The following is a 60,703-nucleotide window of genomic DNA, read 5'->3' on the forward strand; positions in this document are numbered from 1 at the left end:
AATATAAGACATAAATGAGTTATTTATGCATAAAAATATCACATTTTAGTAGGTTTTATGAAAAACATATTATAATCAATAAAAGGAAAGTTGGGAATAGAAACATACTATCTAATTATGGACATAATAGATCAAGTAATTCTTTTGCATGTTTTATTCTAATTTTCTAAAAACTAAATAATTATTTATTTTTATTCAAATAATTATTTTGCATGCTTTATTCTAAAAATAAAAAAAATATATATCAATGTTTTAAAACACAGGCATTCCACTACCTAGAGACGTGAAGCATAGTTCAGAATGCAAGAGGCATAAATTTCCTTAAGAGGAGGAAGGAGGAATGAGGGATTTCTTTTTTTTCCTTTATCTTTAATAAAAAACTTTTATATTAAGAAAAATAAAATGCATAATAGTTGTTAAAAGGGGGGTCTTGTTGAAGCGAAGGGGTAGGGGGAAAACCACTTTCTTTCCCCTTATCTTTTCTAACATTGGCTGAAAATGTAAAAGAAATTTGAAAAAACATATTTAGTTTCACTCATTTTTTCACAACCTTGAAAAACTTGTTGAATCTTGCAAATTTATAGATGTTTTGACAAATTTTCACAAGATTTGAGTCTTCATAAAGGTTAAAAAGCTTTTTGAAGGGTTTGGGAGAGAAAGAGGATTTTTGAAATGGGTTTAGAAACCCTCTTTCGAAGGGAGTTTTATTTGTGTTTCCACCACATTAAAGAGGGCTTCCGAAATGCACTAATACTCAACAATACGGGTATGATATGGGCACGATACGACCTCGATACGACGAATAGATACGACACATTCAATTTGGTACCATGTACCAAGCCGAAAACTTGCTAAAATAATACATATTGGCCGATACGTAACGAAATTTTAAACCTTAGTTCAATGTAGAACGGAAGGGGTGGATATCACTTCTAAGAACATACTAGCCCACAAGGTCACAAGGGTGATCTGCAGAGTAATAACCATCAAGGAAGAGGTTTTGAAGGTTACTCATCGCAGGAAAAGGGCAATAGGGTTGATTACATACTACATAGAACTCTAATATTCCACACCTCTAAGAAGAGCATAAACAAAACAAGCATGCCTTCAAGGCTCATAAATAGAACCAGGATTAGTAACATGTTGCCTTGAAACAGCTCTCACTTCTGCCAAATAGTTATGGGGGACAAACAACCAAGGTTTTTAAAATCGGACCGGACAGGAAACCATTATGGGTCTGGTTCCTGAGTCGAATGGTCCAATCGTCCAGTCCAAATGGATGGCCTGCTTTGACAAACATATAAAAAATAAAAAAAAAATCCAAAAAAAAAGCAACCAAAAACCATTCTCTGGTCAAACAATTCAACAGTTTGATCACCTGGGTTAGCGATTTACTGACTAAATCAATGATTTTTGGCCAAATAGCAGTTTTAGGGTAAAACGGAACTGATCAAGTAACCGGTTCCCGATTTTGAAAACATTACAAACAACAAATGTCACAACTCTTTGAGTGCAAGGCATCCTCCAAGTGTTCTTCCAATTAAGACCATAATCAAGGCCTATGCTAATTAACGAACAAGAAGATTTATAATTGATGTTACTGGAAGGAAAGTATTAGGTGGGTCACCTGGAAACTGCCGCAAACTTTCTCTTAGTCTTATAAAAATGCGGATGGGGTTTTCCTTCCACAACTTTTATGGCGAGAGCATTTCTATTAGAGCTGAATTTAATGCTCTCTATGATGGCATTTAGATTTTCTTATCTCACAACATTTTGGAGGTAGAGAATGAAAGTGACAATCAATGCTTAATTGATATTCTCCTTGGAAAAATTCCCCACCCTTGGCATCTAACTTATATCCTTCGGAAAATTGAAAAAACATGTATTGTTATGCACCTTTCTTTCTCTTATACATTAAGAGAAGGGAACAAATGTGCCGACTTCTTTGCTAACGAGGGCATTAATGAAGGAAACTATTATGAGATTTCAAGAGAGGCAAGATTATTTCTGACTATTTTGGGATTCCGTCACTTTGTATAAGTTAATGGTCTTGTTTATTTTTGATTGGCTTTTAATTTTTTGTTTCTTGAGCCTTGTATTGGGTTGGGGTGAGAGGGTAAGGTTGTGTGTTTTGTTGTTGGATTTTGAGGCAAGGCAGGCTACGTCTAATGTCCTCCCCTGTGATTTAATTTTTTGTTGTTGGATTTAGATGGCCGTCCCTCCACCTGAAGTAAACTTAGGTGGCAAGGCGGGCTAGTTTTCTGTGATTTAATGATCCATACAAGGAATCAGCTCCTATAGACAAAAGAATAATGCTTACAATACATATTAGATTTACTTTAGTTGACCACAGAGAATTGTAAATTAAGAGAGAATTATGCTACAATATTATATTCAAATATGTATCATCCTTTCCACATCTTGCACTGAATATCTTCAAAGTACTATACATTAAATGAGTTAATGTGAGTTAAGGTACATATTTCAAGCCATGAACCTCTCAAACAAGCCCCCAAAAAAGAAGCTTGACTTGGCCCATCCTCTAGACTCGGGTTCTTTGTCACTTGCATCTGGGACTTTCTTCACATTGAACATCATAGTGTGTCCAATTTCTTTACGAAGTGCTTCAATAGTCTTTATATCTACGGGATTCCCAGAAGCATCTTTCACATAGAATATGTTCATTGCTTGCCCACCAACTGTTGTCACCCCTGCTCTTGTAACAGACAATCCATTCTCGCGGAGAACCCTAGTTACTTCGGATAGTAATCCTACTCTGTCCCTTGCACAAAGCTCTAAGCTTAGACCCTACATTACATTTAAGGAAAAAAGAGTTGTATTAAATGGCATAAATGGCAAGGCTTAGGTTGAACTATATGCAGCCACCTTGAACTTATTATCCTACCCTAGGTGCTAAAATGGAAAAGAAAGATTAAAGTTAAGTGAGATGGCAAGGCATGAAGGAAACGGAGATCCTTGACAATGCATTGGAAAAAAGAATACAATTAACGAAGCAAATTGGCTTAGTTTGACCAAAGGCAGGTTTTAACCAGAATTTTGGTTTGAAATAGGATACAAAGACTTTTGGGAGTATATAGCAGCCAGTCAAAAATAGTCTGAGGCTTGGGCTCCACCAACCATTTAATGGCCAATACTTGATTCTCTGGCATTCATGAATTTAATAGTCTAACCTCTCATCTAGGTGCCCCACCCAAAGAGTTGGGGAAAACATGCAGAATGATCAATGATGCAAATTAAAAATTGCATTATTAGTTTTCTTTTCCTTTAATTTTTTTATTACTAGAATGGAAAGATGCTTGAAAGAAATATCTAAGGCAAGAAGAAAGGTTGTTTAAGTTGGAATTTTTCTTGATAAATAGCTTCAACCTCATCTTCCAGAAGGTCAGCCCACTCATTAGATTTCCACACCATACCAGGTTGGTTGTTAAATGGGCAATCTTCCAGGGTTGAGTCAGTCAAAATTCCAGTAATATGCAGGTACTCGGATGTTTTGCAGAGAAGAGTAATTAAACTTGCATACTAATTAAATTTTTCATAATATGGAAGTATCCCAATGCTAATCTTGACATTATGAGAAGCCAAATCTGCAGCTTAATAACATAAACTGAACATTATCATTGTAGGGCCACACAGAAGTTTCTGTAGAAGGTCTGAAACATCTAGCATAGTTACAATAGGGGGGGCACAGGATCACCCAGCAGGTGCTGCACGTCATGATGACATTAAGGCTCCCTTTGGGAAGAGCGCAAATGTGGTTCAGTGCATATATGCACTCTGGTTCAGGTTTATTTAGTGTAAAAATGCATGTTTGTATTGAAAGAGAGAGGTTTCACAAATTTCAAGGCCACGCGCATGAGGCATTTTTTTGATGATGATGACAATAAATAATCTGTTTTCATTTTTTTATTTTTTTTATATTTATGTGTCTATAAAAAATATTTTTGTTTTTCATATTTATTTTTGTTTAATATGATGAATATACGATATTAGATATATGCCCAAATGTTTTTTACACTTTGTTTGTATTTATTATATTTTTGTGCGTTTTATGTTTTTTAATTTTTATTATTATTTAATTATAACATTTAGGATTGACACATTTGATCCAAAAGGTTGAATTGTTGACTTCCACCAAATAAGAAAACAACTCTATTTCTGGGTTGATTTTAAATTTGTATTTTATTTCTATCATCAGTCAAAAAAATATTCTTTATAACACATGCTTTATTAATATGGTTAATTAATATACAATTCAAAGAAAGAATGAGAGTTAATACCTTAAACATAAGACTTAATGAAAGAAAATTGAATATGAACCAATAAATGTTAAATAGCATTAATATCTTAAATATAATATTTAATAAAAGGGATTTGAAAAAAGAGAAAAGTGGTTGTTCAAATTACATTTTACCAAATTCAGAAATTGGGGTATTTTGGTCAAACAAAAGTTACACACTATCATTCACACTTAATAATAGTATTAATAATAGTATGGATTGTTTGCATCCAAAATGAAAGCATACTTTGCATAAAAAAATGGACGCAAACTTTATACTTAAAGTTGGTTAATGTAAAAAAAGATAGATTCCAATCTAAGAATTCATGTTTGAACCCTTTACAACCAACATGGCAGAAAAACAGATTTGTCAATGTAAGACAAAACCAACTTTGCATTTGCATGACCAGAAGGCACTCTACATATTTGCATTTGCACTCTGACGGAGCCTAAAGGTCATGTTTGCCCTTCTTCCCTTTATATTGAAGAATACCACCTTAAGCTATTTTCACTTTTCAGATATTCAAGCTCAAGTTAAAAATAATCTCTATTTATTTTATTATTAACAGAGAAGAATACAAAGAGAAATAATAAGGATTTTTTAATTTAATATGAAGATTTTCACTCACCTCACATACTCTTCGCCGAACTGCAGCTTCAAGACACTTGACAACCCTTTCTTTCTCTCCCTCAGTGTCAAGTAAGCAACCATCCATATGACGTATATAATATTCCTATAATTTCCAAAAAAAAAAGCCTAATTAGTAAATCGTATCAGAGTTTGTTGACAAGTAATGATGAAGTATTTTTGGGCAATAAGAGTATTTTGTCAGTTTGGGAGAGGGTTGAATCATTGTGAATTATTTGTATAGCCATTATTTAGTTAAATTTCATGTCACATAGTAATAGTATCGACAGATTTATACCTGCGGATTTAACATCATGCAGTATTGTATCTTACTAAATTCTTAATGCCCATGCTAAATCCGCAGGTATAAATTCTGACTTTACACAATTCTTATAAAAAAATGGTAACAATAATGCCCATGTCAGATTGTTTTTCAGGGAATAATCAAATTTATACCTGTAGAGCAGAGGGACCATCAGATGAGATGGCAGCATGAAAGACAACATATTGCATGTCTGTTAGTGTACACACAATATCGAACATCAATTTTGACCGGTCTTTGCACCGGACAGTCACCACTGAATACCCCTTGTCCTCGCAACGATCAACTGTGATAATTGGCCGGAAAGATGGAGCATAATCTATGTCTCCAGTCACTCCACCAGCTTCATAGTCCCTATCTGCGAACATCATTTGGTGGAGACGACGATCCATATGAGTAAGCCCCATGGAGAAACTGGTTTGAGCTGCTTTCCCATCATCCTCATGTCCACGTAGGATGTTCTTGAGTTGTTCCTCCATTGCTGATAACCGGATTGGGTCATCCACAGCCTGACATGTAGTGTCATCATTGACATAAAATACACAAGCTACACGCATGTTATGGGTCCAGGCCTCTGCTGCAACAACATTACAATGGAGATTGGCAAGAACGGCTGAGATCTCTGACAGAAGACCTGGGCGATCCTTGCCAATGAGTTCAATAGCTGTGTGATCACCAATGGAGTGTACCCCCACCCTCTTCCCCGGCCAAGTCTTCACTCCATTTGTGGCCACAGTATGGCCTTTCGGTCCTAAAACCTATAAAAGAAGATAAATGACACATAAATCAGAATAGAACGAATGAAATATGAGAGTAGCAACAAAAAAGAAAAGAATAAGATTAATTGAAGGAAAACAAAGAGCGTGCATTAAAAGTTAATTTCAACAGTTAGCCACCTATTGAAACCCATTCGTCTAACAATAAGTGAACTACATCTCCCATACAGTAGCCGGCCGGGAGGGTGCTTCATATATAACCTAAATTAATTAGAAATGGACAGTGTTCTCCATTCCAATTGTTGCTACCAATTGAACAGTAGGTGATTGCCTAATGAACTATATCCCACATATAGGGGATGCAGTATATCGTGTATGTCCTCTTTACTAGAGAATATAACTGCTTTTTGTAAATTTTCAATTCAGTTTTCTATTGAAGTGTTTCGTTCAGAAACAAAACTCGGGTAGAATGACCAAAGAAATTGGCTTCTCTGCTTCTACAATATGTTGGGGGACTTAAGGACTTGAATGCACTCTTGATGCATCTGTTGGCTGTTCGTTTTCTATTCTTAGGGTTAGAAAATAATTTGGAAGTTCAAATAGACGTTTGCTGTAGAAGATATTGGTGGAAATAATAAAATGGTTTATCGCAAATCCTTGCATCAGAAGCACGCGTTCCCGAGAGAGAGAGAGAGAGAGAGAGAGAGAGAGAGAGAGAGAGACGTACCTTCTCTATATATTCAATGGTCTTTGTGTCTGTAACCTTATTCCCTTGTTGGTCAGTGACGTGAAACACTGTTGGTTTTGATAAAGTATAATTAGTTTCTTGACTACTATTTATGTGTCTGAGATGGAGAAATTAATGAACTTTCAAAGAACAATCACAAAGATACATACCGTCCATGAACCACCCGCCATCAGAGGAGATGTAAGCTTTGGTGATGACGAGGTCAAGGTCGGTGAGGACTTGCACCACTTCCAGTAATATGCCTGGCTTGTTCACGCTGTCCACCTGCACCCCAACCCAATTATCTATACCATAAAATAAGAAATTAAAGGGACATTTTGTCCTACATAAGTTTTATTTTATTTTGGGGGCGTTTGTTGTGTTCCTAACACAAGTGCATAAGTGAAGTCGTGAACTACGTCTCCCATAGGGGGTTTGTTGTCCTAGAGTAAGTGCACAAGTGAAGTCGTGAACTACGTTTCCCATACATGCCCAGAAGTCATAGCCCATTGCATGTCTCGACTTTTCTTCTGGATTTCTGTTCAGTAATGTTAATCGTCGGGGATCAGACTGACCCGTTCCATTTCATGCCTACGAGCTTTGTTATATCTCGACCAGTACGTCGAACCCTACCTGAGTTGAGGAGAAGAGGAGCCTGTGGGTAGAGAGCTGGTATAAACAATGCACTCGAAGTCCCAACTTGAGACAAGGGTACACCACCAGTGAGACTCTTTAAGTGGGCAACCTCTCTTTGTTTTCTCTTTCCTTTTAATCCCTTTTTGCCTTTTACAAATTGAGCCTTGAATAGATTCTACTGTTAAAGCCCAAAATGATCCCGCCTGGGCCATTCTTACATGGCATTTGGTATCATTGCCATTTTCTCAGAAAACAGCCACGGATTAGAATTCGGTTAAATAACTTTGGGTTCTGCGTATATTTCATATTCTTTTTTGGTGCCAAATAGATGCAGCATATCAAAATGAAGTTTTTTCAAAAATAGCTATTACAGAACTTGAGGCATTCAATGTTGCTTGAAACATCTTGAAAGCACTCAACCAAAAAAAAAAAAAAAATGAGAGAGCAAAATGCCTACATAGCACTGACATGGTGGATGTCTTAAAGAAATGATTTCGATGCCAAAAACCACCCTAGTAGTTTGTAAAATTGCGCATTCGATTTCTTCAAAATCATGCCAAAAATAATTATCAAAAGTACAAAAATATATGTTTAGTTAAACATGAAAAATGTAGGATATCCATATAATTCAAATTTTCAAACGTACAGGCTAAAAAATACCTGATATTTGGCTTCTGAATATATACATAAATTGTCCACTAATTAGTAAAAAGGAAAATTTATAAAACCAAAGTTTGGTCATTCTTTGCTTATCACCTGCCCAAAATTTTTAACCGTTCCATACTTCATTTATTTGTTGGGTTTAGATGAACACCATTTCCAAATATATGAAAATTGAATGGCATGTCAAGTAAAAGTTTATGATATTAGACGACACTGTACTCCTTTCCTTTCCACGGAGAAAATTAAAAACAAAAGAAGCTGTGATTTATTATATGTGTTGGGGAAATCTATAATACTGGAAAGACATAGTACCCGAAGGGCTTCAACCAAGCACTTCATGAATTTATCATATGTTTTGATACAAGGACACGGTACGCAAAGTCCGTCTCAGGGGCCAGGGCCGAGCCCCCTAAAACATGTTATGCTCTTCTTTCTTTTTTGGTAAAACCATAAGATGATTCTGATTTCTGATTTATAACCAAATGATTCTAATGTATTTACTATTTTACCGTGGGAAATAGTTCTCTTTAGGCTCCAAACATTTCAACACATATTTTTCAGGCTGAAATATTTGAATTATATTTTTGCTTCTTTTACAATAAAAAACTTTGGTTTCTTTACTATTTGCGTCAAAACAAATTAGCAAATAGCAGGACTGGAAAACAGAGCTTTCACTGCAAAAGGCTCAAATAAATAATAGCTGAAACATTTCAGTGTGAAAAATTCTAGGTTCATCTTATACAGGAAACAAAGCCAGCCTAAAAATTAAACAGAACTGTGTGTACTCTGAAGCATCCCATCATGTCAGTAGGCTATGGCTAGCCAATCTTTTTAGTGAGGATGCATGCATGCCATTTGGAGTATGAATCTGCTGATCTCATAACACATTGCTGGCCACGTTCATCCAGCTGTATATCGAGAATATTAGGATATAAAACACAAGAGATGTTCCAATGTGCCGCTGGATGAATGTGGCCAACAGTGTCGTAGTCAACACAACTCCCATCCAATAAATTCACAGTTTCAGCATGACAATCTATGGAAACCCATTTCTCTTGCTGGCAAGCAAAACCTCTGCACACACGTCATCCAACCGCACATCTGGAATATCTCTAATGTATGAATAATTCATGGAGTGATATTCTTATGAGCGGCTGGATGCTCATACTTGCAGAGTCTGTAGAATTTTGGCTTGTAGGAGGCCCCGTAGCCAATCTAGGGGTCTGTGTCTACAACCTTCTTAGTTGAGAGCAGTAGCATCAAGTGGCAACTGGCGACTTATGGTCTGGGCCTGGGTCCAAAAAATGCCTAGGCCCAGTGCTTTGCCCAGCTCCCGTATACAAAGATCCGAAATCCGCAATTGAATGGGTAAATCCATAGAAATTAACCGGGCCCAATTAATGAGGAGTGCAACTGCGTGCTTTTCTACTTCATTCTTTTGGGTTTACCAAAAAAAAAAAAACATTTCATTCTTTTGGACGTAGATCAGATGGGTTGAGTGCAAAAATTATGTGCTCCACGCAACGCATATAGCATCTTGAGGTACGGTAGCCTTTTACAAATATGAAAAGAGTGCAAACTGGGCCTAGCAAATAAAGAAGTGGGAGTATACCTTAACCAGGGTAGAGTCCTTGCAGGTGGAGTTATCGACAGACACCCTGCATTAGAAAGAGAGAAGATGTTTTAGAACAAACAAAAGCAAGAATTGGTGTTCCATCACCATCAATACAATTATCCGATTGGTACGAGCTCTACGACAAATTGTGCGAATCGTGGACGGTAGTGGCAATTCTAGAGACCTACGTACTTAGGAAAAGAGAGGAGGAGAGAGAAAGACAACCTTGGAGGATTGATTCGGAGACTGAGGTTCTCGTACTCGGGATCGAAGTATGGCCAGCAGACTCTATCCATTCAAACCCCAACTTTTCCTCTACACCACCAAATCAGCAGTCTCTCCCTGCGCTACGTAAAGTGGAGAATGAGGAACCGTATAAAAAGTTAGCAAGATCATTGATTTAGACAAGTAGCCCCTTCCTATTTCTTGATTCTATCAATGAGAATCCAGTCTTTCCTTCCAGAAAAAAAAAAAACAAAACAAAACAAAACAAAAAAAACCTATTCGTAGGCATAGTCACATGATGCCAACACTTAGGCCTGTTCGTTTTTCGGTAAATTATTTATCCAGGTAAATGTAATTATCTGGGTATGTTTTTCTTTTGAAACACTTACCCGGGTAAGTCCATTTACCTATGTTCTTTTATTTTTCATGTAATTAAGGCAATGACCATTTTAGCCATAAAAACCGATTATTAAAAGGGGCATTTTTGTCACATTCAAGTGTTGGCACTTTCCCCCTAGGTGAAAAGATTATTTACCACCTAGGAGATGCGTATCACTTACTCGGGTAAGTGATACCCAAGAAAATAAACTTTCCTTTTTCTCCACATAAATCTGAAAAAATAAGATGGGAATCTTGGTCAATAGGAATCAAAATCCCATTGACCAACTTTCCCCCCTCTCAAAATCCGAAAAAAGAACACCCCCTTAATATGATCCAGTTAATCTAGGTTGTCTATGGTATCATTACTACTTCTACTAAAAATGTTTGGGGTTTATCAATAAAAATTTTGGTTAAAATAGACCATTATTTATATTCCATTTTAGTAATATATATTGATAACCCTGATATTATTGTCACTTCTTCACGAAACAACGAATTTGATGCATCTATTATAAATGCCAACACCAATCCAATGTACACATTATTTCTTTTTTAGTAAAAATGACTATATTATGTGATGTGACAAGATAATTTGTCAAAAAAGTTTATTGATACATCCAAAACGTTGTTAGTAGAAACAACAATAATACCAACCACAACCTAATCTCTATGGATTTCCTCCTCATACCCATCTCAAAACAAATTGAGATTTGCTCCTCACGGAGTATTCCTCACACTGACCTTTCAGTCACATCCCATCGTGTATTGAAAATATCACCCATGAATAATAATATACAAGAGCGGGAGATGTTTCTGATATATGGCTGGAATAAACTGTGAGATCGGTGTGAGGAGTGAGCTCTATGTGAGGAACAGATCTGGACTCCCTTACAACAACTTTGGATCTCCTTCCGACAAGATCTCTATCCATGCCTACCCACAAAACACTACCTCCATGTGGGAACATCTCTCCGTGTATGCTAACATGTAAGAGGATGAGATGTTTCTCATGTGTGACTGCGATGTCATGTGGGTAGGTGTGGGCAGAGTTATCATTGGTAGAAAATTCGGACTCCCTCACAACATGTTGGAGTTGCACTGGAATATCTCATAATTGTATATTTTCATTCATGGGAGATGGTCTTAATATAAGGGACTGCAAGTACTGTGAGGGGTCTGAGGACCATTATGTGGGGAAAAATCTGGATTGCAGTCTATGGGCTCCATCTATCGACTCGGGATCTGCTACTTACAAGTTATTCCCACGTCCATATCAACGGAGCACCACCACCATGTATTGGGAACACCTCATGTTGAATGACAAAGGAGATATTCCCAATGTGCAGTTATATCTCGTGGGTAGAGATGTGGGAACATCTAGGAATGACAACAGGGCGGGGCGGGGACAAGGACCCTCTCCCCATCCCCGTCTCCATCCTGAAAATTTCCCCATCCCCATCCCCATTGGGAAAAATCATCCCCACCATCATCCCCATCCCTGCCCTGAATTGGGCGAAGCCCCACGAAGATCAGAGAAACGGAAAAAATAATTGTCATTCCTAAAATCATCACGTGGGTAACAGACCCGAGCATCCATCTGTCACCGAGAAGCAAAAACCCACGGCCCAGCACATGTTGACTCAAGACTCAGAATAGCCCTAGTGGATTGACCTAATTTGTCCTCTTGTTCTTCGAGACCTAATAGAGGTAAATTGTCTTTTTAATAAAGATTAGGGAGCATCCAAATTACTGCACTTGATCAGATCATATGGCCAGGATTGTCAAATTCCACCAAATTCTCAACATATATAGATCATACACTACATTTTCTATACAAATTTTCAGGCTAGCCGTAATACTTCAGCTATTATTTCCGCCCTTTTTCAACAGAAAATAAATTTGTTTTGATGTAATGACAAGATAATAATTAATAAAGTTGTCACCGTAAAAAGGCCCAAATTATGATTCAAAGATTTCAGCCTAAACCTTATTTTCGCCCATTTTAAGTTGAAACAAACTCAGCGATCCATATTCCATAGAGAAAATGTGAGAAAGTACCGTGTCAGAGGCGGTGGAATGGGATTGGGAGGAAGGAATTAGGGGTTAGACCGCGACTCCACCTGATCCCAAGCTCCCAAATTCATGCGACGGCTTACATGATCGATGATATCTCCTGCTCACAAAAAAGACAAAGCCAGCAAACAGTGGAGAAGCTTTAGCTAGATAAGTCAATTCAACCAACCCATGTTAGTATTTCAACAAAGAAAACAAGACAAAACAACAAACAGATGCTCTATCCTTTCTAATCTGTTTCTCTCTCTCTCTCTCTCTCTCTCTCTGTAAAAATGTCCTGGATCTCCCTGGGCTGTACAGCTGCTAGTCTAGGTCCGGAGCCTTAATTTTATATTTATTAATATATTTTAATCTTATTCCCCACAAAGCCCACGAAAATGAGAACGAATTGCACCAACCTTACATGTGGCCTAGTAAAAGAATATCTTTTCTGTGAGCAGAAAGATGGAAAGAAAGCAAAACATGAGGACCAGAATAGCTTTCTTCGCCCCGGTTGAACGGTATATGCTTAAAAAGCTTGTAGAATTCAGAGATAAATATGGGGAAAAAACAGTCTAAACTCGAGAGGTCGATGAGGCACGAGGGGGAACGAGGTTACCTCCTGTTTCGCATCTCTCTACAGTGAATAAAAGGAGAAGATGTAGCAGTGACTAATAAAGAGATGGGCAGAACACTCCATGAAGATGGAATAGAACCTCTCAGATACGACGAGGCGATTTGATTCTCAGCATAGCAATCCAGGGACGGTTCTTTTCTTCTATGAAATTTACTAAAAGTTGGGTTTATTCATTCATATCCATTATTGGCCCACCTCGCTGACACAAATCCACTTGACTGGTTGATTCATGGGCTGGGCTGGGACGCCCCTTGCACAAATGTGTAGCCCATGATCAGGACTTTGTCCTAACTCCTAAGTCCCAACTAACCCGTTTTCTTCTTGACAGTCGATAAGAAATAACAGGCTTTCCGTCCTTCGAAGAGCTAGTCTGATTTTAATGGAAAGGTGAGTTGAATTGAATGGTCCGGATGACGCGCTGTTCTCAATGAAGACGAGAAGCGATGTCTCTAGAACCAAGAAGGCATATAGGGCTCTAAGCTTTTAGTCTGTTGTAATAAAGTTGTCAGAATCGCAAGACATAACACAGTCTGCGTATTTTAGCATTTCCACCAGATATTGCAAGTTTCAAAGAAGAATGCGATTTCAGAAAGTCGAGTTAAAGAAAGTGTTTAGAATCTGAAGCAACAACAACAAGAGGTACAAGATTTTCTGAGAGGATCGGAAGTCTCCGTTTTGTAAAAACAGCAAAAACGATATTAAAAAATACAGAGAAATCTAATGACTAGTGTTTCTTGAAGAGGAGTGAAACCAAAATTAAAGCATAATTCCCAGGAATTTTCTCGTGTCTGCCAACAGAAATTGAAGTATGGAACCCTAATTTTGGAAGTTATATACAAATAGGTTCGTGTCTGGACAATCTCACACAAGATGCTTGAAAAGAACACAAATACAAAGCAATCGGCAAGTCATTGAGCGATTTTTTAGGCAATAAACATTGAGGTAAGGGAAGCAAAGGAAGGATTGGAAAAGCAAAGAAATATAATCAATTAAGGTCGCCTCGACGAAGCAGCGAGAGATGCTCTGGAGTCCGGAAACCATGAAATAATAAGAATTTCAAATTATAACAAGAAAACTTGTATTTCTGACAGGAAATAACAGTCTGTAAGCTTCAGATAATGCTTGTAAATGGACGGCGGTTAAATTCCTCTTGAACATGTCCAAAAAATGGCAGCCACTGAAGCAAAGTTACATACTTTTGACATCAAATCGAGAAGAACAGAAGGCAACTAATGGAGTAAGAAAACACTTACCTTAGCTTGATCGATTGGTCGAACCTCCGATCACAAATTTACAACAGACAGATCAGCTCTGTGAATCCTCAAACACAATACTAGGATCGTCCAACAAACAAGAGATTCAAATAAATCCTGGAAGCTGGAACCCTTTTCACGCCCAATCGTGTCTTTGTTGTCTGAAGAAACACCACCTGCAGATAACGTGCGCTTATGCTCTCTCTCTCTCTCTCTCTCTCTCGTTCGTTAGCGAAACTTTGGAAATAACAGCTATAAAATACTGAGACGAGCAGCAAGTGATGACTAAGCACGAAGGTGGGAATCTGGGATATCTAAACTCTCTGAGCTCTTTAAATAATTCGCACCGAAAATGGGAAATAAACCCAAATTAAAAAAAAAAATCATGCGTTTCTGTTGAGTGGGTCCCGCCCGCCTCTGGTTCTTTCTTGTATTTAACATGTTTTTGGGCGTTAATAAATTTTAAGAAAATAGAAAACAAAATTAGGCAATGAAGCCGCGACCTGACAAGTACCATTAGCGACATAGATCCGATTCCCTCCGCATGTGGTTACTGCCTTACTGGTTGTCGTCTCGTATTTTTCTTTTAATTTACATAAAGTGCCATTCCGACTATCCTAATGGCCAAAATACCCTCCTACCAACTAATTATCCCACTTGTCTCCACTCTTGGAATCGTTGACTTGGTCTCCAAGTTCTTAACTTCTTTAGGTGATGCTTTGCAGTAGTGCCTCTGACTCGTCCATTTTTTATTCTTGATCAATTATCGCCGCTAGGTGGGTGAACTTATCTGTTTTCTCTTGCGGACATGATCAACCAAATCAACGGCTCAGATCAGTGGTTGTGTCAAAGTGAGTGTGCAATCCTTTGATGTCTTCCTCAAGATGGACTGGATGACGATTAAGGTCTGCATGGAACACAAATACTATTTTGAGTGTTTACCCTTTTAAACAATTTCCTAATTTAGAAAAAAAAAACGGAGATGGGATTCAGTCCCCACAAAACGGTGCTCACAATTTATTCACAGTCACCGGCAGTAGTGCGTTAGAAATATTGAAATAATACACGGTTACAAATGACTGAATAGGATCACTATTTTGGGAGGATTGAATGAGAGTCAAAAAAATAAACACAAATTAAGGTGTTATCATTACAAATCGGATTTTCTATTCACTATTTCCCACCCACTCTCTCTATCCGTCTTGAATTTCAGCCACACACCCCCATTTTGTGAGATGTGCAGGCTGCAGTGTACTGTGAGTAAGGTGCCAGTAGAGAAAGTGAATAGGAATCCGGGTTTTTATCGTTATAGCATAATGTTAATGGCAGTACACATGGATTATGGATGAGTTCGACGACAATCTGGTCTGCCTTTATGAATCAGGTATGAAGTGGGTCGGATTTGGAGCACATCTAATTAAGGGTTTCTTTGGTTTATAATCGGAATCAAAATTTTTTGAAATAAAAAATGGAATGGTCTATTCTCATAGCCCATTTGCTTCAGACAGAAATGAGATTTTATTTTCAAGGGAGGAAGAGTGAATGATTATTCCCTCAAATGGAAGAATGGAATTCCGATTTTATCCAACCAAACAGATAAAATCAGAATAATTTATTCTAATTCCGAATTCAAACCCTTATTCCCACGAACCAAACAAGGTCTAAATTCTTTTCGATCGACATGCAAATCAGGTTTCGATGGTAGTTGGATCTTATAGGCGGTATTTGGTATGAAAACTGTTGTGAGAGGCATCTCTAAAAAAAATTGGGAGAAAAGTTGAAATGTGAAAAAAAATACTACTTTTAGAAAAATAATTTCCACATAAATCAAGGTGAAGAATTACTTTACCCAACCAAACAAGAAATTACTTGAAATATATACATGGCATTGACATGACAATTTTTCTTGAAAAAAATTATGCTGATATCAAACACCAACACCATTATAGTGTATTAGTGTACATTCTTTTGTTTTTAAGCTTAGCTCATAGTGTGGATTCATGTCTGCTCAGCTAATGTATTCGAGTTGATTATATGTGAAGTTGTAATAAAGAAAACACGGGATATCCAGACCGAAATTACACAAACCCTGATTGGGATCAAGATTTTCGAATGTTAAACCTCAATAAGGTAAGATTGACTATATTAGAATTAAATCCAAATCTGATTCAGAGTCAAAAGCTTCGGGGTCTGATTGTGATTGATACGATCTCAATCAACTCGATCAAGGGCAGAGAGTTAGAAAATTTTCATGAGGGGGCCAAAACTTAAGGTGGATTGGGAGAAGGGGGGAATAGATATGGACAGTCATATGGGGCCAAGTGGTCAATCCATTAGAGTGGGGAGTTGGGGAGGGGGAAATTTATAGGGAGAATCAAGGTTCAAAATATCAATACATTCGATATGCCAGTAGAGGTGTATCGGGTGAATCGATACCCTTTTTTTACTTTTTTTTTTCAAAATCGGCTTTAGGGGGTGGTTTAGGTATCTTCCACCCCCTGAACCGGTCAGACCCTCAATACACCTACTATAAGGGCATATCAGAGGGATCCTGGAACGATATGTATCAGCCAATACGTGTTGATACTTTGAACCTTGGAGATAATGACAGTTCAGCCCAGTGTCAGAATATATATATCCAAAATAAAAAAATATATTATATGTATTATTTTATATTTAATTTAAGTTTTTTATTTTTTTATTTATAAAAAATATTAAAAATAATGCCTAAAAAGAGATTTTTTCGCGAAAATAATGGGGCAAAGTGCACACTTAAAATACATAGATCTCGAAAAATTATCCAAAAAAAAAATCACTACAATCAAATATCATAGTGCAAAAATCATGTAATCCGAAAGTTCGTATCCGCGTATAACCCGCAACTCGATCACTCGATTAAACAGATGAACGATCAAACTGACTGAGTCAAATAATTATTGATTAAGTCAAACGTTTTTTACCATCCGGTGGGTGTTGACTGAATCGGATTCGAAATCCGGACTGAACGGCGGATTGGACAGTTCTACCGATCAAGCTAACGGCGATTTGAAAACATTGAATTTAGTATGCCATCGTACGAGGACAGTTCTACCGATCAAGCTAAGGGCGATTTGTACAGTTTCCCTTGTAAACGTGTACAGAACCTGACCGTAGATTAGTACAGAAATGAAAGTTCCTATTAACCATGATTGTATCAGAAAAAACCAACTATTTTATCTACAAGCATTTGGTTTCGTGGGGAGGGTGGGCGTGAATAGGAACCGTAGGATGGAAAAATTGCTGAGACCACTAAAACCAAACCAGTGAACAGTGATCTTCTGACTAGCCCATTCTCTTAGTTATCTACTTATCCATGAAAATTGGGTAAAATAACTCAAACAGACTAAAGAGATCTCTAAGTGTTGAATGAGGTGACAGATGTCCCCACCACAAGAGCTTAGATAGGGATAAATAAAATCTCTGCTTATATGAGCCGTACATTAAGAATATCTTTTATAAAGTTATGTTAAATTCATAAAAAAAATATTCCCAAGTCCCAATGTATTACAAAACCGTCACAGAGATCTAGATCTCTTTAAGTGGGTCTTATTCAAGAGATTGCGTCTCCAAACTGAGAAAAATGATAAAGATTGAATGTCTAATGGTTTCACTTAAATGATAGCGACTGATCTGTAAACCATGAAAAAAAAATGCAAGATGAGGATGAAAAGATAAGCCTAATCGCATGTGTCAAATAAGAGGCATTTGATCTGATATACGAAAAGTAAAAAAAAAAAAAAAAGTTATTATTTAGTTCTAAAATTTGAAAATAAATATAAATGAATTCTTACGTTTTAGAGGCTCCAAAAATATAAGACGGTTTGAGTTGGATGAAATTCTCCGACATCTGAAAATTTTTAATTTATTATTTTATCTCTGAAAATTGATTGATATATAATATTGAAAACAACAAAAATAATATTAAATAAAAACATTATTTAAAAGTTGTTTATTAAATAAAATATATTATTAAATATTTAATTATTATTATTAAATAAATGACGTTAATGGTTTCATCACCTTTGAAATGTGTCTGAAATCGGTTAAACGTAAGTCCATGCCTGTGTTCAAAGGTTAGATGTGAGACCACGTAAAATGCCTCCAACATTTGAAAAAAAGCAAGTTTTTACTTTTTAGGATGTTAGACATTAAAATGCGTTATCAAACATCACCTAAATTTGATTTGTATCATAAACTTAGCCCATAATTCCTTCACCTGTATTTCCATTCCTCTCATCAATTGCCTAAACCCAAGTAATATTAGAGGAGTAAGGATTAGCTAAACATGATAGCTGTTTAACAGGCTGTGGAACCAATGTATTTAATAAAATACATTGAACCAAACCTTTTACAATGTAACTCATAAATTTATTATTGACATGAAACATTGTTATTGGCTCTACAGCTTGTTGAACAGTCATAGCGCTCAGCTAAACCAAATTCATAATCTAGGGGCCCAAACCACAACTTGAGCCAGTTGATCTGGGGCTGTCAATGATCCAGGCCAACTGGCCAAGCCGACCTGACTTTATTTATAGGGTTTGGATCTGCAAGTTGAGTTAGAATTATTAGTAAGATTAGTTATAGTCTGCATATTAACTTCTGATTGTAATGAGGTGGTTATAAGGGCGCTAGTTCAGATTAAAAAGGCTGGCCCTCTACAAATTCAGATTTGCTCCTCACAAAATGCCCCTCACACCAACCTCACAGTGCATTCTAGCTGTGTATTACGAACATCTTCCTATGGATAACATCAAGCACGAGAATTCTCAATACATGCCTACAAAGCACTGTAAGGTTGGTGTGAGATGATTTCTACGAGAAACAAATCCAATCTCACCTTCTGCACAGTGTCTCAATGGACCCCATGTGCATCATTTTAGTAACCCATTGAGGCATTGACCCATTGATTAGGTATAGGATATAAAACAACCTGGCCCGATAGGGGTTAAACTCCCATCATCAATATAAAAAATGCTTATAACACTTTATGACATGTTTTTCATAATATACTTGTAAACTTTATATAGTATGTTGAAAATTATCATTAATAATGATTGAAGAAGAGAAAGTAAGACATTGCAATTTAAATTTAGAAAATCATGCCCTCCTTAAGAAAATTGATTGGAAGTATCTAGATGAACAACATAAGTTATGGGTTCAGATTTGAAAATTAAAATACCTCAAACATTAGAGCCTTATACCCTATTCAATATCCTATTCAATGGCTTCCTTAGAATCATAGGATGCAGCTCTCCATACCTAATACTACTGATTTAATTATCTTTGCTTATGCAGGGAAAATTTCTGACTCCTTATTTAGTTTTGGTATTATTATCTTATCTAAAAATTTGTCTTGCGTAAAGATTATTGGAGGCCGAACTACTGAAACTACCTCTGTTGATCAAGTTGAACTGTTTGCGATCATGCAAGCTTCAATAAAACTTCAAAATTGAAATTATGAAGAAATACTCAACAACTAGTGAAGGCCTTAAATAAGAATATTGGTCTCCCCTGGTCCTGCCAATGACTTTAATTTTGAACTCTGATAATGTTAGATTTTTTGTTATGTAAATAGAAACTTTAACTATCCTGCCCATAAGGTATCCAGATGGCTAAAATTCACTCCCAATCGTTTTTTGTCTTAAATGATTATCCTACTGGTCCCTAGGGTTAAAGAATTTGTAAATATTCTTTCTGTATAATATAATTATTTTATCTTTCAAAAAAAAATGCTTGTCAAAGTAAAATATAGTCTTGTCGGGTCAGACCCCATTAAGATTGGATTGGTTCTCCTATCTAACCGGGAACCGGATATGATCCAAGACAGCCCTGTACAACTCTATTCACGTATTTGCTCCAATGGTTTACTCTCGCTATTTAAGGCTTGGGGGCCGAATGAGCAAGATGGCATTGGAATTTGGTTTGAATAATGGAGCACAGGATTGTCTCTTCTTACTCTGAATTAAACTGCTCTAACCCCATCAAAATCTGACAGTGCCTTGTCATGACTCGTATAAGAGGTCCTTGACTGAAGTGATTAGGAATGGCAACTAGGCGGAGGGCGGGTTCAAGGTAAAGCACCTTCTTCCATTTGAAAACAAAATGTCCATTAAAATTTTCATTTCAAGACTGATGTAGCGTGATCCGCTCACTCCTAATTAGTGCTCACGTGGTTTCTGGAAGATATCTAAGAAGAAAAAAATTCTCGGAGGGGTTATTCGGCGGGAACACTCCGATGATTAAGTTAGTACTTGGTAGGAGAAGCAAGGAGAAAGATGAAGGCTAAGAGTGAGGATAGCACGCGTGCCGAAGATGAATCTCTCCCCCTCTTTGATGCTAAACTCCTTATAGCAAAAATCTGTTACCTCTCCCCATCGGCCTCTGATAGGGTAGGTATAACCGCCATTGCCAACCTGCCACAGCCGTTATTGGTAGGGCTGAGGTGGCACGCGCGGGGCCGTCACTGTTGTGTACGTGTCTATCAGGTGTAGGACACCTTCTAAAGGTGGCGGGCACGACGCTGCCTAACGAGGGACACGGCTGCTGTCACCAGATTTGTCTGGTTTGGTGGTTGGGTAGGAGATCTTCCTGCCTTCCCTCATGCGGCTCGCCGAGCTGCCACAAACTGGGGTGCTTCAGGGCAGATGGGTCCCTACCTCGAAGTACCGAGGTGCTCCTTCCCAGGGGGTAAAAGTTTGGCGTCCCTTAAGGGAGAGCCCGGGCTCTCTGAGTTAGGCGGGGGACTGACTCATCGAGGTATTAGCCCTCGGCGAGTTGACTGTCTTTGACTTGGCAATTCCTTCGCGTCGAGTCGAGATCGTGCTACTAGGTTGGACTGTTCACCAAGCCAGGTCATGCGCATGTGTTCTGGGTTCATGGGGTTGAGCCAAATCGTCCTCCATCAATTGCCCCCCACTCCCCGTGCTAGGGACAGGGGCCCCAATGCGAGGAGTTCACGGTTCGCCGAGCAAATTTGGCTCGGTTACTCACACTGCCATGCTAGGCGGTTCAATGGCTGGACCGGCTGGGCATTTGATCCTTTACAAGAAAAAACCCAAATCTCGTGCAACTCACGCACGAACGTCAGGCACTTTATGCTGCGCGGACGCAAAAAAATGCACAAAATTAAATCCGTGTTGGGAGTCCCACAACCGGTTTCTTTGAGGTCCGTTGGATTGATCCAATCCTGACCGTTGGTCATCGGGCCCTGTGTCTATAAATAGCGTGGTTCAGGCATTCTCGTCGATGCTAAGTATTTTTCGCCTTGAGCTTGGGTCTAAGGTCTTCAGCTCGGGTCTTTTCAACTCGTTTTCGCCTATTTCAGGTGAGTCTTCGAGTCTTTCCTTTCTTTTTCTTTCTTCTTTTCTTAGCTCGTCCTCCTTATGTCTAGTGAGAGTAGCTTTTCGATGAACCCGAGGTGGGCACTTTGGGTCATGGTGACCCTTCTCCAGCTCGACCTGCCCGCGAAGCACAGGCAGCTTCGGGTAAGTTGGCGTCCACCTCCCATCAAGGTCGGGTGCTAGACCAGTTCGGTCCCTGTACCCCAACACCAGAGAGGCTTCGAGACCTCATCCAGCAGTTCAGCCTTCCTTCTGAGTACAGCTACAGCCTTCCCACCAGTAATTTCCCCTGGGAGCACGTTCCGGATGAGGTCGCGATTTTCAGGGAACAACTCATCAGCAGGCTTTGTCTCCCTCTTCACCCCCTTATCCCTGAGGTGTTAGGGCATTTCAATATCACGCTGGATCAGCTCCACCCCAACTCCATTCGGAATTTAGTGGGGACCATTTCCCTCTGCCATGAAAAGCAGTTCTCTTTGGACGCGGACATACTCTGCTCCATACTACTGATAAAAAAGAGCGCCTCTAGCGCTCCCCCCGAGCATGGGCAGGTCTACTACTTATCTCCTCGCCCAGGCTTTAAGCTACTGCATAAGTTCCTGAGCAAGGTCCCGACTTGGAAGCGAGACTACTTTGTGGTCCGGCTCAGCACAAGATGGCCCTTCCTTACCAGCTGGAGGGTGGCTACCCAGGCGACCAGCATCGCCCTCAACCAGCAGACGTGGAAGGCCTTCCACTCGTGGACTTAGGTTGAGCTCGATCATCGGGAATACATCACCGAAGAGAAGCTTGCTCAGTCCAGTTTGAGCTCGGGTAGGTTTATTTCTGTCTTTTGGCGCTTTGTTTTTATCTGCTTGCCGTTTTTGGATTTACTGACGCCAACTTTGTTGTAGGCCCCATGGACGAAGAAGAGAGAATCACGGATACCCGGCTCCTTAACCAAATGAAGAGGAGGAAGAAGCGGACTACCAAGAAGGCTGCCAAAAGGGCCCGTGTGGAGTCATTGAGGGCTCCCTCCGAACCCGATCATCCCCGGGCTCCTGCCCCTGAGACCGGGCTCAACAGTGCCCCTCCAGTGATAGATCTAGAGGGTGACTTTCCACCCCAAAGACCTGAGGCTGTGAGGGGTTGGAGAACGAGCCAGTCGGGGTTACTGCTGAGGCTCCGAGCTCTACTGGGGCGGCCGCCGAGGCTACAGAGGGGTCGGCTCAGCATACTGCAGACGCATCGGCATCCAACTCAGGGACCAAAGAGGAGGAGTCCATCTTAGATCTCGAGGTCAGCCTCGACTGAAGCAAGAGAGGCGTCATCAATGCAAAAGTCATGAGTTGGGCCGAACTCTCCCCAGGTCAGCTCGGGGGTCGCGCTGCAACCCACATCATGGTGGTAAGTTCATTTTTCGTGAGCAAACACTTTATCTCACCCCTCTGCTTTCTCCTTCTTCTCTCTCCCTTTTTTTTTTTACTGACTAGTTTCCTTCTGTTAGGCGAACACTGCCGTGTACGCCTTAACTTTCCAATCTGACAAACACATGAGGCGCGCTTTGGCTGCTAAGGAGTCATCCCATGTGGCCCATGCTGAGCTGAAGGCAACACAGGACAAGGTCCATCAATTGGAGAGTGTTGTTGTTGCCCAGAAAGGTCTGAACGAAACCTTGGCACTAGAGAGGGAGGAGCTGGCCCGGGAATGAGACAGACTGAAGATTGAGGTGAACAGGTTCCGAGTTGGTCAGGAAGCCCTAAAGCTCGAGGTGAAAAGGCTTAAAATGGCCCAGAAGGCTTTGTAGCTTGATATGTAGACCCTCAAGGGAACCAAGGAGGCCTTAGAGCACGAGGTGGAGTCTCTCAAGGCCGATATCGAGGAGAAGATGAAAATCTTTCATGATGCTTTGGAACAGACCAAGGTTCAGTCCGTCATCAACTATGTCAAGTCCTCGAGGTTCGACAACGTAATGTCAAAGGCCTATCATAGGGGGTTCAAGCTCGGCCGGTGGTGGATAAGGCATACCTACCCCAATATGGATATAAGTGCCTTCACTTCTTTCAACATCACAGATGACATGGCACGCCAAGCCATAGATGACCCAGACTCTGAAGATGATGGCGGCAATGGGGAGGCTGATGCCACCGATCTGACTGATTCTTCTAAGGAAACCCCTGAAGAAACCCCGAGTAATGCCGATGAGCCTCCCAAGTAGTCAGGCGCTCCTTGTATTCTGGGCCAGCGAGCTCAATTTTCCTCTCTTTTGTATTGAATGTATTTATGTAGTGTAATGGAGCTTATATAATGAAGAACATTTTTTGCCAAATACTTGCTGAAGTGGTTGTCTTACTCTGAACTGTTAGGCTACTAGGTTGATTACCCGGAGTGTGGGTTCCTCAACCATCGTGGTCCCGAACTGTATTCTGACACTTAGTAGGGGTAGCCTTGTGTACACCGAGGTGAGTGACATAGTAGGGTACATGCCCGACCTGTCTGCACCTGGGTCAAGTTGGCATTGGTTGTCTCTTACGGGTTTAACTTGTTGCATGCAAGGGTGGGCTATCCGTCACAGGGTTCCTTGCCGATGTGCATGTGCCTTAGGTATTGCAAGCATTTAGTTTATGCCAATGAGACAACTAGATATTGTATGCTGCCGAGGTCTTTTCATTAGCTCGGTGTTCTACCCCTTAGGCTAGAGGAGTGGCTCGTGGCCCACTCTCGGAGTCTTCCCATGCCATAGAGGCGACTAGGTCCTGTTGTGCCGAGGTCATGTTTGCTTGGTATTTTGGCCCTTAGGCTTCGGGAGTGGCTCATGGCCTACTCCATTCTTATAGATAGTATTGTCTTAAGTTGACAATATTCCACGCTCGAGACACTTGTTTCCCTTCGAGGGTCTCGAGCTCGTACATTCCTTCCCCAAGCATCATTTCACTCGATAAGGACCTTCCCAGTTGGACCCGAACTTGCCAGCGTCGGGCTCAGGTACTATAACTTTATGAAAGACCAAGTCACCAACGCGGAGGCTCCGCTTCTTGACTCTGGCGTTATAGTACCAAGCTACTCTCTGTTGGTAGGCTGCGGTCCTGATGTACGCGAGGTCCCTTACTTCGTCGAGTAGATCAAGGTTGGTACGTAACTCATCTTCATTTGTCTGATCACTGTATGCTTCTAGTCGCAACGTAGGGACTTCGATCTCTAGGGGGATGACTGCTTCAGTCCCGTAGGTGAGGTTGAAGGGTGTTTCTCCTGTGGCGGTCTTCTCCGTGGTCCGATAGGCCCATAGAACACTAGGTAGCTCATCTGCCCACAACACTTTAGCCCGGTCCAGCCGCGCCTTCAATCCGTAGAGGATGGCTCTGTTTGTGACTTCTGCCTGATCGTTTGCTTGAGGGTGTGCGACTGAAGTAAAATTCTGTCGGATTCCCATGTCTTGGCACCAGTCTTGGAATTTGATATCCTCGAACTGCTTGCCGTTGTCAAAAATCAATACCCGAGGTAACTTGAAGCGACATACGATGTTCTTCCAAAATAAGTTTTGAACGTTTCGGGCTGTGATCGTTACAAGGGGTTCAACGTCTACCCACTTGGTGAACTTCCTCCCGCCCGTTGCTGGTGGGAATGGCCCGAGTAGATCGATACTCCATTGTGCAAAAGGCCATGAGTTGGTGAGATATTTGAGGTCGATAACGGGTTGGTAGTGAATTTTGGCGTGCCTCTGGCATTTGTCACATTTTCTAACGAGCTCAATAGCATCTGCGTTCATTGTTGGCCAATAATACCCCTGTCGACGTGCTTTCTGAGCGAGGGCCCTACCCCCCAAGTGCCCACCGCACAACCCCTCATGAGTGTCGTGGAGTACGAGCTCGGCTTCGTTAGGTCGCAAGCAACGTAGATGGGGGAACATGTAGGATCTCCGGTACAACCGTTCGTCTATCATGACATATTTGGCTACCTGGCGCTGCACCCTTTTAGTTTCATTGCAATCTGCAGGGAGGGTCCCGTGTAGCAGGAAGCTCGCGAGCGGGTCAATCCACCACGGTTCTGATGGTGATGTCGCTGGCGCTGGCTAATCTGGACAGGGCGTCGGCCTTAGCATTCTCTGACCTTGGGATTTGCCTTATAAAGTGTGATTGGAAATTGAGCAGGGCCTCTCTAACTTTGGCTAAGTAGGCGATCATGGTTAGCTCGTGAGCTTCGTACTCGTCGGTGACCTGGTTGACCACGAGTTGGGAGTCGCTGCAGATAACGATGTGCTTGGCTTTTACTTCTCTGACTAGAGCTAGTCATGCTATCAACGCTCCGTACTCTGCTTCGTTGTTGGATGCCACGAACTCAAAGCATCGCGCGTACTCCAATTTCGTGCCACTTGGGCCATCTAGAACCATTCCGGCTCCACTGCCCTGTTGGTTTAAGGAGCCATCCACGTGAAGGATCCATGGCTCCTCATCCCAGCTCGCGCTTGGCTGAACTAGGAGAGATGCTACACTGGCTGCTACCTCACGAGGCTCGAACTCGACCATCTTGGGAGCTTCGGGCTCACCCGAGCTGGGAGCCTCATGCTCAACAGGCCTGGGAACTTGGGAGCCGAACGTGCACTCGACGATGAAATCTTCCAAGGCTTGGGCCTTAATGGTAGTTCACAGCTTGTACTGGAGGTCATGTTCACTGAACTCGACGACCCACTTCGTCAACCGACCAGAGACCTCGGGCTTGAGTAAGACTTGCCTCAAAGGTTTGTCGGTGAGGATAATAACAGTGTGAGATTGGAAGTACGGGCGGAGCTTTCGAGCTGTAATTACTAATGCGTACGCTAGCTTTTCTATCTCTGGGTATTTGGTCTCTGCTCCCTACAATACTTTATTAGCATAATAGATGGGCCGTTGTATCCGATCTACTTTTTTTATTAGTACCGAACTAACCACTTCGTCGCTTGCCGAGAGGTACAGTTCTAGAATATCACCCTCCTCGGGCCGGGTTAAGATCGGCACACTAGCGAGGTATTTCTTGAGCTTGTCAAATGCGAGCTGAAAGTCTTGGGTCAATTCGAACCTCTTGCTTTTGATTGCCTTAAAGAACGACAGACAGTGGTACACCGATTTGGACATGAAGCGGCTCAGGGCGGTTATGCGACCATTTAACCTCTGAACCTCCTTCAACTTCCGGGGTGGTCTCATATCTAAGATGGCCTTAATATTATCCGGGTTGGCCTCAATGCCACGCTGGTTAACGATGTATCCTAGGAACTTGCCCGAGGTCACGCCGAAAACACACTTGTTTGGGTTCAGTCTCATATTAAACTTGCACAAAATTTCAAAAACAGAATGCAAATCTTGTATTAATTCGTGTGAAAATTTAGTTTTGACCACCATGTCGTCTACATAGCATTCTACCTTTCTACCAATTAATGGCGCAAACAACTTATTTACAAGTGTTTGAAAGGTTGCCCCTGCGTTTTTCAACCCAAAGGGCATAACCTTGTAACAGTATAGACCGAACTCTATGACGAAAGTAGTCTTTTCTTCATCTGTCCGGTCCATCTAGATTTGGTTATAGCCTGAATAGGCATCTAAGAAACTCAGCAACTCATGCCTGAGGTCGCATCCACCAAATAGTTAATTCTGGGGAGCGGGAAGCAGTCTTTCGGGCAGGCTCGGTTTAGGTCGGTGTAGTCGATGCACATGCGCCACTTTCCGTTAGCCTTCTTTACCAGAACGGGATTGGCTACCCAGCTCGGGTAATGGACTTCTCTTATGAAGTTAGCTGCAAGGAGCTTCTCGACCTCCTCGTCGACCGCTTTCCACCGCTCCGGGGCTAGGTTACGTTTCTTCTGTCTAACGGGCCTAACTATAGGATCAGTATTTAGCTTGTGAGTTATAAGGTTGGGGTCTATGCCGGGCATCTCTGCCGCGGACCATGCAAAAAAATCTAAATTTTGAAGTAAGAAACTTACTAGTTCGGATCGTAGAGGTTTCTGGACGAAAGCGCCAATCTGAAGCATCCGAGCTGGGTCTGTCGCCGAGGTCGGGACTGCGACTGTCTCTTCCATGGGTGCGGCTCGTTATTCACCTTGCTCCTTAGGCCGCTCCAGTTTGAGGTCGTCGGCCACCATGGTCTTTCCCTTTAGGGCGGCGACATAGCACTTGCGGGACTCGAGCTGGTCGCCCCGCGCTACTCCCACACTGGAGTTTGTAGGGAACATCATCGCCAAATGGTAAGTGGCGACCACCGCCCGTAGGATATGTGTGATCGGCTGACCTATTATGGCATTGTATAAGGAGGGGGTCGCGACCACCAGGAAGTTGTGGTTGAGTCTAACTACGTAGGGCCATGTGCCAACTTCCACAGGTACCGTTATTTTCCCAAGGGGCTAGACTTCTTCTCCGCTGAAGCCTACCAAAGGAGTGTCTGCAGGTTTCATGTCACTTTTCTTCAACTGGAGCTAGTCGAACGTAGCTTTGAAGAGGATATTTGTCGAGCTGCCCGAGTTGACGAGTACGTGCCTAACCTCGAAGTCGTTGACCCTCAACTTTATCACAAGTGCGTCATCGTGGGGGTAGTGGACCCCTTGCACGTCATCTTCTGTGAAGAAAATTGGCTCTTCTGTCCTCGGCCGCTTCAGAGGATTCCATTCTTCCTGGGCGGCTTCACGAACTGACGTCCGAGTTGCTGCTGAAGTGCAACCCGTGATGATCGATCCTCCCACTATAACGTGGATTGTGCCCCGGACCGGCCTCTCTTCCGAAGGCTGCCTCTGTGACTGCTCGGCCGGCCTGCTGCTGGACTCGGGAGCATCCTTACCGTGCTCCCCTTGCCGACTTGTTTTATTATTATTGTTGTTGTTTTGTACAAAGTTCCTTAAATATTCGTGATTGGTGAGTTCTTCAATCTTGTCGCTGAGAGTTTTACAATTTTTGGTACTATGACCGTGATCTTTGTGAAAGCTACAATATAGATTCTTGTTTCTCTCATTGGGATTTCCCCTCAAGTGGGGTGGTCATTTCACATACGGAGCGTCCTTGATCGTCATCAGGATTTCGGCCTGCTTCATGTTCAGTGGGGTGTAATCAGTTCGGTCCGCTGCAGGAGCTCAGAATGACTGATCTTGCTTTGCCCCCCGAGCTGCATCCTTTTTCTTTTGGCTGTCCCCTTGAGTGAAAGGCTCTCCTTCCCTCTTCCTCTTTTCGGGCGAACTTTCACCATTCTGGTTGATCTCTTCCTTAGTGTCTATAAACGTGTCTGCGAGCTTAAGGAATTCAGTTATGGTCGTTGGTTGGTTGACGACCACCATTCTTGGTTGTTGCAAGGCACACGGTAGGGTCCAGGTGCGGTATCTGCATACAAGCATCGCTGAACCGCTTGATGTAATTTCGGATGGACTCTCTCTCTCTGCACTATGCTGAGGAGACTTTCTTCAGTTCGTAGACATCGCTAATAGTAACGAAATGGGACGCGAAGACTTGCGCAAACTGCGCCCAACTTCTTATCGATCCAGGTGCCAAGTTCCGGTACCATGTACGGGCTACTCGTCTAAAAGTGGTGGAGAAGGTCACGCACATGCACGACTCACTAGCTCTCGCCAGGTGAATCTGCGACTGAAAAGCGTCCACGTGATCATTTGGGTCAAACGACCAGTTGTACTTGTCAAGAGGGGGGCGCTTGAAGTCTTTAGGCATTGGGACTGCCAGGAGCTCGAGAGATAGGGGAGACTAGACTAAAAGGAGGGGTGCCTTGGCTTCGCCCGAGCTTACCTCTTCTTTGCCCCCGAGCTCGGGCAGGTCATGGGTGGCAGATCGGCGAGCTCGGCGGCGGTGTCTCTGCTTCTTGGCGGGCTCGGCGTTGGTGCTACTCACCTCCGTGTTGTCAGGAATGGTGTGTGTAGGAAGTAGCTCAGGCCACTGGTGCTAGCTGCGGACAGAGGGATCTTGCTTGGAGCCTACGGCCAGGATCTCGAACTGGTTCTCTAGGAACGGGGTATCGGGCTTCAAGGGCTGAGGAGACGTGGACCTGGCGAGCTGGGGTCCTTCTGACCTGACTGCCCGCGGTGAGGCCGGAGTGGCTGATCTTCTGCGTCTGCTATGGGAGGAGGCCTGGCTCCTAGGAGGGTTCTGGGGGGCCTCTCCTTGGCGAGAAAGGTACTCCTCCTGGCGGCGAGACCTGGCTTGCTGCGAGGCTGGGTGTCGAGGAGGGAGCTACGACTGCTGATGCTGAGGTTGGGCCAGCTGAAGGAATTGCTACTGATACTGGTACTGGGAGACCTGGTGTAGCACGTGTTGTTGATAGATCTGAAAATGTTGAAACTGCTGCATTTGAGCCTGCATGGTCCGCATGCACTGCACCAAATCTTCTAGCTAGTTTGGGTTGGCCGCTGGGGGCACAACCGAGGGTTCAGTGAAGGTTGTCCCGACTTTGGTAGGGAGTGGAGCAACGACGGGTGCCCCTGCAAGAGGCACGTTCAAACTAGGGATCCCGTCCGCTGAGAGGGGGACGGTAAACTGTCCGATGCAGACAGTAGGAAGTTGGGGTTGTTCCCTAGAGTTATTCATCTCCGTGCTTCATCCGATATTGCTTGAGGACTCCATGAGCGTTGAGTTTTTGGAGAGTAAAAAGATGTGAAAGTTTAGAGAAAGGCTTTCCGAAGCGTTTCCCATAGACGACGCCAAATGATGTAGCACGATCCGGTCACTCCTAATTGGCGCTCAAGTGGCTCCTGGAAGATACCTGAGAAGAAGAAAATTCCCGGAGGGAGTTACTCGGTGGGAACACTCCGATGATTAAGTTAGTACTTGGTAGGAGAAGCAAGGAGAAAGGTGAAGGCTAAGAGTGAAGATAGCGCGCATACCGAAGATGAATCTCTCCCCCTCTTTGATGCTAAACTCCTTATAACATAAATTTGTTACCTCTCCCCATCGGACTTTGATAGGGCGGGTATAACCGCCACTGCCAACCTGCCGCAACCGTTATTGGCAGGGCTAAGGTGGCATGCGTGGGGCCGTCACTACTGGGTACGTGTTTGTCAAGTGTAGGACACCTTCTAAAGGTGGCAGGCACGACGCTGCCTAACGAGGGACACGACTGCTGTCACCAGATTTGTCTGGTACGGCAGTCGGGCAGGAGATCTTCCTGCCTTCCCTCATGCAGCTCGCCGAGCTGCCACAAACTGGGGGTGCTTCAGGGCATATGGGTCCTTGCCTCGAAGCACCGAGGTGCTCCCTCCCAGGTGGGTAAAAGCTTGGCATCCCTTAGGGGAGAGCCCGGGCTCTCCGAGCTAGGTGGGGGATTGACTCACCAAGGTATTAGCCCTCGGCGAGTTGACTGTCTTTGACTTGGCATTTCCTTCGCGACGAGTCAAGATCATGCTACTAGGCTGAACTGTTCACCAAGCCAGGTCATGCGCACGTGTTCTGGGTTCATGGGGTTGAGCCAAATTGTCCTCCATCAAAGACAAATTACTTAAAAAGTATATCAACTTTTGGGATAATTTAAAAATGTGATTATGAAAATTTAGATTTAAGGAAATAAATTAAAAATGAGATTATTAGACTTAAAAGTTTTAAAAGTTTTGCAGAAATTCAGAGGTATTTTAAATATTAATATTAGACTTAAGAATCTTTCAATAATTTATCACCAGGTTTATGGAGAGTTTAGGAAAGAGATCAGAGTAGGGGTGCAAATGGATCGGGTCCTGATTGAGTCGAATTTGGATTATCCCTGTTCAGATTGGATCGAATAATAGGATTCGAGAAGATCTGATCCGATAATATATTATATATTTATAAATATAAATAAATAAATAAATATATATATATATACAATACATATATATGCTATTTTTATTTATAAATATATTTTTTATATTATATTTTTATAAAATTGTCATGTTATTTATTTTTTTGTCATAAAAAGCATGTATATATGATGAAAATAATTAAGAAATACTTATATTTTTTGTTTTTACTTTATAAAAATTAATATATTTTATTTTATTATTTAAAACAAATAAATCAAATCGGATAAGATCCAAATATCTGAATTATGGATAGGATTCGAATTCAAATCAAGTCTTATCAGATCCAATCGAATCTGGATTTGACCCGACATGAACAATGTCAGATCGGATTCCAATATATCTTGATTGGAATCCGACCCATCCATTTACATCCCCAGATCAAAGAAAACCCACCCCATAGTTTTGTGGGGAAAATTGCCATTACAACTTAGCTTAAACAGAAGAAACAGCAGGCGTAGCGTAGTCCTAGTATACTTTATAGCCCACATTACCCATTCTGAGTGGATTTAGCGGTAACTTTCAATGTAGACAGAAATAAAAGACAATGTACCCCAACAAGATAACTGATCAATGCAGCCAGAGGCGTATGGAAAAGTGTCAACAGAAATCCCACTCAGTAAGGGTATGATGCCGTTGCCTGCCTTGAATAGTGTGTAGCCTTCGTTCTTACTAGAAAAGAGAAACTGGCTATTCTATTTGGACCACTTTGAAGTGTGGTCTAGAAAGGGCCAACACTCAGAAAGGCGCACTATTCACTGTGCTTTAGAGAGAGACCATTGAAAATTGAGAGCCTTTTTGATGTAGTAGCACCCACGTTAGTCTTGTATGGAGAAGTTTGATAATGGGGACCCTACCAAGCTAGTGGAAATGTTCTTATCCACGTCAGGCCATCGTCAGCGTGACATGGCCTAATTTGTGTCTCCATTTGACGCGATGTGGGGTCAAGACCTGTGTTCCATAGAGACGTTATCTGCTCCTCATACTTGGGCGCCTTAGAGGTACATTGATCATGCATTAGGAATATCTCCTAAGAATAATAACTTATAAATAGGGAAGATGTTCCCAATGAATAGCAGAATGTGCGTGTAAAATAGGTATGAGGTGCTCTGTGTGAGGAGCAATTCCAGTCTCTTCCATGGTATTTGGTTTGGATTTTACAATCGTACTTGAGGATTTGAACTCCAGTGATACAATGCAAGCAAGAGGACAAGAGGAATGTTAGTGAAGTGAAATGAAACGGTGATTAGACCTTGTATAATTGTATTACAAAATTCAGGGAAAAGCATGAAAGGAGAGATTTGTAAAGATACATGGGAATCGGTGTGAATATTAAGCACTGTTCTTTGGGAGAATAATAGTTTAGTGGAGGGTCAGAAATTTTAGGCCTAAAGTATAATTGGGATAGGTGCTAATTCAGAATTGATGCTTCACTAATGGACATTAATGCATAATAGAGTATGAGTATTTAACATTTTAAATGTTTATAAATCTACAGTGCAATTCAAAAATCTGTACTTTTGTGATTCAGTGGCTCAACTGCTCAAGCATTTCTCATCAGACAATGACGAGATGCCATGATCATGTGTCAATTCATGCTAAAGGTTGTAGCAAATTTGAACTCTTTCTCCTAGAACCTCAAAAGCACGTGTTTGTAGGAAAGTGGGATTAGCAAAGCCTATCAAATTTGGGTGCTAAGATGAAAGATATACATTTTTCGAACCTCAGATTGGATTCTACAAAGCACCCATACCCCCACCTTATATTGACACGTGTTTTATCTCAAACCAATTCATCCTTAAAAATAGTCATTGATTAGCATAATTTTCAAAGCGTTGTTGACCCGGGCATTTGGACGACTTAGCCCCAAAACCATTCAGCTGGTTCTGTTTCACCTCTTAATCGTTCCTTTGTCAAAAATTGTTGATTTACTCGGTAAGCTGCTGACTTAAGTGGTCGATTCATTGACATGTTTGATGTGGATAACAGTTTTTGACCATTTTATTTTTAATTATTTTTTTATTTTTAAATTATAATAAATCATCTATTTATAGGGTTGACAATCTTGACCCCAACCCATTTGGTCCATCCAACCCACTTATATCCGCCCATTTTATTGGTATTGGCAGGTCAATATAGGTTGAGTAACCCATTAGGGTCAGTGGAAAAGGGTCAAGTGGGTTGGGTCGAGGGTACCCATTAGGTTGGTTTGGGTCAAGGGTCAGGATAGGTTGGGTCATGGGAGTTAGGATGGATCAGGTCAAAGTTAAGCTCTATCTATATTCACCAAATCTAAAAAAAAAAACAAAACAAAACAGCAGTTAACGTGACTCGAACTTAGGCCTCCTAGCGCATCCACAATTTCTACATTTTTTGGTATTCTTCTATATTTTTTTGAAATTTCTATATTTCTACTTTTTTGCATAATTTCTACATTTTCTGATGTTTTCATGCATTTCCTACAATTTGTTGGTATTTTTTGCATTTTTTATGATTTTCTGCAAAAGTTCTACATTTTTTTGTAATTTTATGGTATTTGTCTGCATTTTCGTAATTTTTTTTTTGTTTTTTCTAAGTTTTCTGCATTTATCTACAATTTTTGCATTTACCTAACCCATTTTTATTAAGCGGCAGTCCTAAGAGAGATGATTCTCTCAAAAATGTTTTTTTGGATATACGGGTTAACCCAACCCGTTTCTGTCACATGGCAGTCTTAAGAGAGATAATTTTTTGAAAAAAAAAATTGGGTATACGGGTTGACCTGGCTCGGTTTTTTCATGTGGCATTCTTGAGAGAGATTATTCTCTAAAAAATTGTTATTTTCAGATATACGGGTTGCCCCTAACCCATTTCTGCCACGTGGTAGTCTTGAGAAATATTCCACTCAAAATTTTCTTATTTTTGAGTATATGGGTTGATCCGACCTGTTTATGCCATGTAACAACATTGAGAGAGATGTTCCTCTTAAAAATTATTATTTCGGGTATACGGACCATCCCAACCTACTTTTGTCTTTATAGGTGAGAATAGGTGGGTCACTAAGGGTGAGGGTGATTAAGGGTGTTAGGGTGGTTTTATGACCATTTAAAAATAATTGACAATGGGTCATTGTGGGTTGATCGATTAATATGAGTGGATTAGTATTCAATCCTTACCCAATCCAACCCAACCAACCTATTTGCCACCCCTTTCCATTTAGACCAGATGGTTGAACTACTAACCTGAAAAAGAAATAAAGTTTTGTTTTTCATTGATTTTATACCTCAAAAAGAACTACTATCCTTGTGGTGGGGTGTGGAGGATGCTGGGCGGGCGGTGCTGTTTTGTTAATACAAAAGGAGTAGTACTAGGGTATAATTTAATTTAGGGGGTTTTTATAGTTCAGTCCACCCCTAGGGTGGAGCTAGGATTTCTAGGGTTGACTGAATACTGTTAATGAATTGATGCCAACTTTAGGCGATTTATAGGGGGCTAACAGGAGGGGGCTGCAATTCAGATTTGTGAGTGGATTGCAGTCCAAAACTTTCAAGAAGAATTAATTTGATCTAAAGAAAATAGAATTCACAATAATGATCTCAAATGAGAAGTTAATGGGTATTTCAAATGCGTTGAAGTTTTTATTTTTTTATTTTTTTATTTTATTTTTTACTTATGGAATAAGAAAGGTGGGAGAATATAATCGAAAGAATTATAACATCTTTTATTTATGGTTGCTTCATTATAGTTTTTGAAAGGTATTCAACTGCAATATTATTAGATATTATTATGATATACAGAACATTAGAACATGGTAACTTCTAATGCAAGGTTGTGTATCCCCAGATCTATGAATTAATAATTTAGGGGTTTAAAAGCAAGAGTAACGAAAGTGCAGGGAAGGGCCACATTTAGGAGGTGTTTGCCAGTTTGCATGATTTTGTTCTTTTAATTATTTATTTATTTTTTATGTGAAAGTTCTTTTTATTTTAAAAAACAAAATTATGTATATTAAATCTCCTAAATTTAAAGGCTTTATGTTAAGGTGGCGTTTGGAAAATTTTTTCATACGATCTTTTGGGCTTTAAATTTAAAAGACCGAAAATTATTATTATTATTATTTTTTTTTTTGTTTGATAACCAAAAGCTAAAAAGATGAGAAAATGCATACATGAAAAGACTCTCAAAGACCAAAATGCTGAATTTCGGAAATCTTCAATTGCTGATTTTTCTACGTAATAAATAGCCTCTAAACTTTACAAGTGCCAACTGGCTAGTTACGTTGTAGCTGGACTTGGGATCAAATCCTGCGGGCATCGGGGTTGTGGGGTGATGGGTTTGGAGGTTAGGCTACCCCCGTTGTGTATCCAACCAAAAAAATTATAAAAAAAAAAAAAAGAAATTGTACACCATAGCGAATGAGAATTCATCAAAATTCAGTGGTGATACATAAATCAGAAATATTGCATTTCTGGTTGCTGACTGAGTTTTAGAGTATGGAATCTTATACCTGGAAATTTCGTTTTAAGCTCAAAGGAAGTCTCCAAATTCCTAAATAAATCCACTTTTTGTAGCCTACTAAAGTTAATACTTTGAACTGCTAGTATTGGTTGTTAAAACCCAGAAGTAAATGACTGATATAAACTATAGGATTGAACATACAGCCAATTCAGTTGATCATCTTCTCAATAAATAGGTGGTCTACATCAGCAACAAGATCTCTCCATCATTACAGAAATAGGTAAGTTCATGTAGGCTGTGTTTGGTTCGAAGGAAGGGGTAGGAAAAGGAAGAAAAAAATTTGTATAGGTTTCCCTACCGTTTTCTATCTTTTCCTTCAAACCAAACATAGCCGTAGGGAAAAGCCTCACTTGATCCGACTAGTGAACTTCCTTTTATATTGCATGTCCAACTCCACCATGCCGTTGCATTTGGAGTTGGGACGACTTTCTTTTTTCTTTTTTTCTTTTCTTTTGTATTTTTTTCCATATAATTGTATTGGATTTCTTGCATTTGTATGTGATTTCATTTCTTGCATATCTAAACTCCATATGTTGCTTCATTGAATTACTGGATGTTGATTTTCAGTTATTATTGTTTTTATATATTAATCTCCTAAAAGATACCTGTTTACATGGGCTAGTTTTAAAAAGATGTCCATATTGCAATAAATATAATGGTTCGTTTGGTTGTCGAGAAAGGATGTGATGAGAAGGGAAATTTTTTTTCTCAATCTTGTCACCTAAGTTTGGTTATTGAGACCAGTTATCCTACCAAATCTGTTTCCCAATGTTTAATTGCTGAGAAAATTTTACAGGATTGTTGGATCCTATAATGAAGCCATCACAAATTTTGTGCCAAAGCAATCAAAAAGTAGTATAAGTGAATGGAAGAAGCCAGATTTGGACGAGGCAAACATTGGAAGCCAGATTTGAACGAAGCAAATGCCGGAAGCCAAATCTGGAGCTCCAACGTTCAAATGAACACCTTGAACAGAAGTTCAGGTCTTTTTGGCAATGGAGGTTGGTTTGGACAAATAGGGATAGAGGTAGAGGATGGTGAGATTTGAATGGGAACTCATTCAATGAAAGGAGATAAAATGGTATAAAAGTGAATGGAAACCTCAAGAGGATTGCAAATCTGAACTTACCAACGAAAGAAGTTGACGGAAATGGATCCAGTGAGAAGACTGGTGAATGGCATGTGAAAAGAAGATGACGCTTGGAATGGTGCTCTCGACAAAATTTTCTCACTTACTACTCATTGTTTCACATTCTTGGTGGGGTCACACCATTTTGGTGTGACCTCGCAAAAAGACTTTTGGGAACTTATGTCTCAAAACTTTCTCATCCCATCCTAGATTTTTCTTCAAAACAAACACATCACAAGAAGAATATTCCTTAAAGATGCTTCCCATCCCATCTCTTCCTTGGCAATCAAATGGACTATAGGGTTCGACTATAATACTGGAAAGACATGAGATCGGAAAATCTTATAACCAATCAACCACTATCATAAAAGTTGTAACTGATCAGATGGTTGTTTTTTAAGTTCATGATGAGCTTTGATTGGTTAGATTCCTTCTAGTATCATGTCTTTCTGATAGCATAGATTTTTCCTATATTTAAATAGCCTCTTGTTTGATTTTTATTTTTTAAAATTCAAAAAAGCACAAAATTCTAAGGGGGTTGGATCACTTAAAGTATATTTTAGTTTTAAAGTTAAATTATATTACCACTTGAAAAGAGGTTAGCTATTAGTATTTAGGCTGGGGTTGATTACATTGCAAATCTTGACTGGGTGCAAAATTTGTACCCTCTTCAGTTTTGCTTATATTTGTTTGTAATTATGATTTGCATTATTCTTGTATGATAAAAAAATTTGTAGTTTGGCTTATGCCTCTTTGTCACCACATTCTCCCCTCCACTCTTTCTCATCATATATAAAGTGGGAACCGCATCATCTTGTATCCTACATACCCCTAGACAGATAGTCCTCATCTTACCTCCATTATTTCTTTTTCATTTGAAGTGAAGGTCATTTTATTTTATTTCCTATTCTACTTACAAACAGACACGTTCACTTCCTTTCCTCTCTCTCTCTCTCTCCAATTCAATCTCGAAATCTTCACCATGTGCCATCCAATACATTTTATTTTTATGGATACTAGGGCTTGTTCATTTGCTTTGATGTTTGACATCAGAAATTACATAAAGGCCCTATTCACTTTTCGGTGAATTACTTATTACCCATGCTTTTTTTTCATGTATATAATGTAATGATCATTTTAGTCATAAAAATTCATTATTAAAAGGGGCATTTTTGTCCCATTCATGTGTTAGCAACTTTCCTCCTAGGTGGGAAAGTTATTTATCCACCTAAGAGATGAATATCACTTATCCATGTAAGTGATACCTAGGAAAATAAATTTTCCCTAGTCCCCACATTAATCTGAAAGATGAACATGGGAATTTTGGTCAATAAGAACCAAAATCCCATTGACCAACTTCCCCCCTCTCAAAATCCAAAAAAACAACACCCCCAAAGAGGAGACCGGCTTTAGTCAGGGAAAATCCATGCCCACACCATTCTAACAGCTTTTCCTAACCTTGCATTGAGAATATATCCCCATGAAATAAAGCATATAAGTATGGAGATATTCTCAATGCAAGGCAGTGAAGGCTGCCCGAAGAGGTATATTGGTAGTGGTGATTCTTTCCTATGAACTCTAAATGCAAAAAAATGTTGTTATGAATTCTAAATTCTGAAAATTGTCAAATATTCATTTTAACCCCATATATGAGAATTTTTCTTTGTATTTTGGGAGTATCATTGGAAAACAAAAGGTTGTAAGATTCCTCTTTAAGATATAAGAAATAAGATGAAAAAAAACACCATTTTTCCTCTTTAAGAGATAAGAATTAAGAGGAAACTAACAGGCCCTAGATTGGTTTTATTGTCTAGAAAAAAACTTGGTTCTTGTGTCTCACTCTTATACAGCGGAGAAACAACTAATGCCAAGAGATCCCACACCTAATGCTCCATTTGGAAACAATGCAAATAAGTGTGAATGCAAATATGTAGTGTAAAGCAGTTCATAAAAATTGCACAATTGGGTAAGTTTTGTACTAACAAATTTACTTTCTTACCAAACAGATTTTTAGTTGCAATGGATGCAAACATGAATTCTAATAAACATATGCTTTTTTTTTTTTATCAAAAGCCCACTTGAATGCAAATTTACTTCTTTTTTATTGATGTACTTTTACATCTTATTGTCAATGCAAATATGCATTGGTCTGTCATTTGTCAATGCATAAATGTAATGTTGCTTTCTCAAATCCCTTGATTGGCGCGGAGGGGTCCTCAACTTCTCATAACTTCCCACGGAAGCATTTCCAGAGTGCTTTTAATTAGGATAGTATCTCTCTGTTGTAGGCTTTTGCTTTCTTTAAAAAAGCAACACCTCCTTTTAAAAGCTTACGTTTTCCCTTCGCTTTTCTCTTTTGTTAAGCATTAAAGCTTGTATAATAAAACGATGACCCACAACAAATTAAACATCAAATTTGTTAATTGACCCAAAAGATGCCAGACTCGTTAAATGTTTCAAAGTTCAAATGAAATGACAATTGTTGTTAGTAGTAGTGGCTCTCATTCTCAAAGCTCAATCATAGTTGCTAGATTCACTATACCTACCTAGGAGAACTACGAATTGATTCACTCATACTGATGATTCTCAATTCACTGCTAATCAATTCAAACTAAAGTTTGAAAGAATCAAGAGAATCAAATCCTCACTCTCTTGTTATAATTAATAAAACAATCTTTAACTTGTCTCTATCACCCATAAAACTAATGAATTAAACAGCTCATTGGGTTCATGAATTATATATAATCAGTAATTAGTTAATGCATTATTATAGAAATTTGTCAGCCAAACTATGGAATCAATGACATGTATAAGTTGAATCAGATACTGTGAATCAAGAATACAGAATCCAACCATGAGCTTGATCTTCTTTGCCTAAATATGCATGAGATGAATTCAAAAGATTCTCATCAGCTCTGAAGTCAAACTTGGGTATTTTTTAGGGGATAAAGATGGAGGGCTAGAAGGGAGGACAAGTAGATTCCTTGCGTCATGTCATTCCAAGCTGTGGTTGAATTGTTCTGTGGGCTTGGACAGTAGCAGATTAAGTAGACGAAAAGCAGGCAAAGAAAGGAAGTAACAGATCTGAGAACAAGTGGGACGACGACTGATGAGCAAGTTCAAAGAATTCCAAAGGGAACTGAGCTCTCACGTTTCTGCCAAGAATCTCCACCACATGACCACCCATTTTGGAATTCAAAGCTACAGAGACCAAGGGCTGATGCTCGCGGCCCGGTCGCTCTCATCGCGCGCCTTAGAACGACAAGTCTCCGAAGATATTCTGCGTTGCTTTCAACAATCATTCTCTCTGTTTTCAGTCCCCAATGCACGTTGTTTTCTACTTCCATCTGTGAGCAGTCCACGGTGCACCTCCTAATTAACTTTTCTTATAAAGAAAAATAGCTTAACTTTGAGGGTTTTTGGTTCGGTTGGCGTTTATTGAACAAATTCTGCCACATCAGTGTCACATACGCATTTTATTGCACATGAAATCACTGTTTGGTTATACTGTTTATCAAATAAATATTGAAAAATATAAATGCTTGGATTTATGTGAGTCAAGCATTTGGGAAAAGGTCGATTTTTTGTTTTCCCCCAAGACTCCAGTATTTCATTGCATGTGGCACACTTTATAGGTGTTAATATAAGGTGGAGAGTAAGAAATATTTAAATAATGTCCAATCAAACAACAAAAGCAAAAATTGTTTAAAGTAAAAAACGATCCATCTATGAACACCCATGGAACCAAATACATATTTTACCCTTCACCATTAATATTTTATATGTGAGTTAAAATCTTCGAATATGCATATCAGCCATGGTTTGTCTTCTCTTATTGTGTTTGTATTATGGTTTTTAAAATCGATTTGGTGGAACCGGTCAGGGGTTTGGTTACCGGATTGAACGGTCTGACTGTTTGAACTGAACACTCAGCTCGTTCTGACAAAAAATAAAAAAATAAAAAATAAAATAAAATAAAAAACAGTTAAAACTGTTCAAACGGTTAATCGCCTGGTTCAGCGGTTCACTATCCGATCCAGTTCAGTTTTAAAAACCATGGTTTGTATTGAGATAGGAGCATTTGGATATATGGGTCAATACGAATATGACATAACTAATTAGTCGTATCAATACATGTATAACACAACATAATCCACGTAACATGAATTAATATGATTAATTTATTAAATTATATGTATAACCCAAATTAATACGAAATCAATATGATTAATAATCTGTTAAATTAGATAATTAATGAATTTAAATAATAAAATAAAGAATCAATAATTCATTAACAAAGCTAATTCATAAAAACCATTCAATGTTATACTTACTTATCCTAATTGTATTTCACCTAAATATACATACATGATCTAATACTTGAATAAATTAGTTTTGAATTAAGTTGATTAATCCAAAATTGACATATTTATCAGTCATATTAAAAAAGTTGATACAATTTTAACACAAACACAAAAACCCATTAACTTTTTGTCATGTTCAAATCGTATTTATGTATCATATTAAATATTGCTGGTCCTAATTCTACACTTCTACTCATGATACTAGATGAATCATATGACATCATGTTAATAATAAATATACATATGGATTCAGACTACAGGTTGTGTTTGGTAAAATTGTCAGTTTTTTTTTTCATGAAACATTTAGGACTCATCTATGAAAATTGGTGTGAAATATGAATAGTCACATCACATGATCAGAAACGTTTTGGATTGTTCAATAATCAAAACAAATTGTTGTTTTTATCTCAAATTTAACATTTTAACTCTAAACAGCAACCATAAACCCCCCACAAGCATTTTTTCAGTTCAAGGGACTCCTTATGTGGCGTGACAACTCATTTTACAGCATTTATATTGATCATTCCCTACGAAATGACAATGATACCAAATAAGGTGTCAATGTATAGCATTGACATGTATTGGATTAACAACCCACTAATCCAAAAATTTACAAAGAAAGGTAATTTATTAAGGCTCAGTTTGGAAAGATTATAAATACAAATATATAAAATGAAAATGCATAAAAATTCAAGGTTTTACATTCTACACATTTGTATTTATTCTCTTTCCAAATTGAGCCATCTTTTACCAATTAAATCACCCCTGTGAAGTTTGATTTATACCACCGATGTCATCTTTTTTATGGTGCCAGTTGATTGATTGTGAGAAAGGTTCAAAATATAAAAATAACATATTTTTATATTGTTTAGGTTTTTTTTTCAAAATTTAGTTTTTGGGCATATTTCTAACCATATTTTTTATTAAAAAAAGAGTGGTTCTTGAAACTCCTTTAAATAGGCATATTATAAAGCCATCGATACAACACGATACACCTGGTATGGGGCATATCGTATTGAAATTTTGAACCTTGTTTGTGAGTTTTTCCAATATCATGCTTTTTTGGTATCATAGTTTTTAACCCCTTACTAAGGCCCTGTTTGGCACATCTTTTTGCATGGTCTTTCGGTTGCTTATAAGTTGGGAAGACCGAAAATCGGTCTATTCCCGTTTGGCACGCGGAAGATCACACCGCCAAAAGATGGGATGCTGAAAAGATACGGGAAGCCCATTTTGGGCTGATTTCAGGAAGCTCCAAATGAAGCTTCCCGCGTCTTCCATGTTTTAACCTCACGCGGAAAGACCCGAAATGACGCATGGAAATATGCGCGTCTGCAAACGGTCTTCGAGCTGCCCAGATCTTATGTCAAAAGCTCAATGCATCTATTGACTGTTAGAGCCATGAGAAGATCTTCTCAAAAAGGCTTGCCAAACAGGCCCTAAAACAACTCTTAAGTTTGCATTTTATTAAAATGCCCCTATAATTTATAAATGATAGTTCTATTTAAATAAATTTAATCAAAGGAAAATAAAAATGAAAATTTGTTGGTAAAACTTTGTTTTATTCTTTGTTTGAATAAATGTTTATGCTTTTCAAATAAAAAACAATGGGCCCATGCCCATTAAACATTTCCCACTCTATTTATGTGGTCATGCCACATATCTAGATGACAATACAAATGGTGCTTAATGAAATGTTGATCGATAAGTATGTGTTTGGTATAGCTTTCGTTTATTTACTAAACGTTTGTATTTGATTTGTTTGTAAAACCGAAAAAAGATAATAATGAAACTGTTTATTGACAACTAAGCACCACTAGACACCATTAGTCACCACATCAGTATAATAATGTAAATCTCACCGCAATGGTAGGTGTGCACATAAATCATACCAACTTTTGTGAATCTCTATGCATATAAATCAACATAATGGGCTAAATGCTGAAGTGGTGCCTATGTGATAACATTTATTGAAAAAACTCCTACAGTTCCAAACGCCACCTAAATCCATTGCAAATTATAGGAGTGTTTTAATAAATAACCCTACAAACAGCCCTGTTTAATTTTTTTTAAATTAATATAAAAAAATAAAAAATAAAAAAGATAATTCTTATGAGAATTGATCTACATTTATATCTCTCCTTTTCTTGGCGATACCTAGCTAGTCTACGCCCTTGGTCTGTCACGGAATCTCAATCTTGTGTATGTGATGCTTGAGAAGGAATCCACTGTGGTTTCATGCATCTTGTCTCAGCTTCTGGTTTCTTCCTCTATCTTTGCCTGATGCTTCTCCCCATCTCGATTCTTGTGCGTCGTCTGTGAAGGAATCACCTGTCGAAGGAAGGAGATCTCATTGTCAAACATATGGAAATGGAAGTGGCCTTCTTGTCTACAGGCCAAACGGAATTTTCTATACTAACAAACAGTCGAGAATAAGAAAAAGGAGGCCAAGTTTGTAATTTTATAAAAGCAGTTGCAGGAGACAATGAATTGGAACCACTCACGTCCCTTTTCCAAACATCACTCACTCCAAGTGTCTTCTCTCCCTACCTCACCTCTGTCCCCTTCTGGTATTATTTAACGGAAGAAAGTTTCAATGCGATTTCTCCTATCATCACACAAAACGAGAAGTTCAGAGTTCTTCTATGAGGAACAACAAGTGCTAGACTGCTTTCTATCTGGGTTTGCTCAGTTTCTTTAGATTCCAAGTTTATCGCTTGAAAAGGGAAAAATCATCATAAAATTAGAGGATTTTTTGGAATTTGGTAATTTGAATCGACAGAATAGCATATTCTGGTTCAGTCTCGTAGAGGGCACATTCAGAGGATCTGTTCTGGCAGGTTGATGGTAGTTAGTTGAATTCTGACTGAAAGCCATTGAAGTACAGCCACTGAAGGCATGTTACCATGTGAAGCTTAAGATTCTCTAAAGCATGCGTGATGTGACTTTATTATTCACCATTGGAAGGAGTCTTCAGTTCCTTGTGGATTATTTTTGAATAGTGGAGAGTTGGGGTTGAGGTTAGGTAGTGCTAGATTCTCACCCACTGTGTCAATGGAGAGTTGGGGTCTCTTGCAGCTTTTAGATGTTGTGGTGATTGTTAACTAGTAATGGTCACACCCCATCAACTGGGTGAATGCTTCTTTCCAAGCTGGATAGGTGGCTGATGGGCTGAGGATTTGGCTTGATTTCTCCTAGGTTTTGGATGTTAATGCTCATTTGTCTGCCCCATTTATCGGTCGATGCAATATTGTGCTCCACCAATCCAAACACATTTTTCTGCGGCCATGACTGCAGTATATATCAAAAGTACAGACAAGCCAGCGAGGGATTCAACCAGAAAGCAGATATCTGATGTTTTGAATATAAAACAAGTGGAATCATGTCTGTGTGTTTTACTGGGTGGAGTTCTGTAATCCAAACAAGTTTGCCACATGTTTGATATTCAAAAGATTGAGGATTCATTGAATGGATGGCTCTGTAGTCTTTACAGCGGGCTTAACAATTGGTTTCCGAAAAAGGTTTGCCCTCAAGTAGAAGTATAAATGGGTCCGTGCCGCCGAGCCGTAACAGGCATAGCATGATGGGTTGGGTTTGTGCAGGGTTTGGGTTTTCAGGCCCATGGCCAGCATGGCACGGCATGACCGAGTGCGTGCTGCCTGTAGCCCGTGCAGGTACAATCCAACACAACCCATATATATATATATATATAAAATAAAACAATTATAATTATAATATAATATAATTTTTAATTGTATTATACTATTTCATTTTATTATTGCACATATAAACAATTGCATATATCAAAATTCATATAAAATAAGATTTTAAGATTTTTTTTTAATTTTTTATTTATTTTATTAATACACTTATTTTAAATTTTTATTCTTTTTTAATGTTTTTAAATATAATTTGACTCGATTCGTGGCCCAACCTAGCCCAAGACTCGATCAACAGACCAACCTGGCCATGACATGATATGAACCCACACAGGTTCGTGCTGTGCCGACCCCTGAAATATCCCGAGAGATAAAAACATAACCCGCACTTTACACAGGCTTCTACCCTCAAGCGGGCACCTTCCTTTAATGGCGTACTACATTAATTATAGCCATGTAGAGGAATCTTGTTGTCAATCCAGATTGCTCACATAAGGGACTATCTAGATTAGCCATAAATTGTCCTACAGTTCGCATCAAAACTATTTCTACCTTGAATTATTAGAGATTTCATTGGTTAATGATAGTTTTCTAATTTTTAGTTTTTTAATTGATATATTGTCCATAGAAGAGAGTTTGTCTGGAATACTTGGAGATTTTTTGGGGCAAAATTATTTTTTAAGCTTTCCGAATTCTCTACTTTCTGATAAAAGGGACTACTTTCTGATAAAAGTAAAACTAAGAGCATATTGATGATAAATAAACTATGATTCTAACTAATATCTTAGAAATAAGCAAGGAATATAAAAGAATGGCTCGAAATATATTATTATTTACCAATTAATTATTGTTGAATAATCTAAATCAAAGCGTTTGTTAGAATGGAATTTGATTCAACTTAACACCATACCCAAATTCGAATTGAAGCACTCATCAGCCAATTCCTTCAGTGTAAATTAAATTATAAAATTTTAGTTAGCTTATATGCTTCCTTTGCAACAAATTATTTGGTGACATTCCCTAACCTCTGAATTGGGTCTACAACTAAATTAAAAAAAAAAAATGAAAGAACAAAAATCTAGCACATTGTTTCAGGGTTTTTTCCTCCAGTTTTAAGTAAATCTACAGGGGTTTGAATAAAAATGATAAAACCCAACATTCAAATTAATGGGATGTCATTAAGTGCCAACACAACCATTTTATATCTCTTGCAATGATAGCTCACAATTCAGCAACCAACCCATCTCTCTTCTCTCTCTCTGAAAGAAGGTGGATAATGCTCAGCCTCAGAGAAAACACCAACTATAAAAAAACAAAGCATGCAGTACTGTTGTTTGTCTTTACTTTGTCTTTTGTCATTACAAACTAAAAGAGGGACAAAGGAAAAGTAAGGAACACTATCGACGGTTCTCTTCATCAATTCTTCTGAAGTTGAATACACCCCCCATAAAGAAAATTTAAAAACAAAACTGTGGAGAATACTGTTTTGTTTGGTCCACAAAAGATTTCATCATACGGGCCATTCTTAGTTTTCAGATTTTCTTGTTGCTGTATAGATGTGGTAAGGCCCACTAAATTCAAATTGAATCGGATATGAGTAGATCCAAATTTGACACTTGTTATTTAAATCTTATTCATCAAAATTATATGAGTTTTGTATCAGATTGCAATTGAGTATTGAAAAGCGTCGATAATTTAAATTCAAAACGATCAAAATATAATGTTATTAATAAAATGGACTAAAAATAACTTTTATATTGCAGATCATGAACAAACATGAATTTTAAAGTAACTCATTTGTACAACATTCACACCAGTTTACCAACTGATGATGGCTTAATCGACAGGGTCAAGGGGATAAGGGATGGGGATTGGGGGTACCCCTGTTGTGGTAGCCCCATTAAGGGAAAAAAAAAAGAAAAATTAAAAATAAAAAATCAAACCAATTTTACTAATAAATAGAATATAAGTATATATAAACATGCATAGTTAAATTGAACCCAATAGGATCATATTAGATCAGCCAAAGTTGCATCTTAATTCTTGTCTTCAATGGGTTACCAATAATTTCAGAGTATGTTAGAATAATAATGATGGTGATGATAATTACCAATAATTTCAGAGTATGTTAGAATAATAATGATGGTGATGATAATTACCAATAATTTCGACGCCTTTGAACAACATCAAGGAAAGGAGTGTAGATGTCAATGTACAGAAGTGTTTGATTGTGGATAGGGATGTCAATGTACCGGTTTTGGGACAGGCCCCAATAAGAGATTGAATTGGATCAGTCCAGAATTAATAGTCCAAAATATTTATTAGATTGGATTGGGTCTGGTGCATCTGTAATGAAATTACATTGTATTGGATCGGATTGCACCAATATCTGGCCCATTGATAGAAGATCAAAATACAAGTGTCAATGATCAAATTTGAGTTGGAACCAATCTAAATTAAAACTAATTTGAACAGATTGAATAGTCCATATATTAAATTAGACAAATCCAAAATGGTTCGAAGCATTCATTGAATTGAATTAGATCTGGTCCATCTGTAATAGACTCGTATTACACATCAGATTGGACCAAATCTAGTCAAATTGACACCCCTATTTGTTGAAACCTGTTATAAGAAAATTTAGTTCGGATGATAGCATCAAATTGAACAGCTTGGCTGCTTCATTGTAGTCCTCTACAGATTCTCTGTTTTTCCCACCAGCGATTATTCTTTGGAATGGCGGACATCCCCAAGATTATACAGTTTCTATCAAACATGTTTTTCCTTTTGTCTAAGAAATATTATTAATTATATGTCTTCTTCAACATCGTACTTAACAGAATAGAATGGCGAAACGGAATTCATCTAACTGACCCCACGTAATTGTTTGATTGGAAACTCCAATACAAGGTGAATTGTCGAACTGGAGTAGGGCTGTAAATTTCTTGTTCATGATTTGGGCTTGTATTTTCTGAATCTGAGCCTCAACTACAGCTCATTTGGTTTAGGTACTAACTATATAAGTAGTATCTTGCTTATAGTAGGTACAGCTATTATAATTTTTGTCATTTTTTCTTTTATTAATAGACAAATATTAGATGTCGACTCAAATCATAGGCTTCATATTTGGGCTTCAAGGCCTTATATCTGAACTTTAGGCTGTGTTTGGTTGTAGTGTAAATTTATTTACACTGATGCAAATTTATGGTAGTGTAAATGATTCGAATGCAAATTTTAACTTATTTTTGTTTCAAATTCTACCTTATTTTGTTTTGATTGCAATACAAGTGAAGTAAAATAAGATCTGAAGTGGAACAAAGTAAAACCCAATACATAATTAAACCAGAATTTACATTCTTTTCATTTGCCCTCAAATACATTTGTACTAGTACAGATAAATTTGCATTACAACCAAACACAGCCTTACCATTGCTAAAACCTTACTGTTGGTATTCCTTTCATAAAGTCCCTCCCTATTTGCATTTGGTCGGCTTGACCAGCCTGTCATATTTGCGCTTTACATTTCTGAATTTATACTCTTTACCATCTGAGCCTATGAAATCTTCCAACTCTAAGATTGTGTTTGGTTTGAAGGAAAAAATAGGGAAAAGTAGAGAAATATATACAAATTTCCTTTCCCAAGCTTTTTCCTTCAAACCAAAGATAGTATACAGATGCAATTTGGGTAGGGATGGCAATTTTTCGCATCCTCACTGGATATCTGATTTCCCTAATCCTAGATGGGGAATGAAGTCCCCACCCCACCTGCACCCATATATATTATTTATATTCTAAAATTTTCTTTTAGTTTAAGTAAATTTATTTTAAAAAAAATACTATTAATTAAAAATTTTGAGGATTCGGATCTCCACAAGAAATCCATCTCGATCTATTAGAGATTGGAATCAGGGACAGAGAATATAATACAGGCCGTAAACCTTCTCTGTTGTCATTCCTAAGTTTGGATAGGCTTAAGCTGGAGAATTATTAAAATATCAATGGCCCAGTTTGAATGTTCAAGACCGATGCAGTGTAAACTCTTCAAATTGGGTACTAGACTTGCACATCTACCAAACACAAATAAATCAGGGATTGTACATTCTTAAGTTTGATAAGGATAGTTTGGATGATTCCAGAGTGAAAACAAACAAATGAGTGAGAGAATAAAGATCAAATAAGCAGAAGAAGCAAAAAAAAAAAAAAAAAATCTAGGAAGACAAGTTGCTTCATGATTTTTCTCGCTTGGCTTAGGCCAAGGTTCAAAGTTTTTATACACCCTGATATCTTGTTTAGTGCCTACAAGAGAATGAAAAGTTGATCAAATTGTTGTGACTTGTGAGTTACAGGATTAAATTTTGTGTACGGACAACATTTTAACTGTAATTTTATTTTGTTTTGAATATGGTGATTTTGCACAAGATAAAAAAAAATGCACAAGTTCAATTAATAAGGCATCTTAACCTCCCACTTTGCCATGGCCATGGCCCATGAATATATAGCCTTTTCAAAACCCTGCTGCAGCTGTGTTTATGAAACCAGGAAAGCAGATCGAGTAATTATAATTTATGGATCGGCATAGACAAAGTTTGTTCTGCTAATATTATGTTTGAAATCAAATCATGCTAGATCTACCAAGCTAACTACCGTGGCTTTATAGGTCAATGATTCAATCATTCATATCAGTTCTATCATCCATTTTGCAAGTTCCCTACCCTTTATTCGTGGAGTTCAAAGCCGCCCCCCACAACGTCTCACAGCACATCCTCGCCGTGTATTCTTAACATGTCGGAAATGTTCCCAATACACTGGCTTGAATGTGCTGTGCGACGTTGTAGGGGGCAGGGGGCTGATTTGGTTTCTTATTCGTGCCCGTTTAGGAGGGTTTTCGGGATGCAGCTTCTGGCGTTTCAAGCTGAGCCCCATACAAGAATACCAGAAGCTGTGTTTGGTGAAAATCCGGAAAGCCCTACACTGTGTTCCGATTTCCAAACGCCCAAAATGCAACTGAAATGGAAGAAACATGGGTGTTCAACCACCACAGCTTAATCAATTCACATCGCTGCCAATGCAGAAGCCCTCCCAAATGGACTCTTAATGTTGTTTTATAACAAATCTTGTTTTGCTTCTTATTTGGTTGATTGATTTTGTTTCAATTCATGGTGTTTGGAAGCATAGGTGTTTTTGGGACCGGTTTTCAAGAAAAAATGCCCATGTTTCCAAGACCCATTTTTCACAAAAAAAAAAAAAAAAAAAAACGCTTCTGCCATGTAGGCAATGAGCAACACTATGTTGTTTGGTAAGGTGATTTAATTTCATCACCGTTTTTCATATATGTGCTGACAGGTGAGCACCACATAGAATACACATCAGTCAACCATTGGGGGAAACGGTTCACCGATGCATGAAACATTTTTGAGGCATGCCTGATTTTTTAAAAATCGGTTGAACCAAACAATGAGATACATGGGCGTTTGTTGAAACACCTATGTGGATCCGACGTGGCACCATTTTTTTGAAAAACAGCCACGATTCCAAACATCCCCATAGTTAAGGCACCATGTGCATTCAAAAATTGTAGTTTCGCTGTTTCACTTCTTAGGGATAGAGGCCAATAAATTAAAGGGTAAATTTCTTAAACTACCCTTATGGTTTAGATAATTGACTAAGTGCACCCTTATTATTTGAAAACTGACTAACACTACCCCTACTGTTTCTAACAATTGACTAATACTTTCCTTACCGTTAACTCCCTTAATATTCCATTAACCAAAAAAATTAAAAGACTATTTTACCCTTTGAATATGCTTATTGTAATCTATGTAAAAATCAGCCCTCTCGACGATTGAAATCTGGCGATGGTTTGACAGAGATTTCAGGCTTCAGTCTTCTCAGTCACTAAAAGTGTTATCGTGTGGATTGGCCGAGGGCAACAAGGTAAATTCACTCTTCAAGTTCCGAGTGTTGGCTGAGGACCTTGGGGCCTCGGAATAGATTGACTAAAGCCAAGGACCACAAGCCGAGGTGAAGTATCCCCTTCGAGGACTATAGTAGTCAAGGACTACAAGTCGAAGCGAAGCCCCTGGTGACCAAAGATACTGCAAGACAATGAGCGTCAAAGGCCTCGGGGTGGGTACCCGAGGCAGAGGCTCTGACACTCAAGTTAGTACGAGGTGTAGAATGGAGGAGGGTGCAGGAGAGCACTTGGAAAGAGTCCTAGGATGCACCAGATCTCCCTGAAAATGCTAGGAAAACAAGGTTGGTGCAAAAAGTAAATGGTGAGTAGTTACCTCTTATTTATACTTGAGTGTGCTGGGGGTAGGTGAAGATGAACCCCCTGGATGAGCGTTGTACAAGGTCAGCCTGCAGGCCTTGGTGAGTACGTCTGACGACTATGTGTTTGGCTTTGTACAGAGGCAGCAGAGCTCCCTCCTATTGTGGCCGACATTGTCAAGTGTCAATGGGCTGGGCCACGCTAACCCACATCACTTGCCCCCCACTCCCAACATCGAGGTGAGGCCTCGACTTTGACTGGTAATGAGGGTAGTAGTCGAAGTAAGGTTTTGGCTTCGGTCATTAGGAGTAGTGATCGTTATGCCTTTGGATTCATCAACCGAGGGATGTCCTACGGTGGTGTCATCTTCGTTGTTCGCATCTTCCCTCTTCGATTTGAAAGCGCATGCGATGTGAATGTAATGGAGATCAAGGTGCTGGCCAAATGACTCAAGCTAATATTCCCAAATATTCTCAATACCCTTTGCAAGGAATCGATGGTCCAATGACTAGGGCAAGGACAAAGAGGATGAAAGAGGCTTTACAAGGCTTAATCATGATAAAGAGGTTGTTCTAGAAGATTCTAAGACTGTTCTAGAAGTTTTCAAAGCTTCACCAAAGATAATCACATATCTTTATGTGCAAGACGATGTGCAATGCTTAGATCTTGAATAACAAAGCTTGGAATCCATGACATAAGACCAAGGCACATGGACATGATAAGAAAAGGCCCAATTCGCATGCTAAGATGTATTGATGGGCATGTTTTTGTCTTGTTGGGTTTGTTTTTAACTTGTTTTGTTTACTTTGACATTTTTATGCTTAGTTGTCATTAGTTGTAGTCCTTTAGAAGGATTCCTATTTCAAAGCATATTTGTTTTCCTAAATTAAAGGGATACTCATTAGTTAAGAGTTTCCTTATAAGATAATGATGTTTACATGCCTATATAAAGGCCACAACTATGTAAAACGAGATCATCAATAATATAGAGATATTTTCAACAAACTTAGCTTTGCCTTTTTGTGTTCATGGTAGAATACAATATCTTGATTTATCAAGGGAGTGATCAACCTTTGTGGCGTCTTCAATATTGGATTCTTTAAGGACTTAGTTTCCTTAATGTTCTAATCTGATCAACTACAATTTGTTTTCTAGCTTATGGATGTGCATAACAATTTGATTCAAGAGTTCCTAGAGCAAGTCGTCCAGTGGGTTCTTATCATTGGGGTAGGTCACGTTAGGGGAGCTATTGTGCAGGGGACGACTGTCCTAGGAGTCGCATATTCATCAAGTTGAACGGTCCACCCAGTGGTATGGGATGAGCGGGCCTTTCGGTTCGCTCGACGGGTTGCCACGGGCGATCTTCGCGGTCCACCCGACGTCGTTTCGCCTTCCGAGGGCATGCGCTAGGAGGTGTAGTGGGATTGGTTCGTAGGAGCGAGCAGCTCTCGCATTTGTTGAATTCACATCGATCTGAACCATTGTTTTAGGCTTCATTTCGGCTTCCGAGGCCGAGCGCCAGGTGGCGCATTATCATTAGATGGTGGGAACGGTTTAGTTTTAGTATGCAATGTAAACTCTTCAAATTGGGTACTAGACTTGCACACCTACCAAACACAAATAAATCAGGGATTGTACATTCTTAAGTTTGATAAGGATTGTACAAATAAATCAGGGATTGTACCTACCAAACTCTTCAAATTGGGTACTAGACTTTGCTATTCCACAGAAGTTTCAATGGACGCCAAGCAACATTTGGTGGAGAAGGCCTGGGCGAAGTAGGCCAAGAAGAAAGTCAGAGGGCAGAAGCCAAAGAGGCCCGATGATGAAGCTACCCCTGCCCCGGTGAAGGGGGGAGATCTGCGGGTTCTCACCAAGGGGAAGCAGCCAGTGGTGGCACCGAAGAAGACGATTGAGGCACTGAAGAAGCCCGCCATCGAGGTAGAGGTGCCGAAGAGGTCCTTGGATGGGCTCGAGGCGGGTAGGAAGAGGCCCACTATAGACACGCCCTAAGGTCCTCAGAAAAAATTGATTGAAGCCGAGGACTGCAAGCCGAGGTGAAGTAACCCCTCCGATGACTATAGTAGCCGAGGACTGCAAGTCGAGGCGAAGTCCCTGGTGACCAAAGATACTACAAGACAGGGAATGTTAGAGACCTCGGGATGGGTACCCAAGGCAGAGGCTCCGACGGTCAAATTAGTACGAGGTGTAGAATGGGGGAGGGTGCAGGAGAGCACTTGGAAAGAGTCCTCGGATGCACCAGATCTCTCTAAATTAATGCTAAGAAAACAAGGTTGGTGTAGTGAGTAAATGAGTGAGTGATGTTGGAGTTTTTCTGTTCTGGCCCCCTTTAAGGGGTAGTTATGTCTTATTTATACTTGAACATGCTAGGGATAGGTGAAGATGAATGCCCCGGATGAGAGCCGTATGAGGTCAACCTATAGGCCTTGGTGGATACATTTGATGGTTATGTGGTTGGCTCCCTCTTAATATGGCTAACGTTGTCACTGGGACTCTCAGCCCGATGTGGGCTGGGCCAAGCTAACCCATATCAGAAAGCATACCTACCGATAATGCCCCATCTCTCACTCTCTCTCACTCTCTCTCTCTCTCTCTCTCTCTCTCTCTCTCTCTCCATACCGTAACCCCATCAACGACCACCTGTCGACGATGCCCCATCTCTCTGTTCCATTTTCATTTTTACATTCCATTTTCATGTTCATTTTTTCATTCCCCTCTTTGCATTCGAGAGATTCGCTATTCTTACGCTCCATGAGAGGCCTGTGAGATGACATCAAAAGGGAGCTAGTAAGAAAGAAACCTGGCTCAGAGAAGGTTTTCTAGAGGAGAGAAGCTGACCGACACCCTTTCTGCATAAGAGATTTAGGTCAAGTGCTATGCTCAGCTCAACCCAAGTGCCCCTCCTTTGGTGTTCGTGACATAGCTCTATGCTTGATCTTTGAGCAAGGGGAGGATAAAATCTCTGCTACACCCACCGCGTATACAGAGATTCTAAAAGTAGGTGGGGACCATGACAACAACGATAGACGAGAATCCAATGAGGGCTTTTCCTAATGAGAATCCAATAGATATTAAGAAAGAGTCTATTCATTTGGTAACTAATCTCTTCTACTTGTTTCTCTGTCTTTGTTCTATTATCATTTTTTTACTGGTTTTTTTTTTAGTTTTTTTTTCATGACGGTTGAATGAGTTGTAGTAGGGATTTTTTTTTTGCTATAAATAATAGTGATGGTTGATTTTGGTTTATCTCTTTTTTTTTTCTTATTCTAGTTATATGAAGCGGTCTTGGTGGATTGATAAGCCGGAACAAGAGGAGAAAGAGATTTGTTGGTGTTGTTGAGAGTATCAACATGGACCTCCTAATCTTACCCGTTTCTGTTTTCCATAGAGGGGCCGGATACGGAGGGGGTTATCACTACCATCGGGTTTGTCACTACTAAAAAGAAGAAAACAGTAAGGAGGAGAAAGAAGAAAAGGGAGAGGGAGTGGGACGAGAGGGTTGATCTTGATAAAAATTTTATTGATTTGGAAATCAATTTGGTATTGACAAAAGTTTTAAAAAGTTTGGGTTTGGAAGAGGAAGGGGTGTCGGGTCTGGAGGAAGGAGACGAGGGTAACTTTGGGTTTTAAAAAGTTTTAAAATTCATAAGGTGTTATGTGTATACGGGTTTTGACAAAATATTAGCGGATACTAACGATAAGGGTAGAGCTAGACAATTGTCAGAAACGTAGCGTAGCAGTAGTGTTAATCAATTTTCAAACAATAAATGTACACTTATTAGTCAATTAGCAAAATCATAAGGGTAGTTTAAAAAAATTACCCTGAATTAAATCTCACGTGGCCATGTACATAACCACCTGAACGGTCATCAGAATTCATCACTACTATTATGATACCGATTAACTAGGACCTGGCAAGTGTGTATCTTTCTATGCATTTTTTTGAGTATTTCTGCATGAGATTAAAATGCGAAAGACACCAGAAGCTTTATTTAAAATGGACTTCGCATGTCTCTTCACGACTAGATCTTCCGCGTGCCAAACGAAAATAGATCCATTTTCGGTATTCCTAGTTTGTAAATAGCTGAAAGACTGCAAAAAAATGTGCTAAACGGTGCCTTAATTACAAGTTTTTCTGATATGATAGTTGAACTCAATGACTATATTAATTAACTAAAAAGCCTGTGCGCACATGCATGCCTTATTTTATTATTATGGTTATTAAAAACATAGATCACAATTAACAAACTATCGGTGGCCACTATTGCCTATAATGGCCTGCCACCATCACAACTGTAGACTGTAGGGGTAATTCGGGTTGGCCAAGTTAGCATTTTTATACCGCTTGGTCACAACCGATCGAATCCATTCAAATTCGACAAAGACCCCAACCCAAACTTGTAGACAAGATGAGACAGACGATGATGAGGCACGAGGGCAGTGAAGGATGCCCATCCAGATCCAAATCCATAAAGTCATCAACTACAATTAAGTAAACTAAAAGCCTGCATGCATGCATAGTGCTATTGCCGCTGAGGTGCGGTCATGCAGCTGGGCAGCACATGGTGCACTGAACGATGGTGCCTTGACCGTAAGATTGATAACCGTAGGAGCAATAGGAATATTATTACCGTAGAGACAGATGCATTGGTCGTTATAGTACTCTTGACTTTGAGCAAGTGAAGATCTGTGTCTACCAATACTTCCTAGAGTTCAGCCTTAGGTTTTTCCTCCATCCTCTGATCCCTGAGCTATTAAGGTGGTACATCATCACGATTAGTCAGCTGGCCCCTAACGCTCTTAGGACTATCATCACGATGCTGGTTGTGGCTCGGCTCTAGGATGTGGAACTTTTCCAACAAATCTTTCACACCATGTTCGTGTCGAGGCCACACCCTTGCGAGGAGAGTATATACTACTTTTAATTTTCGGACAGGCTGTGTAGACCCCCCTCATCCGTACACAACTAGAAGAGCAAATTCTTCTTCATCTCCAACCCCAAGGGTTGGTCCTTTAGGTCATGCTGGGAGGAGATGTACTTGTCCGCCAAGAAATTCGAGCCCTTACTTCAGGACGATGAATCCGATGTGATCGCTGACATTCTCATGTCAGGGACGATCCAAGCCAAGCCCCTAGTGGAGTAGCAGCTTCCTTTAGTTTTCGCTGGGCTCAGCCCTACCCGCCTCGGTAGGAGAAGTCCTGTTGTCGGCTTTTAACACATCGGTTTTTCCTTTTTTTTCTTAGAGGCATTGACACTCACTTCATTTTCTTGTAGTGATGCCAATCGACGCAAAGTGGCTACTGTTGGAGAGGGCTCAAGCCAAGAAGAAGGCACCAGACAAAGGTGCATCAGGGAGGCAGATACCAAGGGGGCCTACACCTGCCAAGAGGACACCTCTACCTCAGGCCCCTGTTGTAGGGGCCGATCGAAGAAACAGGCCGATCAAGGGGAGTCGACCATGAGAGATTGGCCAGAAAAGGCTAGTTGATGCACTTCAACCCTCTTCGAGGAAGAGGCTGGTGCACATGCCTGGAATTAAGTCTTCAATCATTACTCACAGGCTGAGCATGACCCGAGCTCTAGGCCAATTCGGTAAAAAAAGAGGAATTTTGCACCGGAGTGATGTAAGGCCATAGGAGAGGAAGTTGACAAACTACTCGACGTCGATTTCATCCGAGAGGTACATTACCCTAATTGGTTGTCCAATGTGGTTATGGTGAAGAAAGCTAACGGCAAGTGGTGGATCCGTATTGATTTCATGGACCTTAACGGGCCTGCCCCAAGGACAGTTTTCATTTGCCGAGGATAGACCACCTCATCCAACATTTGTGTGAGATTGTCAAGTCGATCGAGGATCGCTTGGAACTAGTCCATCATGACCAGGTTTTGAGTGTTCTTGGTGTTTCTTGCCATGTTAGCTGAAGCTTAGGACTTAGTCCTTTAAGAAGTGCAAATTTAGTTGAAGGAAGTCTTGGCGATGTTTCCACAGATGGTACCAATTGTTGCTGCCTAGAATGGATTAAGGGAAACACTATCAATTCGCTTCCAAGCCGAGGTGTTGCCGAGTAGTCCAAGGCTTAGGCTAGTAGGTCCATCCTACGAGGAGCAAATAAGAGAGAACATCAGAGGCCTCATGTGGGTACCCGAGGTAGAGACTCTGATAGTCAAATTAGTTCGGGTGTAACGCAAGGTGGACAAGGCCTAAGGTGGAAACACTTAGACAAGGCCACAAGGGAAACTTGAGAGTTCTCAATATTCTTAGGTCTGGATTGCAAACCTCTTCTTTGCGTGCCCTGACTAGGTCCACTTTGAGCGCCGCCGTCAAACACATGTAAACCCGCCATTGGCCAAGGCCATGTGTGCCTACATCACTATAGTATTGTCTATAATGTTTAAGTCATTAAGATAAATATTAAATCTCATGGTGGTGAAACATTACCAAAAAGTGCTTGGCTTCTTTCTTAATTGGTTTCTTTTTTTTTCCTTTTTTTTTATAAATGACTTCTCAATAAATTGGATATTGTTAAAATTTCAAGCAAGATAAGAACAATGCTAAGTAGGACAAGCATTAGGAGGAAAATCACTACAATGTTTAATTTAATTCCATGGTATACAAATTATTAATAATATTTGAGGATTTACAATAAAGAAACCTTCATTTTGTAAAAGAAAGATTCATATTATTGGTAGTGAAAAGAGACTTGGAAAGTTTTGTTATTATCAAAATGTGTTATTTTTATTATCTACCTATTTGTTATGATTATAGTATAAATAATATAATGATAGAAGAGGTGACCTCATATTTGTCATGAGTCATGCCTTTGCCACTCATTCACCTTGGTTGTTGCAACTTGCAAGGGAAGCACTCGTTAGCATTGGAATTTATCAAATTGCATTTCTTAACACACAATTGGGTCAGACTCCTGATTCCTAGACAATACAAGCACCCTAGACCTGCACCCAAACCTTTGTAACATTCAATGCAAAACAATAGTTGACCTATTTAATGCCATATACAATGCTAGCAATTTATTGTTGTTTTTTGAATAGATTATATCATGGGATTGTGAATGCATACATAGAATTTGTGTGAACAAATATCTTTTTCTTTCTCCATTTTTTCTTGTGTTAATATGTATATGGAGAGAGAGGTCAATTTATTAAATGGTGAACAAGAACATGGTACAACACAAGATCAAGCCCACCCCTCAACCACATGGCACCTAGATCGGCATATAGTCACAAGCTCCACAAATAGACAAGAGAAAGAGAGAGAGAGAGAGGAAAGAAAGCAGAGTTTCTAGTAAACAATAAAAAAGGACAGAAGTAGGACTTAGGCATCATCTCACCAAGCGTTTAAGGGCATCAGAACACCCTAATATGGGAAAAAACTTGATTTGGAACCAGAAATTCAACACAATGATTTTTACATATGCACCTATATATAATCCTTATTGCAAATCATGATTCCCCCAAGTGAGGAAGTTTAAAAAAAATGGCTCCAATCAAACATGTTAGCCCTTGAAGGACAAGGACTCCCAACTCTGTGTGTATGGAGAGAGAGAGAGAGAAGCTAAAAGTAGAATTTACTGCTAAATTATAAGACAATTCTTCTATTATACATCAAGTGGCACAAAGGCCAAAATTCTACCACAGATATGTAGAAAAGGAAAAGAAAAGAAAAACAATTGTTTCTTACAAGAAATTTATTTCCATCATTGATTATATATTTTTGAATTATGCAAATGCAACCAGCCCTTATATGGACTGCCTAAAGCAGTAATCAATGTATTTATCACTAGAGGAAAATTGGGCATTAATGGTAGTTTTTCAGCTGACAGGTAAATGGATGTCGCTAGAAAGGGAACCTAGCTAATGTCTTTCTCAGTTTGTTGGAACCTAGGAAAGGAAGCATCTTTAATAGAAAGAGCTGTATCCAGTGGCTACAATGCATCTGGAAATTTAGTTTTCTATGTTAAGAGATTTTTTTTGCTCCAAATCCAACTACTTTTACAAGCAATTGGAGCGTAGGGGCCACTATTTTTTATTAGTATTAGATGAGGATTTTTGCCTATATTGGACCTATCAGAGTCATTGATGGATGGTGTATATGGTATTATCCAGTGTTATTGCTTCTGCAGTAAAAATTCTTGTTCACTTGGATCAGGAGAAGAACAAATGAGTTGTCTAGCAACCTCCATAGCAGGATTAAACAAGAATAAATTGTTTTTGGGAAGTTCCATGCCTTAGAAGGGCTGTGATGTTTCCTATTTGGTAGCCTTCAGGGAGGACAAGGTTTTGGTCTAATGGTGGACCATTTTTTGCACTGTACCTGCTATGCTTATGACTCACTTTTAATGACAGATTTTATTAAAATGATCACAAAAAGGCATTGGCTTTTATGACAATGTACATTATCTAGCTAGAAAAGTGCTTTGTTGGTGGTGGCTAGTGATTTGAAATTTGAAGTATTGGTAACGGTAACAGAAGGATGAAGTGACTTATTAAACAAGAAGCTGCAATAACCCAAACATGAGTCTGATAGTAGTACTTAAAGATGGGGTTTCAGTCCATATCGGAAGAAGAAATTTTTTCTATGTTATTTAGTCAAAGCCTCTCTCTCTCTGTCTCTCTCTCTCTCTCCTACTCTGAAGGAACTAAGAATGTGGTTTTTATTTCTTTATTTTATGGTATGTGTGTAATTTTTTTTTCTTCTAGGTCAGCTAGTATGTGCCTAACAATGTACTTTGAAATGGAAAGTGGTTCTACATGTAACATTTGCTGCAGTATTCTAATTTTACTTACCTATGCTCCTTTTAGCCAAATTTCATATGCCTAACATATGCAGAATACTGTGGTATTCATTCTGAAGAGGACAACGTTGTTCTTGAGAAGAACAAGAAAAGGAGGTTGAAACAGCATCCCAAGGCCTTACAGAAATTTTATAATGGTATTGCTGTATTGTTGTTCCTTCTAACATATTTTACCATTCTAATTTGTTGTTAAATTCACTTGAACTCTTATAAGAAATGTCTCTTACCATTTTTTTTTTTTTACCCAGAACACAAGTACCCCACAGAGCCGATGAAACTTAACTTGTAGATGCGATAGGATTGTCAAAAAAGCAGGTATCTGGGTGGTTTTTCCATAGAAGGTCGAAGGATAAAAAGCTACCCAAGGATGAAGCATATGCAAGTACAAGACAAGATCTTTCTAGTGGTGTTATACAAGACTAGGGCAATGGACATAGGCAGGACTCTTGCAGCAGCACCAAGAAGGGGGAATACAAACATTTTAATCCTAAGGAGGTGGATAGTCGAAAGCTTTCTGTAGAGGCGTAAAACGGGCCATGCCGCCCTCCCTTGGGATAACTTGGGGGGTTGGCCCAGCACGGCCCGTGCGGGCTCGTGCCATAGGTCAGGCCGACTTGGGTTATGGGCCGAGTCTTGGGCCAAGTCAAG

At 39.5% G+C, this 60,703-nt stretch overlaps 1 protein-coding gene across 6 annotated transcripts; it reads right to left on the reverse strand.

The window, feature by feature from the left end:
- Positions 1-2,364: 2,364 nt before the first annotated feature.
- On the reverse strand, positions 2,365-14,497 carry ACR3 (ACT domain repeat 3). 6 transcript variants are annotated; one of them, XM_088944641.1, is made up of 9 exons: positions 14,153-14,497; positions 12,269-12,383; positions 9,830-9,946; positions 9,602-9,647; positions 6,861-6,975; positions 6,691-6,758; positions 5,382-6,005; positions 4,927-5,031; positions 2,365-2,808 (listed from the first exon to the last, which is right to left on the reverse strand). In XM_088944641.1, exons 3-9 carry the CDS (start codon positions 9,898-9,900, stop codon positions 2,485-2,487), a joined length of 1,353 nt encoding a protein of 450 aa, XP_088800767.1. In that variant the 5' UTR covers positions 9,901-9,946; positions 12,269-12,383; positions 14,153-14,497; the 3' UTR covers positions 2,365-2,484. The 6 variants fall into 6 exon arrangements, with proteins under 6 accessions (XP_088800767.1, XP_088800768.1, XP_088800769.1 ...); XM_088944642.1 differs by having other exon boundaries at positions 9,830-9,951; positions 14,153-14,460; XM_088944643.1 differs by lacking the exon at positions 14,153-14,497 and adding an exon at positions 12,882-13,290.
- Positions 14,498-60,703: the final 46,206 nt, after the last annotated feature.

The sequence above is a fragment of the Nelumbo lutea genome, chromosome 5 (assembly GCF_056320005.1).
Source record: "Nelumbo lutea isolate HS-2025 chromosome 5, American lotus-T2T, whole genome shotgun sequence".
NCBI lineage: Eukaryota > Viridiplantae > Streptophyta > Magnoliopsida > Proteales > Nelumbonaceae > Nelumbo > Nelumbo lutea.

Bases quoted from the DNA above. Each gene is read 5' to 3' on its own strand.
- ACR3 (XM_088944641.1), bottom strand. From the start codon at position 9,900: ATGGATAGAGTCTGCTGGCCATACTTCGATCCCGAGTACGAGAACCTC. The intron at 6,759-6,860 runs GTATGTATCTTT...CAAAACCAACAG, and splicing joins TGGCGGGTGGTTCATGGACG to TGTTTCACGTCACTGACCAA. The intron at 5,032-5,381 runs GTATAAATTTGA...TGGAAATTATAG, and splicing joins ATGGTCCCTCTGCTCTACAG to GAATATTATATACGTCATAT.